Genomic DNA, 60,948 nt, shown 5'->3' with positions numbered 1-60,948 from the left:
ACACCCTCTTCCAACAACACAAGAGAAGACTCTACACATGAACATCATGAGATGGTCAATACTGAAATCAGATTGATTATATTCTTTGCAGCCAAAGATGGAGAAGCTCTATACAGTCAGCAAAAACAAGACTGGGAGCTGACTGTGGCTCAGATCATGAATTCGTTATTGCCAAATTCAGACTTAAATTGAAGAAAGTAGGGAAAATCACTAGACCACTCAGGTATGACCTAAATCAAATCCCTTATGATTAAACAGTGGAAGTGAGAAATAGATTTAAGGGACTAGATCTGATAGACAGAGTGCCTAATGAACTATGGAGGGAGGTTCATGACATTGTACAGGAGACAGGGATCAAGACCATCCCCAAGAAAAAGAAATGCAAAAACACAAAATGGTTGTCCGAGGAGGCTTTACAAATAGCTGTGAAAAGAAAAGAAGTGAAAGGCAAAGGACAAAAGGAAAGATATACCCATGGGAATGCACAGTTCCAAAGAATAGCAAGCAGAGATAAGCAAGCCTTCCTCAGTGATCAATGCAAAGAAATAGAGGAAAACAATAGAATGGGAAAGACCAGAAATCTCTTCAAGAAAATTAGAGATACCAAGGGAATATTTCATGCAAAGATGGGCTCAGTAAAGGACAGAAATGATATAGACCTAACAGAAGCAGAAGATATTAAGAAGAGGTGGCAAGAATACACAGAACTGTACAAAAAAGATCGTCATAACCCAGATAATCATGATGGTGTGATCACTCACCTAGAGCCAGACATCCTGGAATGTGAAGTCAAGTGGGCCTTAGGAAGCATCACTATGAACAAAGCTAGTAGAGTTATAGAATTACAGCTGAGCTACTTCAAGTCCTAAAAGATGACGTTGTGAAGGAATGCTTTATTCAATATGCCAGGAAATTTGGAAAACTCAGCAATGGCCACAGGACTGGAAAAGGTCAGTTTTCATTCCGATCCCAAAGAAAGACAATGCCAAACAATGCTCAAACTACTGCACAATTACACTCATCTCATACACTAGCAAAGTGGTGCTCAAAATTCTCCAAGCCAGGCTTCAACAGTATGTGAACCATGAACTTCCAGATGTTCAAGATGAATTTAGAAAAGGCAGAGGAACCAGAGATCAAATTGCCAGCATCCGATGGATCATCGAAAAGACAAGAGAGTTCCAGAAAAACATCCATTTCTGCTTTATTGACTATGCCAAAGCCTTTGACTGTGTGGATCACAATAAACTGTGGAAAATTCTGAAAGAGATGGGAATACCAGACCACCTGATCTGTCTTCTGAGAAACCTGTATGCAGGTCAGGAAGCAACAGTTAGAACTGGACATGGAACAACAGACTGGTTCCAAATCGGGAAAGGAGTACGTCAAGGCTGTATATTGTCACCCTCTTATTTAACTTCTATGCAGAGTACATCATGAGAAACGCTGGGCTGGATGAAGCACAAGCTGCAATCAAGATTGCCAGGAGAAATATCAATAACCTCAGATATGCAGATGACACCACCCTTATGGCAGAAAGTGAAGAAGAACTAAAGAGTCTCTTGATGAAGATGAAAGAAGAGTGAAAAAACTGGCTTAAAGCTCAACATTCAGAAAACTAAGATCATGACATCTGGTCCCATCACTTCATGGGAAATAGATGGGGAAACAGTGGAAAGAGTGACAGACTTTATTTTTGGGGGCTCCAAAATCACTGCAGATGGTGACTGCAGCCATGAAATGAAAAGATGCTTGCTCCTTGGAAGAAAAGTTATGACCAACCTAGACAGCATATTAGAAACCAGAGGCATTACTTTGCCAACAAAGGTCCATCTAGTCAAAGCTATGGTTTTTTCAGTAGCCATTTATAGCTGTGAGAGTTGGACTATAAAGAAAACTGAGCACCAAATAATTGATGCTTCTGAACTGTAGTGTTGGAGAAGACTCTTGAGAGTCCCTTGGTCTGCAATGAGACCTAACCAGTCCATCCTAAAGGAAATCAGTCCTGAATATTCATTGGAAGGACTGACGCTGAAGCTGAAACTCCAATACTTTGGCCACCTGATGTGAAGAATTGACTCATTTGAAAAGACCCTGATGCTGGGAAAGATTGAAGGCAGGAGGAGAAGGGGATGACAGAGGATGAGATGGTTGAATGGCATCACCAACTCAATGGACATGAGTTTGAGTAAACGCTGGGAGTTGGTATTGGACAGGGAGGCCTGGCGTGCTGCAGTCCATGGGGTTGCAAAGAGTCAGACACGACTGAGGAACTGAACTGAACTGAGACTTGCTCAAAATTTTAAAAATGTTGTGCATCAGAGGAAGCTTTCATGAAGGTGAAAAGACAACCAAGAGTGGGAGAATGAGATGTTCAACGTCATTTGTCTTTAAAAAAGTGCGAACCAAAACCACAGTAAGGTACCGCTGCACACCCAGTAGTATATACACATGTCTTCTAAAATAGTCAGCAATCCAGTAGTCAGGTACAGATATGAGAGTTGGACCATCAAGAAGGCTGAGCACTGAAGAACTGATGCTTTTGAATTTTGGTGCTGGAGAAGACTCTTGAGAGTCCCTTGGACAGCAAGGAGATGAAATCAATCAACCCTAAAGGAAATCAGTCCTGAATATTCATTGGAAGGACTGATGCTGGATCTGAAGTTTCAATACTTTGGCCACCTGATGTGAAGAGTAAACTCTTTGGAAAAGAACTCTGATGCTAGGAAAGATGGAAGGCAAAAGGAGAATGCGGACAGAGGATGAGATGGTTAGCTAGTATCGCCGGCTTCTCAACACGAATCTGAGAAAACTCCAGGAGACAGTGAAGGACAGGGGAGCCTTGGCATACTGCAGTCCCTGGGGTCACAAAAAATCGGACATGACTTAGCGACCAAACAACAACAAAAGAAAATAAAGTGTTGGAGAGGATGTGGGGAAGTTAGAGTCCTCACGCAGTGCTGGCTGGGGTGTAAAATGGCACAGTCACTGTGGAAAACAGTTTGGTAGTTCCTTGAAAAGGTAACCATAGAATTGCCATATGACCCATCAGTTTCACTCTTGGGTCCATAGAAGACAGAAGTAACAAAAAATAAAAGCTTGTATATGAATATGCATAATAGACAAAGAATCAGAACCATTCAAATATCCATCAAGTGATGAATGAGTAAAAAAACTGTGGAACATCCATACGATTAAATACTACTCAACCCAAAAAGGACTGTACTGATCCATGCAACGAAATGGATGAGTCTTGAAAACATTATACTAAGTGAAAGAAAAGTGAGAGTGAAAAGTGAAAAGTTAAGTTGTGTCCAACTCTTTGCGACCCTGTGGACTGTAGCCCACCAGAATCCTCCATCCATGGGACTCTCCAGGCAAGAGTACTGGAGTGGGTTGCCATTTCCTCCTCCAGGGATCTTCCCACTGCAGGGACTGAACCCAAGTCTCCCGCATTGCAGACAGACGCTTTACCCTCTGAGCCACCAGGGTAAGTGAAAGAAGCCAAATATAAAAGAACAAGCGCTATTATGATTCCATTTATATAACATGTCAAGAATAGGCAAATCCATAGAGATAGAAAGCAGATTAATGGTTGCTAGGGTTGGTTGCTAATGAACGGGAAGTGACTGTGTAATGAGAATAAATTTCCATTAGGGATGACAGAAATGTTCTGGAATTAGATACTGGTAATGGTTGAATAAACTAAAAGCTGCTGAAAAGACTGGAATGAAATACATCAAAATGATACTTTTGGCGATTTTTGTGTTTTTGCCGCTCTATATTTTCCTGTTTACAATAAGCACGTACCTACTCCAGTATTCTTGCCTAGAGAATTCCATGGACAGAGGAGCCTGGTGGGCTACAGTCCACGGGGTCACAAAGAGTTGGATACGACTTCACCTGTGTGTACTGAACTGTAACTTCCTCCAATTTTAAAGGGAAACTGGAGAAGGAAATGGCAGCCCACTCCAGTGTTCTTGCCTGGAGAATCCCAGGGAGGGGGAAGCCTGGTGGGCTGCCGTCTATGGGGTCGCACAGAGTCGGACACGACTGAAGCGACTTAGTAGTAGTTGTAGTACAGTAATAAATCTCCCTTATCTCTCTCGTCATCGTCTGAAGCTAGCCTCTCAAACTTTCATGTCCACACAGATCTCTTGTGACCCTGTTCAAATACTGATTCGAATTGAATAGGTCTAGGATGGGGCCTTGGAGAAGGCAATGGCACCCCACTCCGGTACTCTTGCCTGGAAAATCCCATGGATGGAGAAGCCTTGTAGGCTGCAATCCATGGGGTCGCGAAGAGTTGGACACGACTGAGCGACTTCACTTTCACTTTTCACTTTCATGCATTGGAGAAGGAAATGGCAACCCACTCCAGTGTTCTTGCCTGGAGAATCCCAGGGATGGGGGAGCCTGATGGTCTGCCGTCTATGGGGTCGCACAGAGTTGGACACGACTGAAGAGACTTAGCAGCAGCAGGATGGGGCCTGGGAGTCTGCATTTCTAAAAAAACCCTTCCGGGGCTTCCCTGGTGGCTCAGTGGTAAAGAATCGGTCTGTCAATGCATGAGATGCAGGTTTGATTCCCGATCCAGGAAGATCCCACATGCCACGGAGCCACGAAGCCCGTGTGCCACAACTATTGAGCCTACGCTCTAGAGCCTGGGAACTGAGACCCCTGAAGCCCACACGCCCTAGAACACGTGCTCCACAAGTGAAGTCACTGCAATGAGAAGCCCGTGCACCACAATCAGAGAATAGCTGCTGCTCCCTGTAATAAGGGGCTTCCCTGATAACTCAGTTGGTAAAGAATCCGCCTGCAACGCAGGTGAGACCCTGGTTCGATTCCTGGGTCTGGAAGATCTGCTGGAGAAGGGACAGGCTCCCCACTTGAGTATTCTTGGGCTTCCCTTGTGGATAATAATAATAATTCCCTGTAATAAGAGAAAAACCCACACAGCAGCAAAGAATCAGCACAGCCAAAAATAAATAAAAGTTAATCTCATCTAGAAAAATATCTTCAAAAAAATAATAAAACTTCTAAATGATATTGTTACACCTGGACTGCAGACAACCCCTCCTTCCTTTGAGCAGCCAGGCTCCAGAAGTCAACAGTAGGAAGGAGGGGGCGATGGATGGAGCAATTCACTGCAGCTGAGATACTAGCATAGAAAGGGCCATTGCTTCCAGATGCCCTCCCCCAGGAACCTAGGTAGTGCAGGACATATTTACACTAAAAAGTTATTCACTGTTTATCCAACATTCATATGCCACTGACTGTCCTGTAGTTTTACCTGCTGACTCTGGAGGCCTGGCCTGCATTGGAGAGGGAATGAACCTGGGGTTGCCAGGCAACCTGTGTCTGAGGCCAGTCAAGGCTACTCAAGGCAGCTCGCTTGGTGGTCCTGATGGCCCCCATGGCTTACTCTTACGTGCCCTTGTGTTATCCACTCCCACTCTTCTTGGGTCTGGCCACCTCCTGAGGAAGGCTTGCCTCGAAGCCTTACACAGACTCAGAGCAGGCTGGTCCAAACAGGAGGCAGCTTACACAGGCATTACCGCAAGGGCTTGGGACCAGGCGGGCTGGGGTTTGAATGGACAGGCAGGTAACTTACCTTCTCTCTGGGCTTGACATCCACCTGTCACGGGTGGACAATGCTTCCTATTCCCCAGTTCCGATGATGAGCTGAGATCGTTGCTAAAAAGTGTTTTAGGGCACTGACTGGGAAGATCCCCCTGGAGCAGGGCGTGGCAACCCATTCCAGTGTTCTTGCCTGGAGAATCCCATGGACTAAGGAGCCTGGTAAGGCTTCATACAGTCCATGGGGTCACAAAGGGTTGGACACAACTGAGGGGACAGCGCACACACGCACTGCCTGGCACCCAGTAAGTGCTGAAGACATGGAAGAAACCGTCGTTCCCTGTTCTTTCCTCCTACAATGCCAGCACAACACCAATTTCAGCCAACAGTTAGTGCTGGCTTGCGGAGCTGAACCTCAGGAATCTGCTGGAACAGTGGAGACACACTGCTCTGACCTGCCCATACATCTCAGCTCTGACTCTAATTCTCTATGACTCAAGGCAAGTCAGTTTCTGCCTCTACACTTTGATTTCTTTGTCTATAGCCTGTGAAACTGCTTACATGCCCATTTGACAGATGAGAAAACTGAGGCTCCTGACTCGTGGGGAATGCCTAACAGCACCTTTTGCTCTCACACCCAGTGCAGTCCCCCCGCGAGGCCCCTCTCCCCCCTCCCCTGCCAATTAGCCCCAATCCTGAGCTGGTGGGTTGGGGAGTGTGGATGGGGTCTGTGCCTCACCTGGCTGACCTCAGGGGGACAGAGTCCATGGGAATGGGGTAACTCGGAGATCCCAGGGTTCTCCCCAAGGCGGTAATGAGTCCTCTCGATTTGCATCAGTGGTTGGGCTGGCTCTGGCCTGTTCCACGCTATTCCATTGTCATTGGCAGGACGGGGCTTGGTAAAGCTGGATCTGAGTGTGTCCCAGCCTCTCTGCCTCTCCTGGTCCCTGTTGTCTTCCTGCAGTAGCCAGAGCTCATGTGTTCATATCTGTGACTGTGGAGTCTGTTTGACCCTTCAGGGATCAGGGCTGCTGGCTCCAGGGTAGAGGTGTTGTCAACTGTCTTGCTTCCAGGCCCCAGGCTGGCAGGATCTCTCTGCTCCCCTGTCCGGCTGTGCCAAGACCTCTCCTTTCCTTTCTTGGCTTCTGCCCTGTTCATACAGTGATTGGCCCAAGAGAGGGGTATGGGCTGGCAGGTGCCCTACACAGAGCCTGGAGGCAACATCCAGGCCTGGCTGACCCACCTCAGGGCCCCCTGCCAGTGCCCCCAGCCAAGCTGGGTCCCCTTCTTCCTGCCCAGCTGAGACAGGGCCTGGAAGGGCACAGTGGCAGGCCCTCTGTGATGCTCCTGTTGCCATGGTGACCCTAGATGAGAAAGCCATGGCATTCCACCTCTGGAAGCTCCATGCATCTGCCCAGCTCTGCTACGTCTGCCCCCAGAGATGGCTCTCTGCTGGGGGGTTCAAAGGCATGACCTCTATTGCCATTAGAGTCCCCCTCTGTGTGCCCCTCTGTGTGCCCCTCTGTGCATCCCCCATCCCTCAGACCTCTTTTCAACCCCACTACCCTAACCAGTGAGACCTCACCGCTCAGAAACCGACCTCCACTGGAAAGATGACAACAGGTTTGTGGAAAAGGCACAGGATTTAAAATAAGAAGACCCAGTTTCCAATCCCAGCCTAGCTCTTTACAACCATGCTACCTTGGACAAAGCAGGCTTTGAACTTCAGTGTCCTCTTCCGTGTACAAGGTGGATAACAATGCCTTACTTAACTATTCTCAGTAATGCCTCTGTGACTTTTCATGGGCTGTTCCCCTGATATGTAATGCATTTTCATTCTTCTCAACTCAGACAAGCTCCTACTCATACTTCAAGACCCAGCTCAAATGTTCCCATTTCTGTAAAAGTTTCCCTGAGCTCTATGCACATGGCATAGATATTAGGCCTTGTCCCTCTGTGTTAGAGCTACTTAAGCATTATCCTGGTTTTTATTAACCATGATTTTTTAAAAATTATTTGTTTATTTTTGGCTGTGCTGGGTCTTCATTGCTGCACGCAGGCTTTCTCTAGTTGCTGGAGCGGGGGCTACTCTTTGTCATGGTGCACGGGTTTCTTATTGTGGTGGCTTCTCTTGTTGAGGAGCATGGGCTCTAGGTTGTGTGGGCTCAGCGGTTGTGGCACTTGGGCTTAGTTGCCCCGTGGCATGGGGAATCTTCCCGGACCAGGGACTGAACTCATATCCCTTGCATTGGCCAGTGAATTCTTAACCACTGGGCCACCAGGGAAGTCCAGTCATGAATTCTTGAAGGCAGGAATCAGATTAGGCTCAGTTCTGGCTCCAGAAATGATTTGTTGGCTGACTGTGGAAAGGAAAGCACAAGAGACTGCCACGGATGCGTTTGGGCCCCATCCTTGCAGGGGCTGATCCTGGGACCTTCGTCCAGGATGGCTTGGGTCAGTCAGTGCTCATGGTTGCCCTTCTGTGTGCCCAAGCCATGTCTGCCTGGCTGGGGACATTTACATGACTGAGACCCGGTGGGAAAGACCATGACTTATGCCTGGGGTGTGCCTGTCTTAGGAGTGGGGTGTGACCAAGAGCAGCTGCTCATGGGGTGTCTCTAGGTATGTCCTGGGGCAACTCCGTCAGCTGGTCCTGCTGGGATCTGGGACACATTGCCAAGGAACCCGAGGTTCAGGGAAAGGAAGGGAGGACTCCAGTGTCTCCCGACTGCCTCTCCTGGCTCTGTGGCTGCTGGTCAGGGCCAAGGAGATGAAAGTGCCATCCAGCTCCAGTTTCGCCATCCACACAGACCAGTGAACCAGCCTTCCCAAGCCAAAGCCAGCTGGTCAAGGGCGCCCTCCAGTGGCCACCACAGTTAGAGGCAGGAACCTGATTGCACAAAGGCAAATAGTTCATTTTATTCCAACACCGAGAGAGCATCCTCAGGCCAAGAGTGGTGGCAGGCATATGTTTCTATTTTACTTTTAAATGTTTATTAATCATGTGTTAAATGGAAAGCTCTCCCTCTTGAGTGTTGTCATGTGTTGGTGGGGGAAGAGGGAAAAAAATTCTCTCAAAGCAGTGATCCTCAACCCACCCCATACACTAGACTCACCAGGGGACCTTGGAAAATGCCACCCACTGGACCCCGCCCAGACCAGCTGACTCTGGAGGGCGGGGCAGAGGCGCCAGGGATTTGTGGATGTTCCCCAGGGAGAGTTAACAGACACAAGGACTCTCTTTCGCGTCTGACATTCTCACCTGGCTGCTGAGGTCGGCATTATTGTCCCACTTCACAGGTGAGGAGATTGAGGCTCAGGTAAACCTGCCCCTTTCCCCAGTTCAGTTAAGGACAGTGATGAGAAAGATGTCTCCCACAGCACAGGAAGCAGAGATGCAGCAAACACTCCTGGAAGATGGTCCCTGAACTCTGAAGTAATGGCATGATTGTTTGCTGTGATTAGAAGAGCAGCCAAGGTCGCTGTGGAATTGTTTCTTTTTCCAGGCAGAGAATTATAAAGGCCAGAATGCCGTGCCCAAAAATCACCTGCAGTCTCAGCAGCGTTAACACTGGGGCGGGGTGCGGGGGTGGGGAGGGAAGGGAAAAGTGAAGGAGAGAGGGAGGGGGCAGGAAGGAGTGGGTTTATTTTAAGGCTCAAGGTCACATTGTAAATCAGGGCTTCGGAACGCGTGGTTGGGAGCCCACTGGCATGGTAATTCCCCCAGTGCTTGTTAGACATACAGCATCCCTCAGGACTCAGAATCAGGCTCTGGAGAAAGATCCTGAGAAGCCACATATTTAACAAACATTCCAGATTATTCTTACAGCCACCGAAGACCAAGAGCCACTGCTGCTTCAAGCTTTCACTTAATACAAGAGGAGATACCTCCTAGACCCCATCACTTCCAGCAGCTTAGAGTTCCCACGTATGGATTGATGTATTAAAATGCACGGAACCAGCTGCTGAGATATTAACCAGCCTTCCTTGGGGACCTGGACACGCACTCCCCTATTGCACGGGCTGGCTGGGAGCCAACAGCATGAGCACTGCTGTGTCATCCCGCACCAGGCCCTGTCCCCACACAGCAGCCCCCTTGCCCCGCCTTCTCCTACCATGGTTCTAAAGCAACCTACTAACTGGGCCCTGCCAGCCAATCACAGCCCGAATAATCTATGATGTCACCAGCAGCCAATCAGAGCTCCTCACGAGTATATGCTGAATTTTGTCATCTCCCTGAGGGGATGGAGTTCTAAAGCAACGCCATCCTTTTCAGAGAGGGACACTGAGGCCCAGGGAGGAGCAGAGGGCCACCCAGGGTCACCTCCTCAGGTGGCAGAGCCAGGGCTAGAAGCCAGAACTTCTGACTATGGTCCAGCGTTCTTTCTGGTACCCAAAGTGCTGCACAAGCCCACAGGGCCTGGGCAAAGTCTCCCTTCTCTTGACGGCTCCTGGCATTGGAGATAAGGCCCAAGGCCCCCTCTTCCCCACAAGATCTTGCTCTCCCTGTAAGACCTCAAGGATCAGAAACAGACCCCTCAGTTTAGGGCCCAGAGGAAATGGCAGGATCATCAGGGCCCAAGGTGGAAGGGGTTGCCCTCAATTCCAGCCCTGGTCTCAACCCAACCCCCACCCCTCCATCCTCCGGAAGGAATTAGAGAGGCCCTGGCTGGACTGTGATGCCTGCTGTTTAAGGGGAGATTACGAAGAGGGGGCCAAGACAAGGGCTCCTTTGTGGAGGGCCTCTGGCTTAGGGAGTCAAGTGACCATATAACACACACGTGGGCAGTGCCAACCCCTAAGTGTGGGCAGGGGCACTGGCCCTAGGAACCCAGAGAGTCCCAACAGTCCTGTGGCCAGAACTTTTGTGGGATCGCCTGACCAGCCAGGAGCCCCAACTGTAAGTAAGGGGTTATCCCAGCAGGCTGGGCTGGGGCTCTGGGGGCCACTGGGGTGGCTGACCCTGCACATGTGCACATGGTGGGTACACACAGGTGTGTGGGCTCCTGTGTGTCTCTGCAAAGGCCCTGAGGTGGGAGGGAGTAACTTAGGGAACACCAGGCACAGAGATGGCCAGTGCGGCTGCACCAGAACAGATAGGGGGATGGTGGCTGATCATTGCTTCAGAAAATTGTTTTTGAGCACCTCCTATGAGAACTTCCATTCCCAGGAGGGAATAAGCGGTAAACATGCAGATAGCCTGCAAAATATAACCACGAGTGTAACACAATAAGTATTATGTAGAAAAATCGAGCAACGTGAGAAGAGAGGGCTGGTGGTACTAGGGTGTTATTTCCAGGTAGGATGGCTGGGGACATCCTTTCTGAGGAAATGATCTAAAGTGGGAGTGGGCCGTACAGTTAGATTAGGAAGAGCATCCCCCAGGAACGAGGATCAGCAGGTGGAAAGGCCCTGGGGTCACCATTCAGTAACGTCTCTACCATCCAAGCTCTGTTCTGGGCACTGGGGACAGGGTGGTGGCCAAGGCTGATCATGCCCCTTACCAGTTCTCACTCCAGGGTGGCTGGCAGAGCTTGGGGGGTGGGCACTGAATATGATGGGCTTAGAACACAGGAAGGAGCCCACACTTAGGTTTTTGGACACTTGTGTTGCTGCCTTTGTACCACAATTAAAGGGTACAGACTTCTGGGTGCCCTCCATGCCAAGGCTAAGGACAGCACCTGAGCTCAATTCCCTAGCTTCTTGGAGGGTACTTCCCAGGGTCCAGATGAGAACACTGAGGCCCAGAGCAGGGAAGGGTCACTCATGAGTCCTGGACAGACTCTGAAGAGGTCCCTGCTCCCTCCTGCCCACCCCCACCAGCATCCCGCCCTGTCTGTCCACCAGGACCCAAGCCCACCTGCTGCAGCCCAGTGCCTGGCCATGACCGTCACCTACTCGAGCCAAGTGGCCAACGCCCGTTTAGGCTCCTTCTCCCGCCTGCTGCTGTGCTGGCGAGGCAGCGTCTACAAACTGCTCTATGGCGAGTTTCTCATCTTCCTGCTCTGCTACTATATCATCCGCTTCATTTACAGGTTCGGAGGAACGGGGGACAGCGCCAAGGCTTGGAGCTCTGAGGGCCTCAGTGGTCTAGGAGCCCAGTGCACAGAGACCTATAAGGCTGCGCTAAGCTTGTGGAAAAGCCCTAGAGCCGGGGGCTGGGGACCTGGGGGCTGGGGAGAAGAAAGGAGACGGCCTGGGAGGGAAACGCAGTACAGGTCGGACCGTCTCAGAAACCCTTTCCTCCACCCCAGGGAGGGCCCTTCTCTGGTCCCATCCAGTTAGCCTGTTTTTCTGAACCCCACATGGTTTCTCTCACAGAGCATGCCGTTTCTTTTCCCCAATACAAACGTTTATTTAAGCAATATAGCAATATATTCTGTGGTCAATATATTCTGTGGTCAATATAATAGCATTTTTAATGAAAATGCATTAATGATGACAATGAATTGAAAAATATCAAATACCTAAATTTCTCGAGTCCATAAGGATAATACTAATAACAGAGCACATTTGTTTTCTTTGGTTGTTACTAGGGCACCAATATACTTTAGAAAATTAGGCTTTATTTTTTAGAGCAGCTTTACGGTAGTAGCAAGACTGAGCAGAAGGTACAGAGAATTCCCATGTACCCCACCCGCTCCTGCCACACACACAGCCTTCCCCACTATCAACATCCTACCAGACAGTGGGATGTCTGTGATAATAGATGAACCCACACTGACACCTCATTATCACCCAAAGTCCATAGTTTACGTTAGGGTTCCTCCTTGGTGATGTATACTCTATGGGTTTGGACAAATGTGTAATGACTTGCATCCACCATTACAGTGTCGTACAGAATAATTTCATTGCCCTAAACCCTAAAACCCCCTCTGTGTTCTACTGATTCATCCCCTCACCAGACATTTTTTAAAAAGACAAAACACTTTATTTCAATATTTTTTAATATATTATTTTTATTCATTTGGCTGCACTGGGCCTTGGTTGTGGCATGCTATATCTTTAGCTGTGGCATGTGGGATCTAGTTCCCTGACCAGGGATCGAACCCGGGCCCCTGTATTGGGAGTGGAAGTCTTAGCCACTGGACCACCAGGGAAGTCCCTCAACCTGCTTTCAAACAACTGTCTTTTGGATCCTTTAAAAGAGTCGGCAGTGCCTAAAACGGACTCCTTCAGCAGGACCTGCCTTCCTTGACCTCACAGAAAACCCCCTGAGGGTTTCTCCTCCAGGCATGGAGCAGAGGCCCCTTTGGGGTTTGGGGGCTGTGGGAGAAAGAAGAGGGACCTGGCTCAGGCCAGAGGAGGGGCCCCAGGCAGGCCAATGAGAGACAGGGAGGAAATGAGGCTATCACTCTCTTCTTACCCTGGGACTGGCTGGACCTGGGACAGGTCTCAGCCATCTCCTCCTAGTGTCTACACATCTTTACCCCAACCCCTCCCTCCCCCAGGATGGCCCTCACGGAGGAACAGCAGGTGATTTTTGAGAAGCTGACTCTGTATTGCGATAGCTACATCCAGCTCATCCCCATCTCCTTCGTGCTGGGTGAGCCCCCCTTTCTGCGCGTGGGGGTCCTGGTGGCTTCTCCAGGCTCCAGACAGGCAGATCACGAGGAGCTCCTGGGAAGGCCAGTTGTACATCAGTGCCTCTCGGTGGTTCAGGGAAATGGAGAGCCTGCAGCCAGAGGGACTGACATTAGGCATTAGGAAGGATGTCCGGCTAAGAGCACTTGAGATCCCACTTTCTGAGGGCAGTGCTGACATTATAGTAGTCTCTGGAGCCTTACGCAGGATGGGAGGGATCTGGCGGATTTCCGGGAAAGCCAGTGGGTCCACAGAGAGAACTCCTGGCTCTCGTGCCTTCACACAAGGCTCTGATGGTCTCTCCTTCCCGAGCGCCTTCCAGCAGGGTTGGGGCTGGGTTCAGCCAATTAGAAGGATGGAGAAACCGAGGCATCGCCCTCGCTGGGCTTCGGCCGCAGCGTGGGCCTTCGCCCCTCGCCCCCCACACCCCTCTGCCCAGGCTTCTACGTGACGCTAGTCGTGACACGCTGGTGGAACCAGTATGAGAACCTACCGTGGCCTGACCGCCTCATGAACCTGGTGTCGTCCTTCGTTGAGGGCAAGGATGAGCAAGGCCGGATGCTGCGGCGCACGCTCATGCGCTATGTCAACCTAGGAAACGTGCTCATCCTGCGCAGCGTCAGCGCTGCGGTCTACAAACGCTTTCCCAGCCCGCAGCACCTGGTGAAAGCAGGTGGGCGGGGCCAAAGGGTCATGGGGCGGAGCCGCAGCTGAAGATGGGTGGAGTCAGAGGTCCCTGGGCTGAGGATTGGGTGGGACCAGGGGTGGGAAGGGGTCGAGATCTGGTAGGCGGGGACCTGAATTGGGCGGGGCGGAGTCAGGGGTCTGAAAGCGGGTACAGGCCAGGAACAGGACAGGGGTTTGAGACAGGGCTAAGGACTCATGGAGGGATGAAGCTTCGAAGAGTGAGGGTTGAGGGCCCCAGCAGGGCTTCGGGAACTAGTGAGGAAGCAGAGTCTACCTCCGTCTGCTCTTTCACTTCCTGGTGTCCAGTGTCCAGCCTGTATGTCAGCAACCTCTGTCTCTGGCTTGCCTGACCAGATCCTGGTTAATAAGACAGATCCTTCTCACGTCTTCAGCCCAGAATATCACAGAGTAGAATTCAGTGATTATTTGTTGACAGAAAGAGGATAGCAAAGAAGCTCTGAGGTCCCTGTGGGCTCAGCAGGGACTTGGCCTTGAACTCTGGACCCCACCAGGCAGGGCCTGGCCAGCCACCCCTTCTGGAGCTTCTCCTACCCACTGTCTTCTCCACTTTCTCCTGCAGGCTTCATGACACCCTCGGAACACAAGCACTTGCAAAAACTGAGTTTGCCACACAACTCGTTCTGGATGCCCTGGGTGTGGTTTGCCAACTTGTCAACAAAGGCATGGATTGGAGGTCGAATTCGGGACCCTATCCTGCTCCAGAGCCTGCTCAACGTGAGCCCATTACATTGATGGGGCTGCTGCAGAGCGGGCAGGGTCCTGCCCCATGAGGAACAAGTTTCCTACAAAGAGAAGGCTTAACCCCCTGAGGGTCTTCCCAGAGCCTGCCTTGGGACTGTAAGATCTCTTCCAACAGGATTCCATAGCCCAAGGTGGCCCCTTTTCAATTTCCCCTCCCATCCTCTCTCTAAAGTGGACCTCCAAGATCCTGGTTCCTTTCTGATAGTTGAGGAGGCTGAGGCACAGAGAGGTTAAGTGAGCTGTCCATGACCACACAGCCAGGGTCTGAGCTCCAGGCCCTGGTATCTGGGGACGAGCTGGGGGTTGAGCCTGGAGAGCAGGTGGTGGTCAAGACTCCAGCCCTTCTTCCTGCTCCCCTAGGAAATGAACACCTTGCGTACTCAGTGTGGACAGCTGTATGCCTACGACTGGATCAGTATCCCACTGGTGTACACTCAGGTGAGGACTGGACTGGTGAAGCTGCCCCTTTGGGAAACTCAGAAGACCCAGGGAGCAGCCTATGATGGGAAGGGCTCACTTAGAGCCTGAAGAAGAAGCTTCCTCTGGGAGTCACGCCTGGACTCTGCAGGGTCTTTTTAGCACCAAGTTCAAAGAGTTCGGGCCCCTGCCTGGTCCAGGCAGTGGAGACAATGTGATTACCCCCATTTAATTTAATTAATTTTTTAAAAAATTTTGACTGTGCTGCGAGGACTGTGGGATATTAGTTCCCTGTCCAGGAATGAACCCAGCCCCTTGGCAGTAAGAGTGTGGAGTTCTCACCACTGGACTGCCAGGGAATCCCCTCCCCATTTTAAAGAGGAGATCACGGAGACCCAAAGTCACAGGAGTGTGCATGTCAGGGCAAGGCCTGTCCTCCCAGCCTAGGGAGCCGCCTGATCCCACAGTCCCCACCCAGCCCATATCTGCCGCTCCCTCCCTTCCCCCCCAGGTGGTGACCGTGGCAGTATACAGCTTCTTCCTGGCTTGCCTGATTGGGCGGCAGTTTCTGAACCCAGCCAAGGCCTACCCTGGCCACGAGATGGACCTTGTTGTACCCCTCTTCACATTCCTGCAGTTCTTCTTTTATGCCGGCTGGTTGAAAGTGAGCCTCCCTGGGACAAGACTGGCTGTGGCCCAAGGCTCATGGCCAACTAGGAGAGGAGGGTCCCTACATTGTGGCTTTGGAGACAGTAGTCAGGCAGGAAGGACATCATTGAGGGGATGGAGGGGTGGAAATGGCAGGAGCCCACATTTAGGGTGGGAGCAAGGCAGCAGGGGGCTCTACCTGAGGATTTCCGGAACCTCATTTACCCTTGAGGTGGCAGAGCAGCTCATCAACCCATTTGGAGAGGATGACGATGACTTTGAGACCAACTGGATTGTCGACAGGAGCTTGCAGGTATGAGGGGAGGAAGAGAACCTGTCCCCTGGACCCAGGAAGGGGGCCCCACAGTTCTGTGAATTGCCCTCCAACCATTCACTCCCAGGATTCTCAGTCTAACTTCTGAGGCTATAGGTAGCATCAGTCTCTTCATTTCAGAAGAAGGGCATCTGAGGCCCAAAGAGAGAGAAGTGACCCCTCCAAACTGTTAGTTGCTCACTTGTGTCTGACTCTGCAACCCCAAGGACTGTAGGCCACCAGGCTCCTCTGTCCATGGAATTCTCCAGGCAAGAATACTGGAGTGGATTGCCATTCCCTTCTCCAGGGGATCTTCCCAACCCAGGGATCAAACCTGGGTCTCCCACATTGCAGGCAGATTCTTTACCATCTGAGCCACCAGTGACCTCTCCGAGTCACCTGACAAATTCATGGTCAGTTAGGGCTTACCTTTCAGCTGGACTTCTTCTGTCCATCATGACCAGGTGTCCCTGTTGGCTGTAGACGAGATGCACCAGGACTTGCCACCGATGGAGAGAGATATGTACTGGAATGAGCCAGAACCACATCCCCCCTACACAGCTGCCTCTGCCCAGTCTCGTCGACCCTCCTTTTTTGGCTCCACCTTCAACATCAGGTGGGAAGTGCCAGGGAGCCACTTCAGTGGGTGTAAAACCCCAAATGCAAGTGTCTGCTTAATTTAGAACTTTCAGTTAATACATATGCATGCTCAGTTGCTCAGTCATGCCCAACTCTTTGTGATCCCATGGACTGTAGCCCGCCACGCTCCTCTGTCCATGGCATTTTCCAGGCAAGAATACTGGAGTGGATTTCCATTTCCTCCTCCGGGGGATCTTCCAGACCCAGGGATTGAACCCATGTCTCCTGCACTGGCTCTTTACCACTTAGCCACCAGGGAAGCCACTTAATGCATATTGGGTGTCTTACTAAGTGCTGGGCATTGTACTATGCTCTTTATATATATATATATATATATATATATATATATATATATATATATATAAAAGCTATTTTGTTGTTGTTCCACTAACCTTGGTTTGTTATCTCTAGTTTTTAGATGATTAAGTCCAGGTTGGTGGCTCAGACGGTTAAGCGTCTGTCTACAATGCAGGAGACCCGGGTTTGATCCCTGGATCGGGAAGATCCCCTGGAGAAGGAAATGGCAACCCACTCCAGTACTATTGCCTAGAAAATCCCATGGACAGAGGAGCCTAGTAAGCTACATGTAGTCCGTGGGGTCGCAAAGAGTCGGACATGACTGAGCGACTTCACTTCACTTCAGAGAGTTTAAATCAGTTGCCCCACCCAAGGTCACATAGCTAGCAAGCAGCACAGGTGAGCCAGGTATGTCTGGTTCCAACTCCACACCCTTAACACTTATCTTGTGCTGTGTAAGGACTCTTAAAGCTATCAGGGCCCTTAGGTACCTCCAATCAAACCCCTCTGTGTCCAGAGTTGGAAACTGAGGCTCAGAGAGAGAAGAGACTTACTCAAGGGCATTCAGTGGTTTGTCATGCAGCTGTGTCAGGGCCTGGTTGCTGACTCTGGCTTAGAACTCTTGTTTCTAATAAAGAAGGTGGAATGAAGAGTGGGAGTGGGGTTCCCTGGGCAAGGGAGCAAGCAGGAGGTTGGGTCATCACAGGCACCTTCTGAGTAGACTTCTTGCTACAGAATATAGGCCTCATGTCATCCACAGTAGCCACACTTCACCCTGCATGGGTCCTGTTTCCCTGATTTGGTTAGAACCTCTAGAGTTGTACCTGGGCTACAGTGGGCCAAAGGGCCGCCCCAGACAGCTCTGTCTCCCCAGAATGACAGAGTGTGTGTGTCAGGGGGCGGGGGGCACTTTGGAGAGTGTTTGCTGCATCTCAGGGTCCATCCCATCAAGGTTTTCTGCCACAGGATTAAAAGCACTGTTCTCTTTCTAAGAACCGAATATCCTATTAAGCTGTCAGTAGAATTAGCTAGAGTCCAGTTTGTGTAAGGAAGGTTTGGATAAGTGATCAAATGATTAAGGATGGAGGCTTGCTTAGGTCAGAAATGTTGCTGGAGGTCGCCTCTGAGTTCTCCATGGACTGTACTCCAGCAGCTGGGGAAGGTGGATAACAGACTAATAACACACAGACTTGCCTACAAGAAGCAGTTTAGTGAGGGAGCTCAAATCCGGGGCCCAGTTTCTGATACAAGGTACAAAGTACTGGATGCCTGGGTAAGGGACAGAGTGTAGAACAGAGATCACCTTTGGCCACCTGAGAGGTGGCCTCCAGCTGGACTAGGAGCTGCACCCTGAAGCATGGGGAGAATCTGGACATGGGCCAGGGCAGCCACATTCTGGGATAGGTAGGTTTTCCCTTCCATAGTAAAGGCTTTGGGTTCCCAGGAAGTCAGGTTTTTACCCATACCTGGGGACTGGCAGTTGATTGCCTGGAGTGATGGGTTTTAAAAGGAAAATGTGGGTGCTGAAGAGGAAGTCCTTAAATTCCTGGCTGGAAAGTTTGGATGTTAATAGGGACAAGAGGTAAGCTCAGCCAGGAGGGATTGAGAGGCACAGGACAAATCAGCAGAGGGGCGAGTCTAAGGTGAAGTGAGGAAGACTGTGTTCTGGGCCTGGGGCCAGAGGGAGGGAGATGGGAGGTTAAAGGAGAAGTCACATCAGGCTTCAGGCCATTGACCCTCCACTAACTCCTGAGTCTTCTGTTTCTTTCCAGTCTGGGTAAGGAAGACATGGAGTTTCAGCCAGATCTAGAGGAGCAAGAGGGTGCTCACTCTGGCATCATTGGCCGCTTCCTAGGGCTGCAATCCCACGACCGCCAGTCCCCTAGGACAAACTCAAAGACCAAACTACTGTGTCCCAAGAAAGAAGTCCTTTCACATGAGAACCAGCCCAAGAACCTTGGAGGGGCGGGGCAGAACACTAGTGACCAGGAAGACAGCAAGGCCTGGAAGGGGGAAGATGTTTTCAAGTCCGTGGTGCTCTACGGAAGGTCAGGCTACCACAGTGCCCCACAGACACCCCTCAGCCACACCCCTATGGTCTTTCCACCTGGACAGTCAGCACCCTCAAGTCTTCGCAGAATCTCAGGCATAGATGACCCTGTCAAAGATCAAAGCCTTCAGCCTGCAACCCCCAGGTCCAAGAAGAGTTTTGAATTGCTCCCAGAGAATGCTGGGGCCTCAACGGAGCACCCAGAAGTTATTCACATGAGAAGGAAAACTGTCGAGTTTAACCTGATGGACATGTCAGAGGCCCCTGAACATCTCAGAGAACCGCATTTGGGACAATCGACAAGCAACATACACACTATACTCAAAGATCATGGAGATCCTTATTGGGACTTGGAAAACAGGTCTGTCCTCTACTCAAACCAGGGTCACTAACCCCCCAGCTCCCCAGGGGTGACCCTCACCAGCTTCCCTTGCTCTGAATCCCACCTTTCGTTCACAATTCTCTTGTGGTCCTGTGGTGGCCAGGGCATGCTGGCCCTACGCCCAGGACTGGCTTGGGATACACACCTGGCTGCCACAGCAGGCCCATGGAAAAGTGTTGGGCAACTTTTGCTTACTTTACCCAAGAGGTTGGCATCACCAGGACTTCTCTGGGGCCCAGGTATAGGAAGGTGAGGTGGTACTGACAGGAATGATGTCATAAGGCCGTGAGGCCAGGTTTAGACAGGTAGATGTTACCAATGGACCCAGCTCACTTTAAGCAGGGGTGGCAAACACACACATTGGGCAGAATTCAGGACTCTTAAGCTGTAGCCCAAGAACTTACTGCCCAGGCTTAGCTGGGAAGTCACATGAGCTCTGCCCCCTAACCGTTAACAGGGGTCCTGAAGCACTTTTGAGTATACCATCCACAACCCTGGGAAATGGCAGATAAGGTGAGGGCATCTTATGCTTTGGGGACCTCACTAAAGACTTCTGAACTTAAATAAGCTCTTCCTGTTTTGAGGTCAACCTTAAGCTGTTGCAATACCACCAGAGGTTTCCCTTTATTCCAGATTTCCTGGACATCCACTCAGCCAGTTAGACCCACACTACCCCACCCCCAATCACCATGTGAGAGGAAGTATAACTTCCCATTTCTGGATTCTCAGAGCAGTTCTTCTGTGGTCATAATACATAGCTTTGAAAACATTTAACAAATCACTGTAGCTGGTTGAGAGGATAATATAACTGGCTAGCAAGGACTCTGCTGTCTGCCAACACTATTCACTGGTGAATATTTAAGATGTCTCAACTTTTGCCCTCATATTGCAGCTACTATCGTACTGAAATGAAGGTTATCTTTCTGTACTCACGTAAACTTTCTCAAATTCTCACTAGGGATGAAGCACATTCCTAGCCTGCTTCCTCCAAAGGGGATGCTCCACCAGCCTGGTCCTACCTGCGTGTACACCAGCAGGACACTGATCCAGTCATAGGCATACAGCTGTCCACACCGAAGAGTATGTTTCTGTGACAGCCTGAAATAAATGGTTAGCTTCATGGATAACACAAATCAGTAGTTGCAATTCTACTTTAATAAATTGTGAAAGCTAGAGATGCCGGAAACATATAACACCTAATTCAGAATCAGGAGTCCGTAAGTTCTGTGTGAATTCAATACACTCAAGCCTTGGTATCTTTCCCAAACCAAGGAATTTAATAAATAGATACAAATCCTCCTCGGTGTTCCATTTGGATTAGCATGACTAAACCATGGTGGTACTTACACATTCAGTCAAGCTGACCTAGATACTTTTCCAGCCCATCCCCAAAACTCAAGAGACAACAACTGGGTACCAAATTACTTTATTTGAAGGAATGGTACTAAAGAAAGAACTTAAGTAGATGTTTTGTTACAACTTATAGAAAAGATGAAGGTAACCCAAATATGCATGCACTGCCTTGGTGACCAGGGAAGTCACCCGTGTGACTGTGGGAAGCCAGCCTGAGGCTTAGCTGTCACTGTGTCCCAGGGTGTGCTTGTCAAAGAGGTACTCTGCCATGCCCGATCCAGGGGCCCCCATCTTGCGCAGGTTGGTTATGTGGTCACCCAATTCTTTGATGGCTTCCACCTGCTCATTCAGGTAATGAGTCTCAATGAAATCACACAGCTAAAAAAGAGAACAGGCAAGAAAAGTTATTGGTAAGCCTCCCCAGCCCCTCAGGCAATTATTTCCTCCATCTACTCCCAAGTGTCAGTGTACTCACATGGGGATCATTTTTTTCAGTGGCCAGTTTGTGCAGTTCCAGTAGCGACTGATTCACACTTCTTTCCAAGCACAGCGCACATTCCATTGCATTCAGCCCATTCTCCCAGTCATCACGGTCTGGTTTCTGAACGAGAGGAGCTTAGGTCAGTGTACCTGCAACCTCTACATAAAAATGCCAAGCCAGCAAGCATCTAGTGTGTAACAAACAGCTGCAACTGGCAGAACAAAGAGCGCCGAGGTCCCCCTGACAACAGCTTCCAATTTAATATCCTGGCCCACTTTAGCTTAAATGCTAAGCTTGAAAAAGCGCAAAAGACTAAAGCCCAATGTCTCATCTAACCATGACAACTGCTGGCATCAGGGATTTCTGATACGTGAGGACTGCCAAGACAACCCAAGGATCTTTCGTCTACCTTGATATCCTGAAGGAAGATTCGGCCGCCTCGCTGGTTCTGCAGCTTCATCAGTCTCTCAGCATGTTCCCTCTCCTCATGAGATTGGTGAAGAAAGTATTTGGCAAAGTTCTTCAAAGCCACATCATCACGGTCAAAATAGTACGACTGAAAGCAGAACATGAACATGTTGGGGAGTCCCCAAAGAAGGCAGTCTGCCAGCTGGTTTCTCAAAACCCAGCAAGGGTCTGAGCCTAAGGAGACTGGAGTAGGGTGGTGTTCCCTGATTGAACAATAATTCATTTTTACTCTGAAACACAAAAATGAAACTTGGTCCTTGAAACTGGAAGTTTGCTTCCTGTAAAATATCACGGGAACCGTCTCTACTATGGAACTCTTTAAACATTTCTGTTAGTGCAAAGTAAGGTTTTTACAACCAGTGTCACATTTGCTCAAAGAGACGTTGGAGTATTTACCCTGCACTATTAGTGCCTTCTCTTTGAACAATCCTTGTTCAAACTTGAGCTGTCAGCTTACAGCAGGCTGATGGATTTCTAAAATTATCCCACGTAGGCAAGGTAAGTTACCGGAAACGCTACTGCACATTTAATGCTAAATATATTACCAGCAGAAAACAAAAATTTGATTCCGTTTTACATCCTTGCTGTATTCAGGTGTTCCTAAAATGGAATGACAGTCACAGAGATCCAGGTCTCTTCCAAACCCATCTGCAACATGTCTGTTCTTGGATGATTTGCACAACGCTGGCGGTTAAGACAATTCTAACTAAAACTCCTATCACACCGCCTAAAACAAAGATTTTGGAAAACCGATTCCACGCATTACTGCGTGGAAAAATATCTGGCCCCGTAACTGTTGGTGGACTTTATTCAAGAACTAAGGGTTCAATTACGCCACAACCCTTACACACAAAAAAGGTAAATTAACTAGCCGGGCGCAAGGACGGGTGACTTAGCGCCAGTGTCGGCAGAAGGGGAGATTTCTAGATGTGCTTCCATTTAAGTGGGACTTAAGAGATAAGCAGAGAAGAGAGGTGCGGCCGGTTCTTCGGCCCAAGAGATAAACCACTTCGCGCCAGCCCCGAGAGCTGGCTGGACACCATTACCCAGAAGGCTCCGCCGCGCTCAGAAGGGTGGGAGCTTAACCTCCTAACGCCACCCAACCCACCCCTCCTCCCCCGATCACGTGGCCGGAGGCACAAGAAGGGATGGAAATGCTGAAGTCCACTTTCCAAACTGCAGGATCGTACTGGTGGCAAGCGTAGCAACCCCGTAAGGAAACTCAGCTCCCTTTAAACAAAAAACGGTGCGCAAAAGCTACCCTGGCCTATGAGGGAGCACTCCCAGGAGACAAATGCTCAGAATTTCTGCGCAGAAGTCCTCGGGGATTTGAAGCAACCTCCATTTTCCAGGAAGGGCGCAAGGAGGCGGGAGACTGGAGGCGGGAAGCTAGCTGGAGACGCGAGGGCCCGCCCGGGAGCCACACCCCCACCCCCACCCCGCCCCGCCGCCAGGGAGGTCGCGCCCGCAGCCCGCCGGCCAGCCCGCGCTCACCATGGACAGGTAGACATAGGAGGCGTAGAGCTCCAGGTTGATCTGGCGGTTGATGGCGGCCTCCGAGTCCTGGTGGTAGTTCTGGCGCACCTGCGAGGGGGATGCGGTCGTCATGGTGGGCGGCTGAAAAGGGGCGGTGGTGGTGGCGGCGGCGGCGACGGCTGAGCGGCGCTGGAGTGGCGGCGGGGACCTTGGGCCGGTCGGAGGGCGCTGTCAAGTGGTGACGAGGGCTGGCTCTGAGTGGCCGGCCGGGGTGAGGGGGGGGACGAGCAGCCGGGTTCCGTTCAAGCACTGTTGAAGCAGGAAACCGCGGCGACTCTCCGCGCAGACTGTGGCGCAGGTGGCCGTCGCCCGCCTCTTATAGCCGGAGCGGGCGTCAGCCCCGCCGCGGCCAATCACGCTGCCCGCCCGCCGAGCCCCGCCCCTTCCGGTGCAAGCGCGGCTCCGACCAGCTGGGATGTTGGGCTGGGGGAGGGGAGGGACGGAGGCGGGGGCGGGGTGGGGGGCGGCGGCGGTGGTGGGGCCTGGGAGCCCTGAAGGGAGCTGCTTGTTGTTTGCAGCGTTGGGCACGTTTCAAGGGGTTGGAGAAGACATAAGTGGGGCGGGGGGCAGGAAGCCCAACTCGGAGCCCTGACCCCGATGGCGTCCTGGGGTCTAGGAAACGACGGGAAACTGCCACTGATCAATCCCAGGGGCGTCGGGGCGAATCCGAGGTCCCAAAGGGCTCCCCGAGACTCTCGGCCAAGGGCACCTGAAAATTCCGAGCCCTAGAGCCGCAGATGCCACCCGCACAGCCCGAGGTGGTTACCTTTTAATGCGAATAGGGAACCTGGAGGGTGACCGTGGGCCCGGGGAGGCCGAGTGAGTGGGGCTCGCTTTCTCTTCCTCAAAGCCTAGAAAGGCGCCGAAAGCAGGCGGGGTGGGGGTCCAACGCCCTTCGCAGGTCGGCCTCCCACCCCCCGCCCGCTTTTGGCTCCGGAGACCCTGTCTGCCTTTTGCTGAAAGCAAACATGGCTCCTCGTGCATTTGATACAACAAAGACTGGGCGGGCTGTGTTTCCTGAGAGAAGGCGGAGACCGCCTTCCCAAGAGAACGGTGGGGCTGAGCCACTGTTGTTCAATTTTTAAGTTGTGTCCGACCCTGTGACCCCGTATACTGGTCTCTGAGAAAATCTCTGGTAACTTAAAACACAGACGCCGGGGTTAGAAGAAAGGGACGAAGCCACTTGGATCTTGAAAGGATACCTCGAGGCCATTTTGAAATGGCCTGTTTTATCGGCCCCAGTCCCAGGAGCCTCCGGCTGAGGAGGCCCTACAGGGAGCCACCCCCTGGTTGTCCTTGGAGAGAAGCTGATGGCACTGCGTGACAGATGCCAGGGACCCTGGGGGAGGGGGCAATGGGTGTGGCTTGCAGCTGTGCACGGAGTGGGTGTGAGTTCGTGGATGGCAGAAATGGAGCCCCGCCAAGCACCTGCTCCCAGTCGGCTACTCTCCGGTAGCCAGGGTCTGAAACACAGGGTTGGAGGACCTACCCATGAACCTTTGCAGGATATTAACAAACTTGCAACTAGAAGTTTAACCTCCAAACTTTTTTTAAAAATCCTTAAAAAAATTTTTTTTAATTAAAAAGAAATTAAAAAGATGTCTCTGTAACTGAATCACTTTGCTATGCAGCAGAGATTAGCACAATATTGTAAATCAACTGTTTCCATCATAGAAAGTGTTTTTTAAAGAAGTTTACTAAAATACTAAGTTGCTGATTAAATTATAAGGGTTTCTCTTGAGTATTCATTTCAAAATGAACATATGTTCAGTTCAATTCAGTCAGTCGTGTCCAACTCTTTGCGACTCCATGAACCACAGCACGCCAGGCCTCCCTGTCCATCACCAACTCCCGGAGTTTACCCAGACTCACGTCCATCGAGTCCGTGATGCCATCCAGCCATCTCATCCTCTGTCGTCCCCTTTTCCTCCTGCCCCCAATCCTTCCCAGCATCAGAGTCTTTTCCAATGAGTCAACTCTTCACATGAGGTGGCCAAAGTACTGGAGTTTCAGCTTTAGCATCATTCGCTAGTTTCACGAGAAAAGTTTTCAATGGGACAAGAGCCCGGTACAATAAGGTAAGCAGAAGGATAGTGGGAGATTACAGACGAGGGGGGCTTTACCCAGTCTGGGATAAGAAGTCAGGGAAAGCTTCCCTAAGAAAGTGACACAGGAGCAAAGTCTGAAGGAAAGGTAAAGAGGGAGGTGGGGAGAGAATTCCAAGCAGTTGAGTTGCTGAGCTGTGACCAACTCTTTTGAGACCCCATGGACTGACTGTAGCTTGCCAGGCTCCTCTATGAGATTTCCCAGGCAAGAATACTGAAGTGGGTTGCCATTTCCTTTTCCAGAGCATCTTCCCAATCCAGATGCTTCCCAAAGCAGAATATCCTTTGTTGGCAGGCGAATTTCTTTACCACTAAGCCACCTGGGAAGCCTCTATATTCAAGGATATAAGATGTGGAAATGCATGGCCTGTCCAAGGCACCTTAAGGAAATACTTTGGCCTGAGAGTCAGTGTTGGAGAAGGCTGGAAGGGTAGGATAAGGGGCCAAGTTAGGAAAGGTGGTGTGCTGTAAAAAGGGGTTCAATTTTATCTTGAAGAACATGGAGACACTAAAGGGTTTCTGTCCAGAGAAAGAATGTGTTAATTTTAAGAAAACTTATACTGAATTAACAGAAAAACTAGTAGGCTAAGAGTATGGTTAAGTCACCAGATACAGTTTTCCTATGTAACAGTCACCACCAGTTAGAAAACATAATGAAGGAAAAGCATTGCTTTCATTTAGAGTGGCAACAAAAGCTCAAAGTACCTAGGAATAAAATGATCAAATATGTGAAGAAAACTATGTATGTTTACTGCTGGACAGAAAATAAAACTTCATAAATGAAGAGACACCATGTTTCTAGATAGCCAACCTCAGTTTTGTAAAGCTGTCAATTCTCCCCCAAATAAACCTATAAATTCACGGCAGTTTCTGTAAAACTCAGGGGCTTCCCTGGTGGCTCAGAGGTTAAAGCGTCTGCCTCCAATGCGGGAGACCTGGGTTCGATCCCTGGGTCAGGAAGATCCCCTGGAGAAGGAAATAGCAACCGACTCCAGTATTCTTGCCTGGAGAATCCCATGGATGGAGAAGCCTGGTAAGCTACAGTCCATGGGGTCGGAAACGACTGAGCGACTACACTTCACTTCACTTCTGTAAAACTCAGTAGTCTTTTGGAACCTTGACAAAATGATTCTGAAGTTCATTTGGAAGAGTGTATAGAAAAGCTGACAAGCATTTTAGGGGGGAAATGTTACGAGGTTAGATTTGCCCTCCCTGATATATAAAAAAAGTAGTATAATATACTATAAACGAGTTGGTACTAGAGCAGGAAGAGATGCGTAGATCAACACTACTAAACGGTCCTACCTCATAGGAATGGGAATTGATGGCACCCCACTCCAGTACTCTTGCCTGGAAAATCCCATGGACGGAGGAGCCTGGTGGGCTGCAGTCCATGGGGTCGCTGAGTCAGACACGACTGAGCGACTTCACTTTCACTTTTCACTTTCATGCAGCGGAGAAGGAAATGGCAACCCACTCCAGTGTTCTTGCCTGGAGAATCCCAGGGATGGGGGAGCCTGGTAGGCTGCCGTCTATGGGGTCGCACAGAGTCGGACACAACTAAATTGACTTAGCAAGCAAGCAAGCTGCAGGGAAGTTCTTTCAGTCGAACCAAGTGCCCAGGGAAAGAGAACAAAGGGTGTGATCCCACCAAAGCTTGATGAATTCAAAATATGTGGAGTTATATCTTTGAGGAGGCATACCTAGAAAAATATTCTGAATCTAGGAATATGAAGCTGACTGGTACCAAGCAGGTAGCCAACAAAATTCTTTTCTTTGCAAAAATGAGTGATTTTTCATTTTAAAAAAATTAAGGTATAATTAACATAAATAAAATGTAGAATCTTAGGTGTTTCATTAAATGTGTTTTGACATTTGAATACAGCTGAAACAAGATGCAGAACATTTTCCTTATCCCAGAAATTCCCTTTGAACCCCTTTCCGGTAGATTTCCTCCACTTCCCTCAAAACCACCACTCTTCTGAAATTGTCCAATAATTAACTTTGCATGTTCTAGAATTTCATGTAAATGAAATCATACAATTATAAAAATGAAAAGCTATAAGACAAAAGATGCCATGTTGTTGTTGTATAGTCACTAAGTCATGTCAGACTTAGGGGCCTGCAGCTCACCTGGCTCCTCTGTCCATAGGATTTCCTAGGCAAGAATATTGGAGTGGGTTGCCATTTCCTTCTCCAGGAGATCTTCCAGACCCAGGGATTGAACCCATGTCTCCTCCACTGGCAGGCAGATTCTTTATCACTGAGCCATCAGGAAAGCCCAAAGATGCCATACACAAAATGCAAATATAAATTAAGTTGATACTTGTAGCTTGTTAAATAGTGAAGATTAACAACCATACCATGAAATAGATATTCGTATGTTTAACTGTATATTGCAGACACATAAATCATTTTTGGACCGTCTTCCCTGTTAACTATATACTGTAAGCTCCTGGAAGGCAGGCATTGGTCCTGTCTTCTCCGTCCTACACTTCAGGCATTTTGCAAGATGCTTGGAACTTGGTCCTGCACTGAATGGATGGATACATGCATGATTGAAGGTGGAGGATGGATTAAATTCAGACAAAAGGGCTGAGTACCTATTTGGAGGTAATAGCCCTAGCTCTCAGTGAGCAGAGGAGAGAGAAAGCAGAGTTGAGAGATATGGAGCAGATAGAACAGACAGGATGAGGTGGCTGATTTGATAGTGTCTCCGGGGTGGTAAGGGGTGGGAGTGGGCACGAGAGCCCCCAGCTTTCTGGCCTGGGGAGCTGGATTACTGCTGCCATTTACTGAGGATGGGAGCACAGAAGGAAATGCAGTTTTTGGGGAAGGCTGTTGAAGAAGGCCAGTGTGGTTTTGTACTAGCTGTGCCAAGTTTCAGGGCCTCTGGGACATCCAGGTGGACACAGCCAACGTTAAGTTGGACCTACCAGAAGTTGTTCCAGTGCAAAACAGAGGTTTCTTGGCTCTGTGCTTGCTTCAACACATGCAGCTACAGTGACCATCATGGCAAAACAGAATCAGCTTGGAATATGTAGAAGGTCCCGCTGGGGGAGGCTGGCTGGGAAAAATGAAAGGGGACTCTTGTGCTGGTGTGTGTGTGTGTCTGCGGGTGGTGCAGGTAGGGGGTATGTGTGTGTGTGTGTGTGTGTGTGTGTGTGTGTGTGTGTGTTTGCTTGGGGCTGTTCCACACTTTCTGGGAGCCCTGGGGTGTCAGAACTGCCATCTCCAAGCTTCTAGAGTCTTCCGAAGCCCTGGCCTGATCTTTGGACCTTTGTTGACCAGGTTTCCCCCACTCCCTCTCCTCCAGTTCCTCGTGACTCTGTGGAGGAGGGGAGTTTGGCAGGTCTCCCGGGACAGCCGCCTAGGCAGGAGGAGGCTCAGAGGAGGGAAGAGCCAGGCCTGTAGTTTCTGGAGAACAACCGCTAATCTGCTAATCCGGGAACTGGAGGGGAGTGAGGGAGGGAGCGGGGGGAGGGGGCGGCGGGGTAGAAAGCTGCTGTCCCACCATGACTCAGCACTCTGCTGGGCTGGAGGGGTTGGGCTTGGGCTCCAAAAGTGCTTTGTCATGGAGGGAAGGAGCCCGCTGGAGGATTTTATTGTAGGGTGAGCCACATTCCCTAGTGTGATGAGGTGTCCAGGCTGGAAGGAACAAAGGGGTCTAGTTCACCCAGCCAGGCCTCAGATGGTGTTTCTGCAGGAAAGAGGAGGTGTCACTTTTTGTTTGTTTTTCTTCTTTTTTAAAGAATTTTTTCCCTTTTTTTTTGGCCTCACTGCGTGGCTTGCAGGATCTTATTGAATCCAGAACCTCCACAGTGAAAACACAGAATCCTAACCACCGACCACCAGGGAATTCTCTTTTCTTTTTTTTTGTACCCATTTTCTTTCTCAGTGCTTTTCTGCCTCACACTGAGTTCTCAACAGATATTGGAGCTCTCTCCTTTCTAGGGACTGTTGCTATGAGGCTATGATTCCACAGCGGGGAAATCATAGACCTCGGAATATTAAGGCTTAGAAAGGACCTTAGAGTTTCCAGATCAGCCTATTTTACAGAAAAAGAAGTGAAAGGCCCATAAAACGCTGGGGCTTGCCTAAAGCCATTATCACCGGCAGAAACACAATCTGAAAATGAAGGACAAGACGCTTGAGGGTGTGGTCATTAAAATGGATAAATGTGTTGCCGGAAAGTGTATATGAAACGATGTTATGTGAAAAAGCAGAGCCCAACATAGTTTGTGCAAAGCTGAGGACCATGAAGAGGATCACCCGGACCTGAAGCATGGCTGAGGATTGGGCAAGAATGGGTTAAATGATGTTTTCACTGACCAGCCGGTGTTTTTAAGTATCTAGGATTTTCCCTGGAGTTAGTAAAGTGAAGTGTGAGGAAATCAGAGTTCAGAAATTGGAAACCATGATACTGAATCAGATTCTGGTACATTTCTGGATGTTGCAACCATGATTCAGAGAGTTTGTCCTTAAACTGTTTCTTGAAAATCCATCCGGCAATGTAGACTTAGTCTAGGCACCCAGGTTCCCCCTTTCTCAGGAGATTAAGGTCAAGAGCCAAGACCTGGGATGTTAGAGGATAACTTGAAAATGGAAGACTCTTTTTTTTTCTTTTTTTAAGTCTTTACTGAATTTGTTACAACATTGCTTCTGTTCTATATTTTGGTTTTTTGGGCTGTGTGGGATCCTAGCTCCCCAGTGGGAGATTGAACCCTCACCCCCCTGCATTGGAAGGCGAAGTCTTAACCACTGGACTGCCAAGGAAGTCCTAGAAGGCTCACTTTTTAAGGCAACTCAGGCCTTATGGCATCTATGGGAGCTCCCTCTGGAAGAGTCCACAACCGCACTTGTGGCAGAGACCTTATCCCACGGGCCCTGGCTGTCATTTACCTGTCTGACTTCCCACTGGACTTTGGGCTCCATCTTAACGGGTATCCCAGACCCTAGCGCAGTCCAGGGGCCCTTCCAGTTCTGATAGACTTCAGCCCTAGGGCCCTTCTCTGAAATCATCAGGCCCAGTGGAATACCCTGTCTCTGCCTGGTCTCTTCCTATATCCTTCCAAAGGACCTGCTGGGTATGTGCCCACATTCTGAAAGCGTCAGTGAAGTCACCTGGCCTTTCTGAACTTTTTTTTGTTTGGCCACACCACATGGCATGTGGGATCTTGGTTCCCAGACCAGGGATCGAACCCTCCAGTGAAAGCTGGGAGTCTTAACAATTGAACCACCAGGGAAGTCTCCCTTTCTCAACTTTGATGCTTGTATTTATTTACAGTCTCTGGAGTCAACCCTCCCCCATGCTACCCTGGGTGCCCACCCCTCCACACACACACTTTGAGTGCTCTTGTCACCATGATTCATGTTGCATACCATGAGCTTATACCCAGCCACATGGCATACCCATGTCACCCAGTCCAGGCTCAGTCAGGCCCACCTTGGCCAAATCAGCAGAGGCCTGGTTCCACAAAAGGCAGCCTTGGACAGGGGGCAAGAGTAGTGTGGTGTGCTTGTCTTGGCAAGGCTGGGCAGGCAGAGGCTGGGATTGCCTCCTTGTGGAAGTGGAGACTGGTGTCTGCTTTGCCTCTCGTGCCGTGGACACTCGCTTCACCCACACCCAGCGAGACTGCACAAGCACACTGCTCTGTCTGCTGGGGGAGGTTGAGGCAGAAGCTTGAGTTTCAGGCTGCACTAAGTAGCGGGTGGGAGGGTTGGGGACAGGAGACAGAAGCTTGTTAGGAATCCTGTAGCCTGTAGTCCTGTAGCCTGGGGCAGAGGGGAGGCTGAAGTATAAAGAACAGCCCAGGGCTAACCAGGCTGGGAGTCAGTAGAAGGTGGAAGGATGATTCATTGACTTTCTGGGAAGGGCAGTAGGGGCAGTCCAGGCAAGCTGGTTTTTCTGGCTGAGCCAGCGGATGGGGCCTCAGTGATCAGCAGAGGGGAGTCCTACATGTCCCAGGAAGAGGGGCAGGACCCAGAATACCTCATTGTTATGATGGAGAAGGCCCTAGTCAACCTGGGTGGCTACCAGTGCCCCTGGCTCCTATTTCCTGCCTGTACTACGGTTTGCAGCCCCACCCCTCTCTAACTACCAGCATCCCCAGAACCCCTGGGGGTGCCAAAATCCAAAGATGCCCAGTTCAATTCAATCTCTCAGTAGTGTCCGACTCTTTGTGACCCCATGAACCACAACACGCCAGGCCTCTCTGTCCATCACCAACTCCCGGACTTTACTCAAACTCATGTCCATTGAGTCGGTGATGCTATCCAACCATCTCATCCTCTGTTGTCCCCTTCTCCTCTCACCTTCAATCTTTCCCAAGTCCCTTATATAAAATGATGTAGTATTGGGACTTCCCTCCGGTACAGTGGTTAAGACTCTGCACTTCCACTGCAGGGCATGGGTTCCATCCTTCATGGGGTAACTAAGATCCCACATGCTGTGTGGCACTGCCAAAAAATAAAATGAAAGAAAATAAAGTGGTAAGGTATTTGCATATAACCTATGCACATCTTCCTGTGTACTGTAAGTTGTCTCTAGGTTACTTATAATACCTAATGCAATGTAAATGTTATGTAAATATGCCAGGCACATGGCAATTTCATGTTTTGCGTCTTGGAACTTTCTAGAATTTTCTTCAAAAATATTCTTGATCCGTTGGTTGAATCTGTGGCCGAGGAAGCCACAGATATGGATGACTGTAGTCTCTCTTCTGTCTGTCTCAGCTTTGTGAAATGCAAAGGTAAGCACTTTACTCCTCCGCTTGTAACACCTGCCAGGCTCTACTCTGCCCTCGGGATAAAAGTCCAGGTCTGCCGTGGAGGGAGAGACCCTGCCCATCTGCCACCCACTCTCCCTCTGGGTCCTCCTCTTCAGCTATTCCCTGCTGCCCAGGAGCAGTCCCCTGCGCCTCGGGGCTTCTGACAGCTGGTACCTCTGTCCAGGCTGTGTGCTGCCCTGACTTTTCTGTCTGAAGACAACCCAGCCTTTGACACCCAGCTCACATAGCTTCTATGATTCTTCCCTATATCCCTGCAGAGCTGAGAATTTCCATTCTTTGTGCCCTCCTGTGCTCTGAACGTTTCTCCAGAGCCATAGGCAGTGACCTGCTCTGTACCTACCTCCTGCAGCAGAAGAGGAGCTCTTGCCCTGTTCACCCGGGCAGTGCCACCCATTCCTCCCTACAAGACCCTTAAAGCGCCAGGCTCCCAGGCCACCAAGAACTGAGTGTTAGATTCATTTAAGAGGCCAGCTCTTACTCACCTGTCCTGTTATTGACAGACCTCCCACCTCTTGCCTCGTAGGTTTGCTTTTTCCGTCTTAAGTAAGACCAGCTCTTCCTACTCTCCACGAGGAAGATGCAGAGAGTACGTGAGCTTCTGTGGGGTCTGAGGATTATTTCCTGGCAGAGACTTGAGAACACTGCAGGGCGGAGTGGTCTGTGACCACCTGGACCATGGGGACACTGACGGCATGTGGGATCAGGGGCTCCCTGCTCTGTGGACCTGTTCCCTTTGCCTGTGATGGTGGCCACAGAGAGTTTCCTCGATTGGAGGAATTTGTGGGAGGTCACTAGGGGCCAGGGAGGAAAACTAGAAGGATGGATTCTCTCTACGTGGAATCCCCTGACAGTCCAGTGGTTAAGATCTGGAGCTTTCACTGCTGGGGCATGCGTGCATGTGTGTTCAGCTGTGTCTGACTCTTTGCAACCCCTTGGACTATAGCCTACCAGGTTCTTCTGTTCATAAGATTCTCCAGCCAAGAATACTGGAGTAGGTTTCCATTTCCTTCTCCAGGGAATCTTCCCAATCCAGGGACTGAACCTGTGTCTCCTGCATAGGTGGATTCTTTACCAGCTGCACCATCTAGGAATCAGCCTCACTGCTGGGGACCAAGGTTTAATCCCTGGTTAAGAAACTAAGATGCAGCAAGCTGCATGGTGCAGCCAAAAAAAAAAAAAAAAAAGCCACGTGCTTCCTGGAGATGAGATTAGAGCATTCTCAGAATCGTTATATTCTACAAACATAACATGCCCAGAGAGTTTACATAAAGTAAGTTGACACCTTATTATTGCTGAAACCAGCTGCATCTCTTGAGGAGGAGGTGGGGCAGGTCATGGCACTAGAAGCAGTCTCTGCTTTTCGGAGGAAGAAACTGACTGTCAGAGTGGTTTGGTTCACTGGCTGCTGGGCTGGACGTTGCACAGCTGGGTAAGAGGCAAGGCTGTGTGACTGGAACTCAGTCTAATTGTGGGATAATTTTCCAGATCTGCAACTCTGATTGTTGTTCAGTCACTAAGTCATATCCGACTCTTTGCAGCTCCATGGTCTGCACCATGTCAGGCTTCTCTGTCCTTCACTGTCTCTTGAGTTCGCTCAAATTTATGTCGATTGAGTTGGTGATGCTATCTAACTATCTCATCTTCTGACATCCCCTTCTCCTTTTGCCATCAATCTTTCCCAGCATCAGGGTCTTTTTCAATGAATTGGCTCTTTGAATCAGGTGGCCAAAGTATTAGAGCTTCAGCTTCAGCATCGGTCCTTCTAATGAATATTCAGGGTTGATTTCCTTGAGGATTGACAGGTTTGATCGCCCTGCTGTCCAAAGGACTCTCAAGAGTATTCTCCAGAATCACAGTTCAAAAGCATCAGTTCTTCGGCCCTCAGCCTTCTTTATGGTCCAGCTGTCACATTCATACATGACTACTGAAAAAACTGTAGCTTTGACTGTATGGCCCTTTGTCGGCAAAATGAAGTCTCTGCTTTTTAATATGCTATCTAACTTTGTCATAGCTTTTCTTCTAAGGAGCAAGTACATAGTACAATTCTCATGGTCCATGACCCTGGACCATGAAGCACAAAGAAAGAAAACCTTTGAGATTCCAGTTGCCTGGAGACTGAAATAGGCTTGTAGGTAGAGAGCAGTTCCTCAGCTCCAAATCCAGGCAAAGGTAAGCCAGCCCCCATTTTTGACCAGCTTCAAGATGCCCCAGTTGGCAGTTGACACTTGGCACTTTCAAAGCTGAAATTCCACTAGCAGCTATAACAGGCAGTTTTTTAAACCACTAAGCTGGTTTGGTTAGTAACCAGAGACTGCTTGGTGGGAGTTTTGTGATGCTTTAGAGGGCATCGTTGGGGACCCCATGACAAGGTTCAGGCTGTGCACTTGGTCTTGAGTTATCTCCCAAGCTTGGTGCTTGTGGCTGGCAGGCCTACGAGGTGACTAGAAGGCCTGGGGACCCTTGGCTATTCCATGGCATCCCTGAGTGGGGCAGCTGGATCCAGACACACTCCTGAGCCTTGAGAGTACTCCAGGCTTGTTGCTATTTAGTTGCTAAGTCATATCCGACTCTTTGCAACCCTGTGCACTGTAGCCTGTCAGGCTCCTCTGTCCACAGGATTTCCCAGGCAAGAATATTGGAATGGGTTGCCTCTTCCTTCTCACAGGGATCTTCCCGACCCAGGGATCAAACTCACATCTCCTCCTAGAATATACTGTTCACAGGGACCAAGGCTGCCTCCTCACATGCCTGTGCTCCCCATGGGCCTGAGGCCTGTCTGTAAGCAGAGGTGGACACACCAAGGTTGGGGAGCTGTCAGTAATGCCTGTTCCCAGGGTTTGCAGCCCTCATTCCCGGGGGGAATCTGAGGATCGTGTGGACTTTCCCAAAAAAGTCTGGGTCCCTGCCACTGAGGCTGCCTACACATCAGGGCACGTAGGAACTGCTTCCCAACTGGGGCAATGCCAATCCCTCAGCAGGGCCTCAGCCCACCCTTGGCCTTCTCAGCAGGGGATTCGCCCGCCCTTCAGACGGAGCTCGTGGTCTAGGGCAGATGCCTGTGCCAGACCCAGGGGAACCTTCCCAAGGGAGGGTACAACGCACTCTTTCCCTTCCCTTCTTTTAGTTCTTGCTGCACGGATGACATTCCAACCCCCTTTCACACATCCCTGCCTTTTGTAATTCTTTGGAGTCAGTTGGAATTCAGCAGCTCTCTCTATTTTTTTTTCATACTTGCTCACGTGTCCAGCTGTCCCTTTCAGTACTGTGGGTGTGTATGTGGTGGTAGTGGCAGCAATCCAGGTATTTTGCTGTTTCTGAAATTGATGATTTCCCCAAGATCCACGCCTATTCCTCACATCCACCCCAACTTCTGGGTACTGGATCCAAATTTTCCTTTGGGGCAGCATTCTGCCACCTGCCCCCCACTCCCATTCCAGTCCCTGCCCTGTGATTAGAATGGCCTCTGTCCCCACATTTGGAGAGAGAGACACATTATCTGTCACTTGCAACACATTTTCCAGTCAATTTTCTTTTTTTTACATATATATATATTTTTAAATTTATTTTATTTGACCATGCTGGGCAGCAGGCAGGATCTTAGTTCTCCAGCCAGGAATCGCACCTGTGTTCTCTGCACTGAGAGCTCAGAGTCTTAACCACACGACTGCTGGGGAATTGCCCAATTTACTTTTTAGATCACCTAAAGGGCAACTAATTCCTTCATGAGTCACAGCATTTTCAAGCCAGGAAGTTCATTTATAGACTGTCTAATCTAATATAGTCATTCAGTCAACATTTTGAAATGCTGGTTTTGGACCAGGCCTTAGATAAAGAAACTGAGGCCCACCGAGAGGAGGGGCCTGACTCAGGGCTTCACAGAAGGTGTGTCGTCGAGCCAATGACCAGGACCTAGGCCTCCTGACCCCCAAGCCAGCACTTTCTCATTATGTTTGTCTGCTTCCTGAGATTAAATCTCAATGCAGTGTGTGCAGAAGGATATGCAAGCGTGAGAAAGATGCAGGGCTAGATGCTAAGCAGTGAGCATTGCTTCCTGGGCCAAGCAGACAAAGTGCTAAAGGCAGCAGAGAAAGGGACAGAGAAAAAGGAGAAAATGCAGAGCTGCCCACCATCAAAACCGCATTTATGAAAAACTCAGCACACACACACACACACACCCCTTGCCCTGTAGGGAACAACTAAAGAGGCAATCAGACAACTCAGCTATGCAGTCAGTACTGGGTTGAGCCGTGGAGATGCAGTGACAAGTGAGTTCCAGTAGTGTCTGACCACAATCCCTTCGAGCGTCTGTAATGACTGCCTTGCAGGCCATACCTGCTGGCTACAAGGGCTGCCTTGAGCCCTGAAGTCAGCCCCCCATGGGGCCCTGGGGCGAGCGAGCAGCAGTTAGCAACTGAGAGTGGGGCCTGTGGAAACACTGCCCAGAACTGGCCAGAACAGATTCCAGATGCCCTGCGCTTCTCTCCAGGAGTCAGAGGGAAACTGGAGCTGGAATCAAACCAACTGGGCACCTGTGGTGGGGCCGTCAAGGATCCTCGCTCCGCTGCCCCCCTCAAGCCCCCACCCTTGTCTTTTTTTTCCCTTTTCTTGGGGCTGCACTGCATGGCCCATGGGATCTTATTCCCTGACCAGAGATTGAACTTACACCCGCCTGCAGTGGAAGCGCAGGGTCTTAACCACTGGACTTCAAGGGAAGTCGCTCACTCTTGTCTTTCTGAACTTCACTGACCTTTCACCGCATTTGCTACCAGCAGCCGCCCCCGAGTGCCAGGCACAGTTGTCTGACAGGTGGCCGAGCCAGCTGGGGCTGCAGGAGGCCTCAGTCCTCCTGGTGTCTCCCCTGGCGTCCCACCTCACCCACTCCCGTCCTGACTGTGTCCAACAGGGCCATGTGGGCCCCACCTCTGTGCCTTTTCTTAGGCCTTTCCTCCCCAGAGCCGTGCCCTTCAGCCTATCAAAGACCTGCCCTTCTTTCCAGCTCCCCTGGTCTGGATCCTGCTTCTGCTGAGGAGTCTTCCAGAGCTACCGTCTTTCTTCCCCTGACCTTGGTCCCTTCAGCCTTTATTGAATGACAGTGGGCACCTGTGTTATTCCATCATCATCGCTCCGTGGCCTCGAGACCGAGGGCTCAGTGGACTCAGGAACCTTGTTTTCCTCTCTGCTCCCGGTGCGTGAGCCTGAACCCTGGCACACGGCAGGCACTCGGTGCAAACTCTGGTTGCGCGTAATTGAATTGCTGTGAAAAGGAGGAATCCTCGTCCCAGGAAGGTCCTTCCTTCCCTCCAACATGGTTCTTTGCACTTAACTAAGAATTAGAGAGGACCCCTCCTGCATTTCTGCATAAAAGCCCAGAATGAGAACCTCAGAGGCAAAATTGGAATTGGTCTCATAGGATCTTAGTTCCCCAGGGATCAAATCCGTGCCTCTTGCAGTGGAAGCATGGAGTCCTAATCACTGGACTTTCAGGGAAGTCCCTGCCTAAAGCCCTTGAACTGAAAACTCCTGTTTTCCAAGATCAGGGGTCCACAGGCCCAAGCTCTGCCCAGCTGGGTGGGTTAAAGTCAATTCTCTTTCTTAAAAATGAATCCAATAATAATACAATTGATGCTTAATAATAAAAACAAATAATAATAAAAGCAAATACTTACAAGCTATGTCACACATTTGCCAGATAAGAAGACTGAGGCACCGAATTACAAAGTAACTTGTCCAAGGACACCTGCACTTCAGATCCAAAGCCCACACACACGCTTTTTTGTTTAATTTTTTATTTTTTGCCACACAGCTTGTAGGATCCTAGTTCCTCGACCAGGGATTGAACCCGAGCCCCCGCAGTGAAAGCTCAGAGTCCTAACCACTGGACCACAAGGGAATTTCTAGACCCCGCACTCTGACTCCTCCTAGTGCCCCTCCCATTGCCCAGGGTACTCAGCCCTCTGCTACAACCTGTCCTCTGCTCACCGCTCCTCTCTCTCTTTGCCTAGGACCAATTATGGGGTGTCTTACGGTGGGGTAGTAAGTGCTTATGCAATGGATGAGTGGGGTTTGGGCATTCTGTCTGCTTACCCAGCTTATTGGCGTGGAGGGCATGAGAGGGAGAAACAAAAATGCTGGGCCCAGCAGCACAGACACTCCCACCCCAAGCCCAGCTTCCGGGACACCCTGATCCTCTTGGCCACGTCTAGGGAAAGGAATGTCTCTGTAAAGCTCTCGGATTTCAGGTTGGCTCTGTCACAGTGAGAGTAAGGTCAGAGGGCCTGAGTTGCCTCTTGGCCAACCCCCAAGAAAGTACTCGAGGAGAAGACTCCTGAGGTTGTGCCCGAGGAGGATGTGAGGCAGGAGACAGGTGGGCCCCAGGGGCTGGACAGCTGGAGTTTGTCAAGTGGAGTAAAACTGAAGCTTTGTTCTCACCCAGACACTCCAAGGACAAAGCTAGTGGCAGAAGCTAAGCTCTGTTCGGATAGAGATACAATGACCCCTCCTGAGGTCAAGGAAAGCTTCTCTGTCTGCACACATGCAGCAAGGCTCCTTGGGGATCAAAAAGAGAGGGGCTCCACCCCGTAAGTGTGGGCACGCACCTACAAGCCTCTGAGGTGAGATCCATCTTAGCAAAAAGTTGAGCACGTATGTTGGGGAGGGTCCTAGGACAGGTCAAGTGTGAAAAAAGAAACAAGTTGGGACTTCCCTGAGGGTCCAGTGACTAAGACTCTGCGTCCTCAATGCAGGAACCCCAGGTTCCATCCCTGGTCAGGGAACTAGGTCCCACACACCATACGAACACTCGACAAAGCCAAATAAATAAATAAATATTTACAAATTTTAAAACAAACAAACAAAAGATAATCTGCCAAAGGTAAACAAAGACCCAGAAGGGCTGCCCTATGGAAGTGATTTGTATTGCCTCTTTGTGGCGCTCTTTATGCTCTCCTCTCTGGGTGTGTATTTCCGCCTAACTTCTGACTTAAGTAAATATATTATTTCCCTGTGTGCTCTCCTAAATGTTGCGCTGTGTCTTAATAATAAATTTGGTACCCGTTTTTGCAGTTGTTGCTTCCTAGAAACATTCTTGCTTTCAAACAGGAGAAAGAGCCAGGACCATGTTTCTTCTAGCGTCTAGCCCCTGGTGGTCTAGTGGTGAGGATGCCTGGTTTTAACCCAATCTACCCAGGTTTGATTCCTGGGCAGGGAGCTAAGATCTCTTTTCTGGATTGCTTGCTGCTTTCTCTCCTGGATCAGAGGGATGAGAGAGCTGGGAGGGCTACCTCAGTCAGGATGGTTTTGATTTCAGGCCACAAAACTCAACCCATACTAGCGGAGCAACAAAGGGGATTTGTTGGCTCTTGTAGCTGAGAAATCAAGTGGGCTTCAGGCATGGTTCCATCAGGGCTCTGCTTCTATCTCTCTGTGATTCTCTCTGGGATCTGCTCCCATTCATGAAGCTTCTCCCTCAGGCTATCTTTCAGCAGCCTCCAGGGTTGCAGTTCTCCTTCTTCCAGAGGTAACATTAGATGTATCACTCTCACCCCTTCATTTCCCAAGCATTGTCTCATCAGGTCTTTTATCAGTCAGTACTGGAGAAGGAAATGGCAACCCACTCCAGTGTTCTTGCCTGGAGAATCCCAGGGACGGGAGAGCCTGGTGGGCTGCCATCTATGGGGTCGCACAAAGTCGGACACGACTGAAGCGACTTAGCAGCAGCAGCAGCAACCGCCTCTCAGAGTGTCTGATTTTAAATGACTGCTTAAGTAAACCTAGAAGATGGAGCTGATGAATGATTCAAAGTGGCATTTGGGCCCCAGGGCTCACTGGAGACAGGAGGAGTTTCTGCCAAGCGCTCCCTTGTCTGGCTTGCTGGTATTCTTTTACCAAATAATACAATTATCTCAGAGGCAGGACATTGGAGCTGGGGCGCCTAGACCTGTGCCTTACAGAGTTCTACTACCAAGTGTCTGTCTGAAGACCTCTGAGGAGCCCAGCACTCTGATTTTGGAGGTGCCACTGTGCATCACAGCAAATACATTAAAATGTAGGTACACACCTCATTCAACTTAATGGAAAAGTAACTAAAAATAGTTGAGCTCAATTGCAGTTGAATAGGCGACAGTGTCGCAGTTTATAAACACATCCTTAAAATTTTTTTTTAATTTTTTTTTTGCCAGGCCACGTGACTGGCAGGATCTTAGTTCTCTCCACAGGGATTGAACCCAGCCCCTCGGCAGTGGAAGTGCAGAGTCCTAAACACTGGACCACCAGGAAATTCTCAAAATTTACTTTTATGCTTTTATTGTTTTTCTTTCTTTGTCTTTTTTTCCTTTACCATCACATCACCCCTTTGTTTTTGGCAATCACATAGGTCAACCATCTCCAACCTTTCTTCCTCCTGGTTTCTTTTTAAAAATTAAAAAAAAAATTATTATTTTGGTTGCACTGGGTTTTCGTTGCTGCACTTGGCCTTCTCTAGTTGCAGGGAGCGGGGCCCACTCTTTTTTGCGGAGTCCAGGTTCTAGGCACACAGGCTTCAGTAGTTACATCACGCGGGCTCAGTAGTGTGGCTCACGGGCTTTGTTGCTTGGCAACATGTGGGATCTTCCAGGATCAGGGTCCAACCCGTATCACCTGCGTTGGCAGGCAGATGCCTATCCTCTACCTCCAAGGAAGTCCTGCTATTCTCTGTTTGAATTTAGGGACCAACACGTTTTCTTGAGCCTGGGCAAAGCTTGTGAGCGCTAGGCCCAGGGCCTGCGGTGCTTATTCTGGGGAACTGTCTGGGTGGAGGCTAGTAACGGTGATGGTGTGCGCGTGTGCCTGATCCGACACCAGGCCTGAAGCCAGACCTGCAGAAGTTGGTCCCAACTCTGCTGCTAACTAACTAAGTGGACTTGGGCAAGTTGCCAGTCTCTCTGGGGCTCCATGTGGTCAGTCGTCAACTGGAGATAAGAACGCTTGCACTTCTTCCCTGTTTACCTCCTGGAAGAGCATTCCTTCCAGCTGGCATTGCAAAGAGGATTAACTGGAAGTTACTTTCAGTTCAGTTCAGTTCACTCGCTCAGTTGTGTCCGACTCTTTGCGACCCCATGAATCGCAGCACACCTGGCCTCCCGGTCTATCACCAATTTCCGGAGTTCACTCAGACTCATCTGCATCGAGTCCGTGATGCCATACAGCCATCTCATCCTCTGTCGTCCCCTTCTTCTCCTGCCCATAATCCCTCCCAGCATCAGAATCTTTTCCAATGAGTCAACTCTTCGCATGAGGTGGCCAAAGTACTGAAATTTCAGCTTTAGCATCATTCCTTCCAAAGAAATCCCAGGGCTGATCTCCTTCACAATGGACTGGTTGGATCTCCTTGTAGTCCAAGGGACTCTCAAGAGTCTTCTCCAACACCACAGTTCAAAAGCATCAATTCTTCAGCGCTCAGCCTTCCTTACAGTTCAACACTAACATCCATACATGACCACAGGAAACACCATAGCCTTGACTAGATGGACCTTTGTTGGCAAAGTAATGTCTCTGCTTTTGAATATGCTATCTAGGTTGGTCATAACTTTTCTTCCAAGGAGTAAGCATCTTTACCATCTGCAGTGATTTTGGAGCCCAAAAAAATAAAGTCTGACACTGTTTCCACTGTTTCCCATCTATTTCCCATGAAGTGATGGGACTGGATGCCATGATCTTCGTTTTCTGAATGTTGAGCTTTAGGCCAACTTTTTCACTCTCCACTTTCACTTTCATCAAGAGGCTTTTTAGTTCCTCTTCACTTTCTGCCATAAGGGTGGTGTCATCTGCATATCTGAGGTGATTGATATTTCTCCCGGCAATCTTGATTCCAGCTTGTGTTTCTTCCAGTCCAGCGTTTCTCATGATGTACTCTGCATAGAAGTTAAATAAGCAGGGTGACAATATACAGCCTTGACGGACTCCTTTTCCTATTTGGAACCAGTCTGTTGTTCCATGTCCAGTTCTAACTGCTGCTTCCTGACCTGCATACAGATTTGTCAAGAGGCAGGTCAGGTGGTCTAGTATTCCCATCTCTTTCAGAATTTTCCAGAGTTTATTGTGATCCACACAGTCAAAGGCTTTGGCATAGTCAATAAAGCAGAAATAGATGTTTTTCTGGAACTCTTGTTTTTTTCATGATCCAGCGGATGTTGGCAATTTGATCTCTGGTTCCTCTTCCTTTTCTAAAACCAGCTTGAACATCAGGGAGTTCATGGTTCACATATTGCTGAAGTCTGGCTTGGAGAATTTTGAGCATTACTTTACTAGCATGTGAGATGAGTGCAATTGTACAGTAGTGTGAGCATTCTTTGGCATTGCCTTTCTTTGGGACTGGAACGAAAACTGACCTTTTCCAGTCCTGTGGCCACTGCTGAGTTTTCCAAATTTGCTGGCATATTGAGTGCAGCACTTTCACAGTTTCATCTTTGAAACAGCTCAACTGGAATTCCATCACCTCCACTAGCTTTGTTCTTTCTAAGGCCCAGTTGACTTTGCATTCCAGGACATCTGGCTCTAGGTGAGTGATCACACCATCATGATTATCTGGGTCGTGAAGATCTTTTTTGTACAGTTCTTCTGTGTATTCTTGCCACCTCTTCTTAATATCTTCGGCTTCTGTTAGGTCCAGACCATTTCTGTCCTTTATCGAGCCCATCTTTGCATGAAATGTTCCATTGGTATCTCTAATTTTCTTGAAGAGATCTCTAGTCTTTCCCATTCTGTTCTTTTCCTCTATTTCTTTGCATTGATCGCTGAAGAAGGCTTTCTTATCTCTTCTTGCTGTTCTCTGGAACTCTGCATTCAGATGCTTATATCTTTCCTTTTCTCCTTTGCTTTCCACCTCTCTTCTTTTCACAGCTATTTGTAAGGCCTCCCCAGACAGCCATTTTGCTTTTTTGCATTTCTTTTCCATGGGGATGGTCTTGTTCCCTGTCTCCTGTACAATGTTACGAACCTCATTCCATAGTTCATCAGGCACTCTATCTATCAGATCTAGGTCCTTAAATCTATTTCTCAGTTCCACTGTATAATGATAAGGGATTTGATTGAGGTCATACCTGAATGGTCTAGCGGTTTTCCCTACTTTCTTCAATTTGAGTCTGAATTTGGTAATAAGGAGTTCATGATCTGAGCCACAGTCAGCTCCTGGTCTTGTTTTTGTTGACTGTATAGAGCTTCTCCATCTTTGGCTCCAGAGAATATAATCAATCTGATTTTGGTGTTGACCATCTGGTGATGTCCATGAGTAGAGTCTTCTCTTGTGTTGTTGGAAGAGGGTGAGCTATGTAAACTCAATTTCTTTGGGATCCATTTAACAGAGTTACTCTGGTGGCTCAGACCATAAAGAATCTGCCTGCAAGGCAGGAGACCCTGGTTCGATCCCTGGGTAAGGAAGATCCCTGGAGAATGGAATGGCTACCCACTCCGGTGTTCTTGCCTGGAGAATTTCCATAGACAGAGGGGCCTGGTGGACTACAGTCCATGGGGTCGCAGAGAGTTGGACATGACTGAAGCAACTAAGCACAGTACAGCATAAGTGGAATCATGCAGGAATTTTCCTTCGCTGACTGGCTTATTTCACTTAGTATGAAGTTCATCCACATTGTGCAGATGAGAGGGTTTTCTGCCTTTTTAAAGGCTGAATAATATTCCACTGTGTGTTTATGCCCCATTGTCTTCATCCATTCATCTATTGATAGGCATTTGTGTTGCTTCTACTTTGGGGCTATTTTGAATTAGGCTGCAGTGAGCATGGGAGCCCAGATGTCTCTTTGAGATCCTATATTTCAGTTGCCTAATGTCCCCAGTTTCATCCATGTAGCATATTGCAGATTTTCCTTTGTTTTGAAGGCTGAATAATGTTCCACTGTATGTATAGATGACATTTTCCCTACCCATTCATCCATCAGTGGACATTTAGGTGGCTTCCATGTTTTAACTACTGTGAGTAATGCTGCTGTGAACATGGGGTCTCTTGGAGGCCCTGAGTTAAATTCTTTTTAGTGTATACCAAGAAGTGAAATTGCTAGGTCGGATGGTAGTTTTATTTTCAACTTTTTGAGGAAGATTGCTCATTCCTTTGATGGCTCCAAAGTACTCCACTGTGTGGATGTACTCTTGTTTATTCTGCTTATTGATGGGCACTTGGCATTTTTTCCAGGCTTAGGCTATTACAAATAAGGCTGCAATAAATAGCCTTGCCCCTGTGTCTTTTTGTATTGTTTGTGGTGAATCTTTAAGATAGATTCCTAGAAGTGGGATCACAAGATCAAAGGGCCAATACCCAAGCAGGTATTGCCAAATTCCCTTTCAACGGGACGGTTCCATTTCTACCAGCAAGGCGTGAGAATGTCTGTCTTCTCACAGCCTGGATAAGAGAGTGTTTTGTTAAACTTTTGGATTTTTGCCAATCTGATCAGTAAGAATTAGGTCCTTGGAGCAATTTGCATTTCTTTAACTACAAGCTTGGTTGAGCATCTTTTTATGTAGTTTTGAAATATTTATTTGCTTTTCTTTTTCTGTAAACTGTATTTGTAGGGCATCTTTCTCACAGTTGGTTGGCATTTCAATTTCTATTAGAAGCACTTTGTATTTGTTCTAAGAATGTTAACTCTTTTGTGATGCAGTTGTAAATCTTTTTTTTTAAAACCAGTCTGTCATTTGTCTTTTAAAATTTTATTTATTTAAGTTAATTTTGGGGCCATGACAAAAACTTCAGTTAAATGAAACTTATTGATGTTTCCCTTTATTGCTTCTGGATGTTGAGTCAAAATTAGAAAGATTTCCCTGGCCCAAGATTATAGAAGGATTTATTCATGTTTCCCTTTAATGCTTGGATGGTTTCCTTTTGTTGTTGTTTTTAATGTGGACCATTTTAAAAGACTTCATTGAATTTTTTACAATATTGCTTCTGTTTTAGGCTTTGATTTCTTGTCCCCAAGGCTTGGGGGATCTTAACTCCCCGACGAAGGATCGAACCCCCACCCCCTGCATTGGAAGGCAAAGTCTTAACCAATGGACCATCAGGGAAGTCCCAGGATGGTTTCGTTTGTTACACCCAATCTCCAATTTCTTTGGAATGTATCCTGGAATACAAAAGGAACGCCTCCAGGTGTTTCTGATTCCACAGGGCTCTCCAGTGATCGCAACACTAAGTGTTACATCAGCTATTCTTTCCCCACAATTTGTGATGCTGCCTTCTCTGGTGGCTCAGACGGTAAAGAATCTGTCTGCAATGCGGAAGACCTGGGTTCGATCCCTGGGTTGGGAAGATCCCCTGGAGTAGGAAATGGCAACCGCTCCAGTATTCTTGCCTGGAGAGTTGCATGGACGGAGGAGCCTGGTGGGCTACAGTCCACGGGTCATATGACTCGTATGCTCAGTCCATACTGAGGGACTGAAAGTTTCAGTTCCTTTGTCATGTATAAGCTCTCCATAGGCCATGGCGGCTGTTTCTGGATTTTGTACTCTGTTGTCCTGGGGACTCACTTCATCTCATTCAGCACTGCTCAGGACCCCGCTCTCCAAGAGCATCCCTGAGGACGGCCCCACCTGACCACAAGGCCCTTTCCTCCAGGCTCAGAGGTCAAGCTCTGCAAGGTCAAGCTCTCTTGGAGAGGGAGACCTGTGGGAGCCAAATTCACACCCACCCAGACTCTGCAGATGAGGAGGTGTTTCTGGAGAATGACCTTCAGAGAGGAGGGCTCTCTACAGTAGGAGCACCTGTTCTGTCCCCAGGAAGGGATCAGTTCAGTTCAGTTCAGTCACTCAGTTGTATCCGACTCCTCACAACCCCATGGACTGCAGCACGCCAGGCTTCCCTGTCCATCACCATCTTCCGGAGCCTACTCAAACTCATGTCCATTGCATCAGCGATGCCATCCAACTATCTCATCCTCTGTCATCCCCTTCTCCTCCCGCCCTCAGTCTTTCCCAGCATCAGGGTCTTTTCCAATGAGTCAGTTCTTCGCACCAGGTGGCCAAAGTATTGGAGTTTCAACTTCAGCATCAGTCCTTCCAATGAATATTCAGGACTGATTTCCTTTAGGGTTGACAGGTTGGATCTTCTTGCAAGGAGGAAGGGATGGTGTGATGAAGTATTCTACCAGCACTGGGGCCAGGGGAGAATCTAGTGCTTGGCTAATGATGGCTCTTGAAGGATCATTTCTTCCAAGAAAAGACAGAACAACCATTTCTCACCCATCCATCAATATTTACTTAAATTCTACTTCACAGCAAACATTATGCTTTGTGCTATGAGGAAAGAGAATCAATACACTGTTCTTGCTTCTCTGGGGAGATAAGAACAGATGCTCTGAGAGCTAAAAGCATCATGATGGGAGACATGGGCGGGGCGACTTCCAGGCGCCCAGTGGTTAGGACTCAGCCTTCCAATACAAGGGGTGAGCGTTCGAATCCTAGTTGGGGAACTAAGATCCAACATGCTGCTGGACTGCAGCAGAATCAGGCTGTTCCTTATTACAATCAAGTGACTTCAGATTGCTCCTTGAGCCCCAGGAAGTCACACCCATGTCATCTGAGTGTCCCCTGCCCTGACACCCACCAACTCCCACTGTCTCCATCTCTTTCACACTGAGTTCCGCTCCTTGTGTCCCCCATGCCATGCTTTCTAGCCTGCTCTGTGTCGTGGACCCTCACCAGTCTCACTCTCCTGCCTGCCAGAGGGGTGCCTGGGTGAAAGAACAGAGGACAGGCATCTCCCTAACATGGGGTCTGGGTTTCCCTTCATGTCACCCACGGTGGCTGGAGGAGAATGGTCCCTGAAGGACCCTAAAGGGAAACTGTCAAAACTTTACACGGAGTGATGAAGCCGAGCAGACATCACCCTGAGACTTGGGAGGGGTTCGAATGATTCTCCCGCCCCCTCCATGTAGTTATTATGATTATTTTCATAGAGCAAACCAAGCTGATGGGATCAGATCTCATGGTCCTGAAGTCTGGAGTTAATTCAAGGGCCATTAGCTAAAGGGACAAGAGGGTGACACTGGGGTTCAAAGCTCGTAATCCCGTCTGCTCTCCTGCTGAGACCCCTGGACGTCTTCCTGACAATTAAGTAAAATAAGTTGTCATGAGCCAAGCCAGTGACCAGGCAGCCCAGAGGTGAGTGGAGGAAAGAAGCTGACTTTGGGGCCTGGCTGACCTGTTAGGGAGGGCTTGGCAGGGAGTCTGCTCGGAGGTTAATCAGTATACCTTGTCTTGCTCCACATCTCCTGGGAGAGGAGATGGAGGCCCCTGTTACTTTGGCTCTAAGAGATGTTTTGGGCCTACCTTGCTGAAAGTACTGTTTCAGTTTGTAAGTTTTCAACATGTTTGCATGTCCAAAGAGAAGGAAGTTAAAGCCTTCACACAGAGACAGGAAGTTTCATCATCCTAGGCACATGGGAGTCAGGAGTGGTCCGGTATAGGGAGTGACCAACGCATCTGACCCCACGAGGAACTAAACAGAGAACGCAAGGCTGTGCACTATTCTGAAAGCCTTGGGGTTACTGTTGAAAACCCACCCACTGTCTGGGAGAGGAGAGATACCTTCGCAGAGAGCTCCACTTTGTCAAATGCCACTGGGGGTAAAGGTGTAGAATCTTCAGGCACATAGAGGTGATTCCCTCCTTCCCTGACCATCCCTACAAGGACCAATGAAAGAGAGAGCAACCTGAGCTTCCGCAGAGATTCCCCTGGATCCCCCAGCTGCGGTGTGGCCAGTGCTCACCAGGACTTCCACATCTGCTCTTTCCTCTGTCTAGATGCTCTTTCCTCTGTCTAGATGCTCTTTCCCCACGTCTTTGCTGGACCAGCCTCTTCTCAGCACTGATGGCTTAACTCCTAGAGGCCCTCCCTGACCCCTACCCGTGGTGGCCCATCCCTGTAGGACTCAGCCTCTCTCTAAGCCATTACTGTTTTTTTCTTTAAAGTAGATAATACTATTTCTGTTTAGCATACTTCCCTTTTCCAGCCTCCACTGACTAGAACGGGAAGTCCCAAGAGCCAGGCTTCACCATGATGATCACAGCCGTAGCCCAGTACCCAGAACTGTGCCTGGCACCTGGTGAATGTTTAGTTGAACTTGTGGATAGTACTTGAAGTAGACCGGGAAAGGAAGGAGATGGCTTGGAAACAGAAGGGGGCGTGTAGGAGGGAGGTGGCCTTTCCCTACTATTGGCTTTCTTCTTCCTATGCCTCTTAAGGGGCCGACCATGTGGAGAAGAAACACACCACCAGTCTCTGTCCCTTTAAGAGCCTTCACCAACAAGGAGGCTGAACCCCCGCCTTATTGGGCTGGAGTCAGGCAGATGGACCACCCCGCAGCAGAGGTGTTTCTGGGGCAGCAGAATCTGAACCTGCCACTGTTCTTTAGTCAAACCAAAGCACTTCCGGCACCATGAGAAAATCGATAGGAAATTCTCTGTCTGGGGTAGGCACCCAGGAGAAAGTGGGGTGGGCCCCTTTGACTTCAGTTCAGTTCAGTTCAGTCATTCCGTTCAGTTTAGTCGCTCAGCTGCGTCCAACTCTTTACGACCCCATGGACTGCAGCACACCAGGCTTCCCTTTGACTTGCTGAACTTTAAAAGTAAGTGGCAGGGACTTCCTTGGTGGTCCAGCAGTTAAGACTTCTCTTTCCAATGCAGAGGGTACCGGTTTGATCCCTGGTTGGGGAGCTAAGATCCCATGTGTCTTATGGCCAAATGTGAAACAGAAGCAATATTGTAACAAATTCAGTAAAGACTTTTAAAAATGGCCTACATAAAAAACAAAAAAAAGTAAAGTGGCACAGGTGAGAACAGGTTGAGGAAGCCAGTTTTCCTTCTATTTGGTCTGCCTACAAATCAAATATCCTAGCATTCAGTTCAGTTCAGTCGCTCAGTTGTGTCTGACTCTTTGCAACCCCCGTGGACTGCGGCACGCCAGGCTTCCCAGTCCATCACCAACTCCCGGAGCTTGCTCAAACTCCATCAAGTCAGTGATGCCATCCAACCATCTCATACCCTGTCATCCTTGTCTAGTATCCAAGGACCCCTTAATTCTGCCCAGTGCTGGACCTAGTTGGTGGGTTCCTTAGAGGCAGAATGTGAGTGGGGTTTTTGTGCAAATTATGAAAACTGGTCAGGAAGGAGGCAAGCAGGGCAGGTTAGGTGAACAAGCCAAGCAGAGTTGTTTTCAGCTCTAGTCTGAAAACAGCCTGATCTCTTGGGAATTCTGGAGTGTGAACAGCCCCACAGAGCTGTTCCACCAGGACAGGAGAGGGTGGGTCTTCATAACCATGTATCACCCAGTCATCAGCTGCCAGCCACCCCCTGGGGAGTGTAAGGACCAGGTGGCTCCTCTCAGTCAAAGGCAGTTCTCTGGAGAAGGATGCTCTGTGGGGCAGCAGCAGCAGACATTCACAGCTCTGGGGAGTGGGTGACGGGGATCTGGATGGGCATCTGTATTATAGAGTCTCCTGTTATTCATTGTTGTTCAGTTGCTTCTTTGTGACCCCTTGGACTGCAGTATACCAGGCTTCCCTCTCCTTTGCTATCTCCCGGAGTTTGCTCAGACTCTTGTCCAGTGAGTTGGTGATGCCATACAATCATCTCATCCTCTGTCACCCCCTTCTCCTCCTACCCTCAGTCTTTCCCAGAATCAGGGTCTTTTCCAATGAACTGGCTCTTCGTATCAGGTGGCCAAAGAATTGGAGCCTCAGCTTCAGCATCAGTCCTTCCAATGAATATTCAAGGTTGATTTCCTTGGGGATTGACTAGTTTGATCTCCTTGCTGTCCAAGGGACTCTCAAGAATCTTCTCCAACATCACAGATCAAAAGCATCAATTCTTTGGTGCTCAGCCTTCTTTATGGTCCAGCTCTCACATCCATACACAACTACGGGAAAAACCATAACTTTGACTAGACGGATCTTTGTTGGCAAAGTGATGTCTCTGCTTTTTAATATGCTGTCTAGGTTTGTCTTAGCTTTTCTTCCAAGGAGCAAGTGTCTTTTAATTTCAGGGCTGCAGTCACTGTCTGCAGTGATTTTGGAGCCCAAGAAAATAAAATCTGCCACTGTTTCCATTTTTTCTCCATCTATTTGTCGTGAATTGATGGGACTGGATTTTTGTTTCTTGAATGCTGAGTTTTAAGCCAGCTTTTTCACTTTCCTCTTTCACTTTCCTCAAGAGGCTCTTTAGTTCCTCTTCACTTTCTGCCATAAGGGTGGTAACATCTGCATATCTGAGGTTGTTGATATTTCTCCCAGCAATCTTGAGTCCAGCTTGTGCTTCATCTAGCCAGGCATTTTGCATGTACTCTCCCTGGTGGCTGAGATGGTAAAGAACCTGCCTGCAACGCAGGAGACCTGGGTTCAATCCCTGGATCGGGAAGATCCCTTGGAAAAGGAAATGGCAGCCCACTCCAGTATTCTTGCCAGGAGAAATCCATGGACAGAGGAGCCTGGTGGGCTACAGTCCATGGGGTCACAGAGTCAGACATGACTGAGTGACTAACCCTTTCACTTTTCACTCTGCATAGAAGTTAAATAAGCAGAGTGACAATATACAGCCTTGATATACTCCTTTCCCAGTTTGGAACCAGTCCCTTGTTCCAAGTCCGGTTCTAACTGCTTGGTCACCTGCATACAGGTTTCTCAAGACACAGGTCAGGTGGTCTGGTATTCCCATCTCTTTAAGAATTTTCCACAGTTTGTTGTGATGTACACAGTCAAACGCGCATAGTCAATGAAACAGAAATAGATGTTTTTCTGGAATTCTCTTGCTTTTTCTGTGATCCGATGGATGTTGGCAATTTGATCTCTGGTTCCTCTGCCTTTCCTAAACCCAGCTTGTACATCTGGAAGTTCTCAGTTCACATACTCTTGAGTCTCCTATAGCCTCCTGCTGGCCCAGGATGAACCACACCCTTCTCCATAGGTGTCTTTGCCTCTGCACCTCCCCTGCCTCCAAGGTCCCCTTCTTGCTCCTCTGAAAATCCTCCTCAAACACCAACATCACACCCTTTGATTCCTACAGTGCTTATTGACCTGAATCATGTCCTCCTTGTCCTACCTTGTACGTGGGCTGAGTCTCCACCTGCCCTTGGAAGCAAGGACCACCCCCATTTCCCCTCCATGTCTCTAAAAGGTCCTTGCACAGACCTGGACATGTGTGAAGTGACTCAGAATGTACAGCAGAACCCAGAGGACCCTAACCTCAAGGCCTGAACCCCAGGGTCTATCCAAGGTCTCCAGACTGTAGGCAGAGCTGGTATTTGAGCTCATGACACTACTTAGATCTCCCCTGTTGTCAAGTCCAGATGAGAATATGTACTTTAAAAAAATTTTTTTTATTTATTTATTTTAACATGAGAAAAACATTTGATATTGGGATATAGCCGATGAACAATGTTGTGATAGTTTCAGGTGAACAGTGAAGGGACTCAGCCATACATATTCACAGGTATCATCTCCCCTAAACTCCCCTCCCACGCAAGCTGCCACATAACACTGAGCAGAGTTCTGCGGCCAATACAATAGGTTTTTGTTGATTATCCATTTTAAATATAGCAGTGTGTACATGCATGTGTGCTAAGTTGCTTCAGTCGTGTCCGAGTCTTTGCGACCCTATGGACTGTAGCCCACCAGGCTCCTCTGTCCATGGGATTCTCCAGGCAAGAATACTGGAGTGGGTTGCCATGCCCTTCTCCAGGGGATCTTCTGGACCCAGGGATCGAAACTGTGTCTCTTACATCTCCTTCTTTGGTAGGCCGGTTCTTTACCAGAGCCACCTGGGAATTCCCCAAATTCTTAACTATCCATCCATCTCACAGCCCCATCCCACCCGCCCTGCACCATGCCCCCCACCCTTGCACCTCCTCCCACAACCCCCAACCGTCCCAGGAACCATGAGTTCGTTTTCTAAGTCTATGAATCTCATTCTGTTTTGTGAGTAAGTTCATTTGTAAGAGAGTACGTATTTTCTAAGTCACACATTTGGTCTTCTGGCTGTTAGGATTCTTGGGATTGTAATCTTTGTTCCCTGGGTCAGAAAGTTCTAACTTTGAGTGTCATATTACTGAAGTTGACCTACTGCTCAGAAAACCCATCAACCAAAACTCCCCAGGGAATTTAGGATCTATGCATGTTGCAGAAGCTTCTGAGGCCCAGTGTGTGGGATTTCCAAAGGAAGTGAAAGCTGGCCTCAGCCCCAGCTGGGACACGCAGACCAGCTGGCCACAGCCCAGCCTCACCGCTACCTTTGCTCTGCAATCCTAGACAAGCTTATTTCCCCTGAGCCAGAGCTCACAAGCTCCCTAGCAAACAAAACTGGGTCGCCTGTGAGCGCCACTGCCGTGGTGTATCCCCCGAGGGCCAGAGAGGCACTGGGAAGACTCTGCGGCTTGGGCATGGACTTTGCAGTTAGAAATCAAAGACAATCTCTCCTCTCTTTCTCCCTCTCCCGTGAGCAGTTGCTCCAATATTCTGCTCTAGACCACCCAGGAATGCACAGAAGGACAGACAAAATACATTCCTAGGGCAATTCAGAGTGTCTGGAAGATCCCCTGGAGTAGGAAGTGACAACCCACTCCAGTATTCTTGCCTGGGAAATTCCGTGGATAGAGGAGCCTGGCGGGCTACAGTCCTTGGGGTCACAAAGAGTTGGACACAACTGAGCAGCTGAGCACAGGGGCAACTCGGAGGCCAGTATCGCGTTGTTGCTGTTCAGCCTCAGTCATGTCCGACTCTTTGTAACCCCGTGGACTGCAGCACGCTAGGCTTCCTGTCTTTCACTCTCTCCCGGAGTTTGGTTAAAGTCCTGCTCATCGAGTTGATGATGCCATCCAACCGTCTCATCCTGTTTCGCCCCCTTCTCCTCCTGTCCTCAATGTTTCCCAGCATCAGGGTCTTTTCCAACGAGTCGGCTGTTTGTATCAAGTGGCCAAAGTATTGGTGCTTCAGCTTCAGCATCAGTCCTTCCAATAAATATTCAGTGTTGGTTTCCTTGAGGATTAACTGGTTTGATCTCCTTGCAGTCTCTCAAGAGCCTTCTCTAGCACCACACTTTGAAAGCATCAGTCCTTTGGCACTCAGCCTGCTTGATTTGTCCAGCTCTCACATCCGTACATGACTACTGGAAAAAGCACAGCTTTGTTGGCAAAATGATGTCTCTGCTTTTTAATGCCCTTCCTAGGTTTGTTATCATCTTTCTTCCAAGAAGCAAGCATCTTTTAATTCCACAGCTGCAGTGTCATATCTGTTCTCTCATGGTGCTAAGAAAGGATAATAATAACAATAATAACTCCGAATGAGAGCCAAGGGAGTGGCTGGGATGTGCCCCCAAGCCAATCAGGAGGAAGAAAACAGTGCAAAGAAGGATGCTATTCAGAGCCACAAACAACCTCTTTCTCCTGCTCAGTCTCCCCCTCCTCTTGGTCCCTGGAATTCTCCTTCCACCCACGGGCACCAGCCTTGCTGCCCCGTGATTGTATAGTGGGGGCGGGAAATGGGAGAACTGGCCACCTGACTCTCCCTGGCCAGTTGGCTGCAAATTGTCATTCATGAAGCCTAAGGGGTTCCAGGCTCAGAATCGTATTTCCCTACCAGCCCTTTAGGGTCTTCCATTTGCTACCATCAAGGGGACCAGTGATTTTTCTCTCCAGCAAACTGTACATTTAGACTTGGCTTCCCTGGTGGCTCAGTGGCAAAGAATCTACCTGCCAGTGCGGGAGACTTGGGTTCGGTCCCTGGTGTGGGAAGATCCCACATGCTGTGTGGCCAATAAACCCGTGCCCCGTAACTACTGAGCCTGTGCTCCAGAGCTCCGGAGCCACCACTAGCAAAGCCTGTGCCCTCAGAGACAAGAAAAGCCACCGCAATGAGAAGCCTGTGCACCGCCCACTGCAGAGTAGCCCCTACTCGCTGCAACTAGAGAAAAGCCCTCGTGGCAACGAAGACCCAGCACAGCCAAAAATAAATGAATAAATATTAGTAAATAAGATGATTTTTTAAAATGTACATTTAGATTCAGGGCTCTTCTTTCAGGAGGACTTATGAGGGGTCAATAGGAAAGGGAAAGTGAAAGTGAAGTCTCTCAGTCGTGTCCAACTCTTTGCAACCCCATGAACTGCAGCCCACCAGGCTCCTCCATCCATGGGATTTTCCAGGCAAGAGTACTGGCGTGGGTTGCCATTTCCTTCTCTGGTCAATAGGAAGAGGACCCGGCAAAATATGGGGCTACCAGCTTCCCTACGGAAAGTGACTCCTAGGTCAAGACCTGTAGACTCTATTTGTATTTATCTGACCTGAACAGTTGGTTGGGATGAAAAAAGAGAAAGCAATTTTCAGCAAGTATGTACTCCTGGGCAAGAAAAAGGAAGGAAGCATTGATTTACCCCACTTGGATGAATCACAATGGTGTTTATGCTGACTGAGAGAAGCCAGTCTCAAATGTTTGTATATTATGAGATTCCGTTTATCTGACATTCTTGAGAACAGGGGGATGGGGAGGGATGGTAGATCAGTGGCTGTCAAGGGTTATGAGTGGGGGTCAGGATACCGCAGAGCAGGAGAATGGTTTGGTTTTCTGTGGGGGAGGTTAAATAACAGAACAGTTATGTATCTGTTATGTATCTCTGCCCCCCCCACCTCGCCTCAGGCGAGAGCGGCCGACGACCCCCAAGAGGAGAACATATAGATTATAAGAATCTATATGTTTATCACTTAGTCGAGTCCAACTCTTTGCAACCCCATGGACTGTATCCCACCCGGTTCCTCTATCCATGAAATTTTCCAGGCAAGAATACTGGAGTGGGCTGCCATTTCCTTCTCCAGGGATATGAATCTATACAGGTGCTAAAATTCAAAGAATCATACATAATATAAGTCAATTTTTATGTAGTGATTTTTTTTTAATAAAAAGTTAATGATGATAACGGCTGACATTTTCTCCCCACAGACCTGATTGTTTAAGTGCGAAACGTCCATTGTCTCATTGTTTTTCTTCTCAGTAAGCCATGTGGCTTCAGGTTATGCAACTTGCTTGAGGTCACATACTAAGCGGACCCTTGAACCATGTCTGTCTGACTCAAGATCTAACCACTGTGCGGTGGTGCCTCATTTGGGGGCAGGAGCGGGAAAGGATCACGCCATACCTGAGACCCTGGCTTGGAGAGCACGCAAGCAAGAATCAGGTTCTCTTCCAATGGGAGAAGCTGTCGGGTGGGGGGCAGGGGTGGTAGGGAGGGTTAGCCCTGGCTGGAGAAGGGACTGCAGAGTTGAATTTACATCCATCTGCTTCAGATGGCTCTTCCAGGCCCAATCCTGTTTCTTTGGTTTTCCCCCAGGATCCACGGCTGGGAAGCTGAATGGAACTGCTGTCCCCTGGGAACCACAGCCACTGGGAAGGAAAAAAATTAGACTAGACCAGTTACAGCCCTCTGCCCAGGGCCAGGGATGAAGAAGCAGGGATTGGGAGACAAGGGGGCAGTTTTGTTTTCTTCTCATTTACTTGTTCCATAAACTGACTTCTTTTCCTATTTTGTTAAAAATGTTTCATTTGTTGGATCGCACAGATGAGCGGGGACAGAGGATACGTGCACAAGGGCATGCTCAGTCGCATCCACATGTTTACAACCCCGTGGACTGTAACCCACCAGGCTCCTCTGTCCATGGGAATTCCCAGGCAAGAATACTGAAGTGGGTTGCCATTTCCTTCTCCAGGGGATCTCCCCAACCCAGGCATTGAACCTGTGTCTCCTGCATTGCAGGCAGATTTTTTTTTTACCACTGTGCCACGTGGGAAGCCCTGCCTGTAAATTCCTGAAGTTGTTTTATGGGAATCAATGGTCCTCTGGAGCTCTGTAGGGTGAGTGGGAATTAACACAGGCTGGCTATCGAGACTTCTAAGAAGAGGAAACACAGATGTGGGGGCCTCAGGCTGAAGAGGAACAGCACATATTTAGCAAATTGAAGAGTTCAGTGTATTTCAGGAGAGCCTAGCCTGGAAGCTGAGCCTGGGCGGGGAGGGGCTGGGCCATTCAGGACTCCTATGTGGATGGGAAGACTTTGAACTCTATCCTGATGGCAGTGATAACAAGCAGAGTGGGGGTGAAGTTTAGAAAGATCATTCCAGATGGCCGGGTATATCCAAGTGTGAGATGGGGGCCCCAGAGTTTGGCAGTGGCAGGAAGGACACATGGATAGGTTCAAAAGGTATTTAGGGAGTAGAATCAACAACAGGTCATGGAGATGGTTCAGATGTAGGGGCCAGGAAGGGAGGACTCACTAAGCTCTGAGCCAATAAAGATGCTTTTCCCTGGGATGCGAACACAGAAAAAAGAGGTGGGGTTGTGACCAAGAGTTTGCTTTTGGAAGCTTTCTAGTTCAGGTGCCCCTGGGTCACCGGTGTGGAGCTGTCCCACTGGTGGTTGATTATCCGTTCTAGGGCTCAGGAGGAGCTGAACTGGTGATGTGGGCTTGGAGGTCATCAGCATAAGTGGTTTTTGGGAGTGGATGGCCTGGGTGGGGAGAACCAGGAAATCTGCAGAGGGAACAGGAAGAGCTAAGAAGAAGGATCAAGGCACAACCGCAGGAGCCCTGCATCAAAACACAGCCACACACATCACCCTCACTGCATTTGCCGTAGCAGTATGCTACCTCTATTATTTTCTATTTAATACTTTAAGTTGTCTCATTTTCAACTTAGTGGGTTTATTTAAAAGGAAAATCTATATAATTAGATGAAAAATCAGTATCATTACCATAAATAGATATTGGTGAGAAAAATAAAGACAATGAAAACCAAACAATCAGACTTTATTTTGGGGGGCTCCAAAATCACTGCAGATGATGACTGCAGCCGTGAAATTAAAAGACACTTACTCCTTGGAAGAAAAGTTATGACCAACCTAGATAGCATATTCAAAAGCAGAGACATTACTTTGCCAACAAAGGTCCGTCTAGTCAAGGCTATGGTGTTTCCTGTGGTCATGTATGGATGTGGGAGTTGGACTGTGAAGAAGGCTGAGTGCTGAAGAATTGATGCTTTTGAACTGTTGTGTTGGAGAAGACTCTTGAGAGTCCCTTGGACTGCAAGGAGATCCAACCAATCCATTCTGAAGGAGATCAGCCCTGGGATTTCTTTGGAAGGAATGATGCTAAAGCTGAAACTCCAGTACTTTGGCCACCTCATGCGAAGAGTTGACTCATTGGAAAAGACTCTGATGCTGGGAGGGATTGGGGGCAGGAGGAGAAGGGGATGACCGAGGATGAGGTGGCTGGATGGCATCACCGACTCGATGGATGTGAGTCTGGGTGAACTCCGGGAGTTGGTGATGGACAGGGAGGCTTGGCGTGCTGCGATTCATGGGGTAGCAAAGAGTCGGACATGACTGAGCGACTGAACTGAACTGAACTAGCTAGCTAGTTTGAGAATCTCCTTTGTTCAAAAAGGAGATTCTCAAATGTCAGTCTTGCTTGCAAGATGTTCCCACACCCAGCTGCGCTTGCTCCTGGAAGAAATCAGGGTTGGAAGAGAGTTTAAGAGGGGATAGTTGTTTGTTTTTCTTTTTTTTTTTAATTTGGCTGTGCTACGTCTTTGTTGCAGCACGTGGGATCTCGTTCCCCATCCAGGGATCGAATCCAGGACGGCTGCATTGAAAGTGTGGAGTCTTAGCCACTGGATCACCAGGGAAGTCCTGGAATAACTTTCTTGCTGACACCTAAAATCAGCTCAGATCTCATCTACAACCAGGGCACGTTTGTCTAAAGCATGGGTCCTCAAACCTATTCTGTAAATGAGCAGAGAGGAAATATTTCAGACTTTGAGGGCCAGTTACATCCCTGTGGTATATTCTGCTCCCTTCCTTCCTGTTTTCTTGCAATCCTTTAAAACCAATCTCACTTCTGGGTTGTATAAAAACAAACCCAGGCTTGGATTTGGTACACAGGCTGTACGAGAAAGGAGCAAACACCAAGAGAGATGGGAGCCTGTGGTGCCACAAGCGGTCCCGTGGCACTCAGCTTCTTTCTTTAATTTCTACTTTATGTTGGAGTGTAGCTGATTAACAATGTTGCGTTGGTTTCAGGTGTACAGTAAAGTGATTCAGTTCCGCTCATACATGTTCAGTTGCCTAGTCGTCTCTGACTCATTGCAACCCCATGGCCTGGAGCACACCAGGTTCCACTTATCTATTCTTTTTCAAGTTCTTTTCCCATTTGGGTTATTACAGAATATTGAGCAGAGTTCCCTGTGCTGTCCAGTAAGTAGATCCTTGTTGGTTATCTATTTCAAATATGGCAGCGTGTAAATGTCAGTCCCAAACTTCCAATCTGGGCCTCCTCCACCTTTGCCTGCTGAACCAGAAGACCGCTTTCTAAGCACTCAGCTTAAAGGGAGTGCATTTAGAGTGCACTTAGAGTGAGTGTGTGCACTCTAAGCATTTCTGACCACAAATAATCACTCCCTTCCCAGCCATGAATGGCCCTTCACCATCTCTGTTTTTAGGCTTCTCCCACAGGATAATTCCTTATCCCCTGTGAGTTTTGGGCTTCCCAGGTGGCACTAGTGGTAAAGAACTCGCCTGCCAATGCAGGAGATGTAAGCGATGCGGGTTTGATTCCCACGTGTGGAAGATCCCCTGGGGGAGGGCATGGCAACACACTCCAGTATTCTTGCCTGGAGATTCCCATGGACAGAGGAACCTGGCAGGCTACAGTCCATAGAGTCACAGAGTCAGACACGACTGAAGTGACTTAGCACAAGCACCGTGAGTCTTGGGGGAGATTTGGCTACACTTCCTTTTTTTTTAATATATATATATTTTTTTAAATTTTAAAATCTTTAATTCTTACATGTGTTCCCAAACATGATTGGCTACACTTCCTTTGTTGACAGTTTCTCAGGATCAGACACTCTCAGAACCCGTTGTTCAAGGATTCACTATTGGGATAGCCCTTCGGGCTGGGTCAGCGTTTCAGCACCAACACCTCCCTCTGGACCCCTCTGAGCTCCTCTTCCGATGTCACTCCTTCCCTTAGACCTCTCTGTGCCTCGACTTGAGGCTCACTGTCCCTCCTTTGCTCGCTGAAGAGTAGCTATGTTAAGGTCACCTTTCACTCCCGATCTCCAAGGCTACCATCAAGTCCTTCCCTCCCTCCTGTCAGGAGCTGGAGTGCAATTATCCCTCTTCCAACTTGAGTGTGAGTAGTAGGTCTTCCATCTGAGGTGGAAGAGAGGTTCTAGGTCTTCCAGGGCGTGGCCGTAAACAGCCTTGCAGGTTCTGATGGAGCCTGTCTTTTGGACAGTTGTTTAGAATGCAGCCAGCTGCCTTGAAAGAAGTCCAGCCAAGCTGTGAGGAAGTCCAAGCTAGTCACGTGGCGAGAACACGTGGAAAGAGAGACGCTTGACATCCTCCGGTTGTATCATTCATTTCTCCAAAATGGATCACCTTTTTAATGTAAAAAAATGCCCCAGTTATTCATGAAGTAACTGTATGTTAGGGGACAAAAATCAGTATAATTTTAACAACATAACCATGTGTTCAACTTCACAGTGTCTCTAGTGGGTAGGTTTTGGCGGACATGCTGTAATAAGTGTTATACCTGAATATTGTAAGGAACTGGGTCACAGTGGAGTTCTAACATAAACTGGAGCACTGCAGAGTCAAGACGCACTGTCCACGCAGTGGTGCAAGTACAATTTCAGTATGCCCCGTTAGCAAACACGTCAGCTATGTTCAGGTTTCTCCTTTTTATCCAGCTCTTACTGTCTAGGAGAGACAATATGATGCGTCAGTGGTACCGCTTATTAAGGTGTTTGAGGAGCAAACATTAAGAATGTGCACAGCTGGCATTTGACTCCGTAGAAGCACAAATGATTCCCAGGTAGTTGCTATTGTCTTTTTTCCTTGACACTCTTATATAACTCATACTTGAGGAAATGACAGTTTAAAAACACTAATGTATTATCTTTTTTTATTTTTTAAAACCTTTCATTGACATATAGCTGATTTACAATATTGTGTCAGTTTCAGGTATACAGCAAAGTGATTCAGTTATATGTGTATATGTATACAATCCACTCTTTAAGATTCTTCTCCTGTATAGGCCATTACAAAGTACTGAGTAGAATCCCCTGGGCCATACAGTAGGTCCTTATTAGTTATCTATTTTATATATAGTAATGTGTGTGTGTCAATCTTGAGCTTTCAGTCTATCCCTCCCCGCTTACCCCCTGGTAACCATAAGCTTATTTTCTATATCTGTAACGCTATTTCTGTTTTGTAGATGAGTTCATTTCTTTTTTTGATTCCACATTCAAGTGATATCATGCAATATTTCTCTTTCTCTGTCTGACGCTTCCCTCAGTATGACAATCTCTGAGTCCATCCATGTTGCTACAGATACTTTTCAATGTAGCTTTTTTAGTTTGTTTTTATTTTTTTAATGACGTATAATTGACCTACAATACTATGTTAGTTCCTTGAGCGCAATGTAGTGATTTGATATTTCTAATGATCACCACAGTAAACCTAGTCACCGTCTGCCGCCGTGCAAAGATATTACATAATAATTGACTTCTGTCCCTGGACTGTATATTTCATACCAATGACTCATTTGTTTTGCAACTGGAAGTTTGTACCTCTAATCTCCCCTACCTATGTCTTTCCTTTCCTCACTCCCCTCCCTTCCTGCAAACATCTGTTTGTTCTCTGTATCTATGACGCTTTCTGTTTTGTTATGCTTGTTCATTTGTTTTTCTTTTAGACTCCACGTATAAGTGAACTCATACCGTATTTTCTTTGTTTGACATTTTACTTAGCAAGACACCCTCCAGATCCGTCTATGCTATCA

The 60,948-nt window shown here is 48.7% G+C and overlaps 2 protein-coding genes across 3 annotated transcripts; one reads left to right on the top strand and one right to left on the bottom strand.

The window, feature by feature from the left end:
* The first annotated feature begins 11,466 nt into the window (after positions 1-11,466).
* On the top strand, positions 11,467-20,339 carry BEST1 (bestrophin 1). 2 transcript variants are annotated; one of them, XM_068978110.1, is made up of 10 exons: positions 11,467-11,618; positions 13,035-13,129; positions 13,607-13,840; positions 14,435-14,589; positions 14,977-15,054; positions 15,545-15,697; positions 15,914-15,994; positions 16,459-16,610; positions 18,703-19,341; positions 20,321-20,339. In XM_068978110.1, exons 1-10 carry the CDS (start codon positions 11,467-11,469, stop codon positions 20,337-20,339), a joined length of 1,758 nt encoding a protein of 585 aa, XP_068834211.1. The 2 variants fall into 2 exon arrangements, with proteins under 2 accessions (XP_068834211.1, XP_068834210.1); XM_068978109.1 differs by lacking the exon at positions 20,321-20,339 and having other exon boundaries at positions 18,703-19,372.
* A 449-nt stretch (positions 20,340-20,788) lies between these two features.
* On the bottom strand, positions 20,789-23,473 carry FTH1 (ferritin heavy chain 1). Its single transcript, XM_068976720.1, has 4 exons — positions 23,159-23,473; positions 21,606-21,752; positions 21,191-21,316; positions 20,789-21,093 (listed from the first exon to the last, which is right to left on the bottom strand). The coding sequence occupies exons 1-4, from the start codon at positions 23,270-23,272 to the stop codon at positions 20,935-20,937; spliced, it is 546 nt and encodes a 181-aa protein (XP_068832821.1). The 5' UTR covers positions 23,273-23,473; the 3' UTR covers positions 20,789-20,934.
* Between the last annotated feature and the right edge of the window lie 37,475 nt (positions 23,474-60,948).

The sequence above is a fragment of the Capricornis sumatraensis genome, chromosome 8, assembly GCF_032405125.1.
Source record: "Capricornis sumatraensis isolate serow.1 chromosome 8, serow.2, whole genome shotgun sequence".
Classification (NCBI taxonomy): Eukaryota; Metazoa; Chordata; class Mammalia; order Artiodactyla; family Bovidae; genus Capricornis; species Capricornis sumatraensis.
This window is presented reverse-complemented; position numbering and strand designations above follow the sequence as displayed.

Excerpts from the sequence above, each read along its gene's own strand:
- BEST1 (XM_068978109.1), top strand. The coding sequence starts at position 11,467 with ATGACCGTCACCTACTCGAGCCAAGTGGCCAACGCCCGTTTAGGCTCC. Across the intron at positions 13,130-13,606 it reads CCCCATCTCCTTCGTGCTGG|GCTTCTACGTGACGCTAGTC; the intron begins GTGAGCCCCCCT and ends CCCTCTGCCCAG. Across the intron at positions 15,698-15,913 it reads TTTATGCCGGCTGGTTGAAA|GTGGCAGAGCAGCTCATCAA; the intron begins GTGAGCCTCCCT and ends TTTACCCTTGAG.
- FTH1 (XM_068976720.1), bottom strand. The coding sequence starts at position 23,272 with ATGACGACCGCATCCCCCTCGCAGGTGCGCCAGAACTACCACCAGGAC. Across the intron at positions 21,753-23,158 it reads CCTATGTCTACCTGTCCATG|TCGTACTATTTTGACCGTGA; the intron begins GTGAGCGCGGGC and ends TTCTGCTTTCAG. Across the intron at positions 21,094-21,190 it reads CTGAAAAAAATGATCCCCAT|CTGTGTGATTTCATTGAGAC; the intron begins GTGAGTACACTG and ends TCTCTTTTTTAG.